Raw genomic sequence first — 72,089 nt, 5'->3', positions numbered from 1 at the left:
ATTATCTTCCTTTTAATTTTAGCTATAGAGATGAAGGCTGCTGTCCATCCATTCACAGACATAGCATCTGGTCCTTGTACAGAAATAGGTTGCTGACCCATGTTGTTATAATGCCTCTAACTCAAGCTTTGCCTAAGGCCTCTGAAAGTATAGATTCACCTCTGACAATAATAATAATAATAATAATAATATAGTTACATAATCTTTTTAGTTTTGTACGGGGATGGAGCAACTCAGAAACCTCTCAACACTAGAGACTTGGGGTGGGGAGGAATGTCCCCTGCCTCCATCTCCAGCCCTCCTCTGTAAGCCAATAGTAATAAAATACTCTTTAGCTAGAACTGCATCAACCAAATGAAATATACATTATTTTAAAACCAATTCTTTTTTAAGGTTATTGTTAGGTATGATTCATATTAAATATATGTATTTCTATTTTTTTTACTTTTTATGTTAGCTTGCACGAGGAAGAGAGATTACAGCTTCTATCTTCAGAGACTACCGCCGATGCTCTGCCTACAAAAGTTCCACCTAAGGAGGCATCACAAAGCACAAGCTGGGTGAAAGATAAAACAGCTGTGATACAACACATGTTTGAGGGAAAGCTAAAAACGAAAATCTTCTGCCAAACATGTCAATTTATTTCCCTGAAGACAGAAGCTTTTACAGACCTTTCACTGGGATTTCCAACATCATCCAGTGAAACTGGCAATAAAGAACACCAGGAAAAGCTTTCAGTCAACGACATGTTCAGCCATTTTCTAGCACCAGAAATTCTTGATGGAGACAACTGCTATCAGTGTGGAAACTGTGCTTCCCTCCAGAAAGCAGAGAAGACCGTGCAAATTACGGAGGAGCCAGAATACCTCATTCTAAACTTGCTGAGGTTTTCCTATGATCCAGAGCACCACGTGAAGCGCAAAATATTAAATCCAGTGTCTATTCCACCAGTACTGAAGTTGCCCGTGGAAAGATTTACCTCTCTGGACACTGATATTTCTGGTGCTGGTGAGAATAAAGGTAATGAGCTGACATCAGTTGCAATAGACGATCGGCGCTGTACCCAACGACGAGTGCCTTATGTTTTAAATTCTGTTGTGGTGCATTCAGGAGCAACATCTGAAAGCGGCCATTACTATTGCTACGCCAGGGACATCAGTTTAAGGTCTGTAAAGCCTGTGAAGAGTTCCTCCAAATCTTCCCCAGCCACCTCTGTGTCTAGAAGTGAATCCTCGTGTAATCCCAAAGAATGGCTTCGCTTAAATGACACCAGCGTTACCTTAACATCCCAACGCTATGTATTAAACACCAGTCTGCGGTCTCCAGAGGACTCTGCATATATATTAATTCATAAAAAGTAGAGCTGTGGGAAACAGAAGCAATCGAAACGTGTGAAGTCAGGATAAACTGGAATTTTTCACTCCAAAAGCTGTCATCATTAAAAATAACAAACATTATACAAAAATGTTAAATAAAGCATAACATTTATTTGTAACAATCCTGAGTAGTAATTTGTCTATAATAATAGAAATATTGACTGATGTATTTTCCTGTTTTTTTTTAACCTAGAAAAACATGATAAAACAGACATTTAAATGTGGAAAAAATATATTGTTTCTGTTTTTCATTAAGTGTAAAAAAAAGAGGTATATGCCATAAAATATTCCTAAACTTGGGTTAAAATGGTAGTGTTCAGCCTTAGTGATTCTCTAGCTGCCATTAGCCTGTAACAGTCTTAGGGAGACTCCCAGGGTGTGAACACACTGTAACAGTGTCTGCTTGCATACCCCAATTGTGATTGGTGCTGGGGTTTGCCAGCAGTCTAGCAGTGATCACAGACTATGATTCACAGTGTAATCGACATGCTAGTGTTTCATTATGCTGAAAACAGGCAGTAGATAGCAGACAGAGACCACTCTATAATTTTTTTTTTTTTAACTAGGAAACCCATCAGCTGTTAACAGTACTGATATTAGCAGAGAATTTTCTCTGGATTAGGGTAGGTTTAGTGTTTAGTCTATTTTAGAGTTAGCAATGGTGTAGGTTTAAGGTTAGGGTAGGTATATGCAGGGTTTGATTTGGGATACAAAGTGGCCCTGGAAAAAAATGCATGCCGTCCTCATAAGTCATTGTGCCATGTAGTGTGTGTGTGTGTGTGTGTGAAAGAGAGGTGTGTGTGTGTGTATATTATTTGTATGTTTCTTTTTCTAATTTAAAATATTGGTCCTTTTAGGGTAAAAATTAAATTAAAGGTAAGCATACTCACATGCAGACCCAGACAATCTCACTGACAAGCACAGAACCTCATTGATACACATAAGTTCACTGACATAAAAACACAAGCTCACTGACACACAGAGACAAGCTTACTGGTACACACACACTAACTTTGTACAAACAAACTCTGGCACACACAATGTTACTACAGTCACACTGACTTGTATATACACGCAAACGCTTAATACAGACAAACTTATTGGTATACAAACAAAGCTTACTACAGAAAAGCTTACTGTCCAACACACACATGCTCACTACAGACAAGCTCACTGACACACACATGACCAGTACATACAAGGTCACTGACACACACATGACCACTACATACAACCTCCCTGGCACACACATGCTCACTACAGTAAAGCTCAATGCCACACATACATGCTCACTACAGAAAAGCTCACTGACACACACAGATGCTTAATACAGACAAGCTCACTGGCACACACACACAGATGGTTACTACAGACAAGCTCACTGACACACACACATATGCTTACTACAGACAAGCTCACTGACACACACAAGCTCACTTACAGATCAGCTCACTGACACACACAAGCTCACTTACAGATAAGCTTGCTGACAGACACACATGCTCCCTACAGAAAAGCTCATTGACAGACAAATGCTCACTATAGACAAGCTCACTGACACACAAGTTCACTACAAACAAGCTCACTGACACACACATGCTCACTACAGAGAAGTTCACTGACACACACAAACTATGTACAGACAAGCTCATTGACAGACACATACAAGCTCACCATAGAAAAGCTTACAGACACACATGATCACTACAAACATGCTCACTGACACACACACAAGCTCCCTACAGACAAGTTCACTGACAAACACACAAACAAGCTTCCTACAGACAAGCTCACTGTAGCACACATGCTCACAAAGTCAAGCTCACTGACACATGCATGTTCACTGACACACACATACAGGCTCACTCACTAACAGGCACATACACACAGAATATCACTGTCATGGGCTAAAGCCTACCTGGCACCAGTGTTAATTTTGTCGAGTAACAATTTTAGTCGACTAAACTTTGTGAAATTTAGTCGAATAAAACTAGACTAAAACTATTCAGATGACTAAAATATGTCTAAAACTAAAATGGCTTTTTAGTCAAAAGACTATGATGAAAACTAAATTGAAATTTGCCACTAAAATTATCACTGCTTAAAACTGAAGGCTGTGGGACCACTGGGAGGGGAAGTTGCCATTTTCTTGGCTCTTCCTGCTGACAAGGTCAGCAGCTTGAGTGTAGGGGCGGGGCTTGCATGTGGGAGGCAGGGCTTGAGTGCAGGGTGGAGCATTAGAGGCACCTAATTGCTGGGAATTGTGAAGTTAGACTCACAGTGCTCCCTGTGGCCTCCAGCAGCCTAAATGTGGCCGCACCTCCCCCACCACCTCCCTCCTTAATTCCTGTCACAGTCCAAGGGGAAAATAATTTAAATTGCATTAGCCTAATGTTTAGGCCTGTCTGTTGGCCAGTCCGGCCCTGCGTAAATGTGTTAGGGTAAGCATAGGATTAGGAGTAGGGTTGGTATAGATTTGGGGGGAGAGAGGGGCAGCAGGGCCGCCATCAGGGGGTGACAACCATGACGGTTGTCATGGGCCCCATGTGTAGTGGCGGAACTGCCGCCAGTACGTTTGATCCGGGGCCCACACGCTGATGGAGCCTATCATGTGGGCCAAGCATTTAGGGCCACCAAATGGGCCCTAGCTCTTCAGGGGCCCGGTCAGTGCTGCGGCCGTAAAATAGCACGACTGGACCCCTTCCAAAGAAAAACAAGTTACCTGCGCTCTCTCCTTTATCCCTATGTATACATAATACATTGGAGGTAACTAAAAGACCTCCATTTGTTTTAAAAATACATAGGGATAAAGGAGAGAGCGCAGGTAACTTGTTTTTCTTTGGTTTTTACTATATATTGGGGCTGATGTGTACTGTAGTCATTGCAGCCGCCCAGTAGTGATGGGAGTGAGCGCAGGCCTTGTTACAATGCAGCCGCCCATCCCATGTGTTCCCTATTAAGGGTTAATAATGTATAGGGGTGTATATAAAAAATACCCCTTTCTGTCTCATTCGAGATTTTTGCCAGAGGCTCAAGGAAGCAAGATGAATGGTTAGAGTTGGGACCAGGGCCGGCGCCACCTGTAAGGCGACCTAGGGCGCAACTTACCAGGGGGCGCCGGATCCCTGTCCCCGCTGCGCCTCCTCATGCTGCGCCGCCTGAGCGCTTTAGCAAGCCCCAGGCGGCGCAGCACTGCTGCATGGAGGGCGGCCGGGTTTATGACCGGCAGGAGGGAAGCGCAGAGCGCTCCCTCCTGCCGGTCTCTCCATGTAGCGTGGCCGGGCGGCGCGGAACGCGGGACAGGAACCTTTGTTTCCTGTACCCGGCCGCCGGCGGAATGACAGGAAGTGCTCACTCAGTGAGCATTTCCTGTCATTCCACCGGCGGCCGGGTACAGGAAACAAAGGTTCCTGTCCCGCGTTCCGCGCCGCCCGGCCACGCTACATGGGCAGGAGGGGAGGGTAAGGACCACTAAGGGGGGGGGGGGGGGGGTTTAAGGACCACTAAGGGAGGGGGGGGTTTAAGGACCACTAAGGGGGGGAGGGGGGTTTAAGGACCACTAAGGGAGAGGGGGGGGGTATAAGGACCACTAAGGGAGAGGGGGGGGGGGTATAAGGACCACTAAGGGAGAGGGGTGGGGGTATAAGGACCACTAAGGGAGAGGGGGGTATAAGGACCACTATGGGAGGGAGGGGGGGTAAGGACCACTATGGGAGGTTGAGGGGGATAAGGACCACTATGGGAGGGGGGGTATAAGGACCACTATGGGAGGGGGGTATAAGGACCACTATGGGAGGGGGGGTATAAGGACCACTATGGGAGGGGGGGTATAAGGACCACTATGGGAGGGGGGGTATAAGGACCACTATGGGAGGGATGGGGGGGTATAAGGACCACTATGGGAGGGATGGGGGGGTATAAGGACCACTATGGGAGGGATGGGGGGGTATAAGGACCACTATGGGAGGGATGGGGGGGTATAAGGACCACTATGGGAGGGATGGGGGGGTATAAGGACCACTATGGGAGGGATGGGGGGGTATAAGGACCACTATGGGAGGGATGGGGGGGTATAAGGACCACTATGGGAGGGATGGGGGGGTATAAGGACCACTATGGGAGGGATGGGGGGGTATAAGGACCACTATGGGAGGGATGGGGGGGTATAAGGACCACTATGGGAGGGATGGGGGGGTATAAGGACCACTATGGGAGGGATGGGGGGGTATAAGGACCACTATGGGAGGGATGGGGGGGTATAAGGACCACTATGGGAGGGATGGGGGGGTATAAGGACCACTATGGGAGGGATGGGGGGGTATAAGGACCACTATGGGAGGGATGGGGGGGTATAAGGATCACTAGGGGAGGGATGGGGGGGTATAAGGATCACTAGGGGAGGGATGGGGGGGTATAAGGATCACTAGGGGAGGGATGGGGGGGTATAAGGATCACTAGGGGAGGGATGGGGGGGTATAAGGACCACTAGGGGAGGGATGGGGGGGTATAAGGACCACTAGGGGAGGGATGGGGGGGTATAAGGACCACTAGGGGAGGGATGGGGGGGTATAAGGACCACTAGGGGAGGGATGGGGGGTATAAGGACCACTAGGGGAGGGATGGGGGGGTATAAGGACCACTAGGGGAGGGATGGGGGGGTATAAGGACCACTAGGGGAGGGATGGGGGGGTATAAGGACCACTAGGGGAGGGATGGGGGGGGTATAAGGACCACTAGGGGAGGGATGGGGGGGTATAAGGACCACTAGGGGAGGGATGGGGGGGTATAAGGACCACTAGGGGAGGGATGGGGGGGGTATAAGGACCACTAGGGGAGGGATGGGGGGGTATAAGGACCACTAGGGGAGGGATGGGGGGGGTATAAGGACCACTAGGGGAGGGATGGGGGGGGTATAAGGACCACTAGGGGAGGGATGGGGGGGGTATAAGGACCACTAGGGGAGGGATGGGGGGGGTATAAGGACCACTAGGGGAGGAATGGGGGGGGGTATAAGGACCACTAGGGGAGGAATGGGGGGGGGTATAAGGACCACTAGGGGAGGAATGGGGGGGGGTATAAGGACCACTAGGGGAGGGATGGGGGGGTATAAGGACCACTAGGGGAGGGATGGGGGGGGGTATAAGGACCACTAGGGGAGGGATGGGGGGGGTATAAGGACCACTAGGGGAGGGATGGGGGGGTATAAGGACCACTAGGGGAGGGATGGGGGGGGTATAAGGACCACTAGGGGAGGGATGGGGGGGGTATAAGGACCACTAGGGGAGGGATGGGGGGGGTATAAGGACCACTAGGGGAGGGATGGGGGGGGTATAAGGACCACTAGGGGAGGGATGGGGGGGTATAAGGACCACTAGGGGAGGGATGGGGGGGTATAAGGACCACTAGGGGAGGGATGGGGGGGGTATAAGGACCACTAGGGGAGGGATGGGGGGGGTATAAGGACCACTAGGGGAGGGATGGGGGGGGTATAAGGAGCACTATGGGAGGGGGGGATAAGGAGCACTATGGGAGGGGGGGATAAGGAGCACTATGGGAGGGGGGGATAAGGAGCACTATGGGAGGGGGGATAAGGAGCACTATGGGAGGGAGGGGGGGGGATAAGGACCACTATGGGAGGGAGGGGGGATAAGGACCACTATGGGAGGTTGGGGGGGATAAGGACCACTAGGGGAGGGGGGGATAAGGACCACTATGGGAGGGAGGGGGGGATAAGGACCACTATGGGAGGTTGGGGGGATAAGGACCACTAGGGGAGGGGGGGGATAAGGACCACTAGGGGAGGGGGGGGATAAGGACCACTAGGGGAGGGGGGGATAAGGACCACTAGGGGAGGGGGGATAAGGACCACTAGGGGAGGGGGGATAAGGACCACTAGGGGAGGGGGATAAGGACCACTAGGGGAGGGAGGGAGGGGGGATAAGGACCACTATGGGAGGTTGGGGGGGATAAGGACCACTAGGGGAGGAGGGATAAGGACCACTAGGGGAGGGGGGATAAGGACCACTAAGGGGGGGAAGGACCACCAAAGGGGGGTAAGGAAGGAGGACTACTAAGGAGAGGGGAGGAGGGTGATTACCACTAAGGGGGTGGGGGGAGTAGGGGAAGGTCTACTAAGGGGTTTGGGAGAGGGAGGACCACTAAGGGGTTTGGGAGAGAAAGATACTGCGCACTGAGCATCATATGATATATTAAAAGATACTGCACACAGAGCATCATATGATATATTAAAATATACTGCACACAGAGCATCATATGATATATTAAAATATACTGCACACAGAGCATCATATGATATATTAAAAGATACTGCACACAGAGCATCATATGATATACTAAAAGATACTGCACACAGAGCATCATATGATATATTAAAAGATACTGCACACAGAGCATCATATGATATATTAAAAGATACTGCGCACTGAGCATCATATGATAAATTAAAAGATACTGCACACAGAGCATCATATGATATATTAAAATATACTGCACACAGAGCATCATATGATATATTAAAAGATACTGCGCACAGAGCAGCATATGATATATTAAAAGATACTGCACACAGAGCATCATATGATATATTAAAATATACTGCACACAGAGCAGCATATGATATATTAAAAGATACTGCACACAGAGCAGCATATGATATATTAAAAGATACTGCACACAGAGCATCATATGATATATTAAAATATACTGCACACAGAGCATCATATGATATATTACAAGATACTGCACACAGAGCATTATATAATATATTAAAAGGTACTACACACAGAACATCATATACTATATTAAAACATACTGCACACAGAGCATCATTTGATATATTAAAAGACACTGCACACAGAGCATCATATAATATATTAAAATATACTGCTCACAGTATATTTGGTATAAATAGGTATGTGCATGGGCAACAAATTTGGTTCAGTTCGGCACTTCCGAAATTTGGGACTTCAGCAATTCGGGACTTTGGTAATTCGTCACTTCGTCTCTTTGATTCGGTTCGGCACTTCAGCAATTCGGGACCTCTGCAATTCCTTAACCCTACCCCTAACCCTACCTCTACTCCTTACCCTAACCCTTAATCCTAACTGTGGTGAAACCAACCTCGCCACTGTCCACTGGAGAAGCCTGGTTGCCCGCCTCCTACCTGCTGACTATGGCCCTTGGTAAACTTGTACTTTTGGAATGCAATAGTTGGGCATGTTGTATTGTATTATGCTGCTACTGGCCCTTTAAGAACCATCTGGGGGCATACTGTGGAGTTACTGGGTGGCCCCCATTTCGTGTATCAGAGGCACATGGTGAGAACAATGGATGAAGCACATGGTGAGAACAATGGATGGCGGCCATTTTAACTCACATACACTGTTGTGCCTTTTCTACATGGTGCCATCTCGCCGGTATTTGGTGCACAAAGACATCATGCAGTAGTTTTAAACTATACAACAGGGGACACATTATACAGTAATTATTTTTATATAATCTGTATATGTTCTGTGGAATCTGCATTAAACTGTATCTTCCAAACTACTGAACGGATCTGGGTGAATTTTGGATATGTGGTTCAGCCAGATCCCCCGGTTCTGAGGATATACTTTATTGCATGTTTTGGGGTCCCTGTGATGTGTTTTATAAAACTGTATTCCTCTGCCTGTGATAATGAGATTACCCATTGTGTTCAGTAATCATATCACAGGCAGAGGGGAGGATTTTGTGTGGGAGTGTCTGTGTGTATTGTACGGATTGATTGGTTGTTTTGTAAAACCCTGTGGGCTGTACTCTGTACTCTGTTTGTGGTTTGGGAATAAAAGAGACTGTATGTGCCAGTACAGTTAGATTCTGCTTGACCCTCAAAACGAAGTGTCGTCTCGTTATTGGGGGAATTGGATTGTATGCTGACTGCCAGGAGTGTAAACCTTTTGTATGTTTTTTCCTGTTCGGCTGTTTCCAGGTTCGTGTAGTTTGCAGTTCGGGAGATTGGTGCTTACAGTAGCTGCCTGTGTATCTGGAAAGGGGGATATCGCCTAAACTGTTTTTTATCCTCTTGTGGGCGAAACGGTCCGTTACACAAACCCTACCTCTAACCCTAACCACCACAACCACTTACACATCTAGGATTAGGGTTAGGGGTAGGGTTAGGTGTATGGTTAGATTCCTGTCATCATTCACGTAATTTTACCTCCCTCTCTTGTTTTGCCACTTTTCAGAAATCCGAAGCACTTTGGCAATTTGGTACTTAGGCAATTCGGTTCGGTTTGCACTTCCAGAATTTGGCACTTTGGTAATTTGGTAATTCGGCAATTGGGCGGTTCGGTTCGGCACTTCGGACATTTGGAAGCATCCGAATGTCCAAATTGCCAAAATTCGTCCGAATTTACATTTGGAATGAAACTAATTGCACATGTCTAATATTAAAAGATACTGCACACAGATATATTAAAAGATACTGCACAGAGAGCATTATATGATATGTTAAAAGTTCATATTATGCAACTAATAATACTGTGTTTTCCAGAGAATCTCACTGAACACGTCTATCCCCCCCAAAAAAATATCAATCACAATTTTAGCCACAATCACGAGAAAAATAATCCTACATAAGTGGATTTCAGTGCAATTTCCAGCGATCACTTTTGTTTTTCCCCCCACAGCGCTTTATTAGGATTATTCTGACAGATTATTTGTACACATTTAACCCCTTAAAGACCAAGGCTTTTTTGAGATGCAATAAAAAAAATTGAGTATGGATCCAAGGAATCCATGTATAAAGTGGAATTGAGGCAAAAATGTGGTTCTTTATTGAGCTGATTTGCATATGCCTACCCAGAATCCCTTGCAGTAGTGAGAGCACTGTTAAAGTGAGATTTCTGTGGGAAAAGCAAGTCTTATGGCTTGACTGGTGTGTGTATTTGTGTTTAGCAATGTATTAACTACATATATATATATATATATATATATATATATATATATATATATATATAATGTATTCACACAACAGAGGCCATGATGGAGAGCCCTATGTGTCAACCCTGGATTATACATATGAATCCTCTATCTTGTGCATCTGTAACAGATTAATGGAGGATCTTACCTTTTTCTACCCACAACCTCCCCCCCCATACATATTTTTTTTCTCTCTATAATTATAATAAAAATAAATATATATATATATATTTATATAAAACTTTAGACCGTACGGGATTAATACTAATTGCACAAAGCCTAAACTAGTTATACACCGTTTGCAACCAGTATATTGTATTTATACACCAGTGGAAATGTTAAACTCTGGAAAAGATCAATTTAATAAACACTTCTCATAATGTGGTATATTATTATTATTATTATTATTGTTATTATTACTTCTGCTGTCCTCAGACATTACATTTAACACGTAAAAAAACCACATGTAAGGTAACATAGAAAATTATATTAGATTAAAATTTTTAAATGACAACCATAAAATTATCCTAAAGCTCTATTTATAAAAGTGAACTGGAGAGGAGAATATCTTGTGATTGGAAGATGTGGGGATTACAGAAGATTTCTGATGATTTACGCATGCTAAAACTCTAAATTCAGGCAGTCTCCCTGGACTGGGAGGAACGCTGATCGCCGCTGGGGGAATGACGGCGATCAGGTAAGTACTACCAGACCATTATGACGGTACAGGACCGTCATCGGTCCTCAATGGGATGTTTCCGATGACGGTCCTGAACAGTCATCGGTCGTCAAGGGGTTTATTTTATAGAATTGTGCCCATATGGTACAACCATAATAAATGCAGATTTTTATTTCCAATTAAAGAGACAGAGTTTGTCAGATTTGTATCCCCCCTCCCCTTTTCCTTTCCCTCTGCCCCTTGTATCTTAGTGATTATACTCATGTCTTTGCCACTTGCCTTTAATTTTAATTTTTTCTTCGTTGTGACAACTCTTCATACCAGGGCGCCTCCATTTTGTTCTCTTCTGTCCATTAAGCGTGCCGTTTGCCCCATAGACATATAATACATAGTGTTTGTGACCAAGTGGCTACTAAAAAAGACTGGACATACTCCCTTTGCAATACCTTGGGTTGTCTACTTTTGCAAATGGTATGCCATCATGGGGGTAATTCTTATTCCTGGGCTACCATATGGTCTCAAAGGCAACGTTACCAATCTGGCGAATTTCAGTGTGAAAAAACTGAAATATGTAACGCTATATTTGACCCTGTAATTTCCCAAAACACCATAAAACCTGTACATAGGGGGTACTGTTTTGCACATGAGACATCGCTGAATACAAATATGTGTATGTTACTGCAGTAAAAGAAAACAGTATTTTGACATTCATAGTTAAAATGTCACGTAGAACTAAAAAAAATGTTAAATTCTTATTTTCTCCCATTTTTTTCATATTAAATTATGTTCCATACCTAAATATTTGATGTGAAACTAAAGCCCTGTTGCCCCTGAATAAAATTATATACAATAAGTGTGGGTGCATTTAATATGAAAGAGGTGAATTACGGTTGGACAGACATATAGCGCAAATGCCAGGTTTGTTTACGTTTTGTTTTGATCACAACTTGTACGTTTGGCTGCGGTCTTAAGGGGTTAATGGAAGTGAATTAGGGATAACAACACACAAAAAGGACTTGGGAATTGTTATAGAAAACAAACTATGCAACAGTATGCAATGTCAATCAGCAGTGGCCAAGGCCAGCAAGGTATTGTCAGGCATGAAAAATTGCATTCATTCTCGGGACGAGAATATCATTTTGCCCCTTTATAAATCACTGGTAAGACCACATATTGAATATGCTGTGCAATTTTGGGCACCTGTTCTAAAGAAGGATATTATGGCACTAGAAAAAGTGCAGAGACAGGCTACAAAATTAAAAAAAAGGAATGGAACATATCAGCTATGAAGAAAGGTTAACGAATGTAAACCTATTTAGTTTAGAAAAACGTCGCCTGAGAGGGGATATGATAACATTATACAAATATATTCGGGGCCAATACAAACCATTGTGTGGAAATCTATTCACAACCGGACTTTACATAGGACACGAGGTCATGCGTTTAGACTGGAAGAAAGAACATTTCGTCTAAGGCAAAGGAAAGGTTTTTTTACTGTAAGAACAATAAGGATGTGTAATTCTCTGCCTGAAGAAGTGGTTTTATCAGAGTCCATACAGATGTCCAAACAACTACTAGATGCATACATGCAAAAACAGAATATTCAAGGATATAATCTTTCAATGTAGGGTAATAACTGATTGATCCAAGGATAAATCTGACTGCCATTCTGGGGTCAAGAAGGAATTTTTTTCCTAACTTGTTGCAAAATTGTGCTTCAAACTGGGTTTTTTGCCTTCTTTTGGATCAACAGCAAAAAACAAATGTGAGGAAGGCTGAACTTGATGGACGCAAGTCTCTTTTCAGCTATGTAACTATGTAACTATGTAACCCATAATACGGAAGGAAGAAAAGACACAGAGATTAGAAAGTCCCCTAAACTGAACAAAAAAAAGCATTCTGTAACCACCTCTAATAGATTTGAAATATTAGATCAGACTAAAGAGAATGTAGAACATCAAGAAGAAATTGATTTTTTAGGACCACACCACATATATAAAGACCATTCTTATATAAACAAGAAAATTACACATTAAAAAGATTCTACCGAGGGGAACAAGAGGGGGAAGAAGAGTTCAGGGGAAGAAAACTAACAAAGTGGTAGACCGGGTAGGCTTTTTCAATCTTTCAAACTGTCTTAACAACTGACCAAATTAAAGCACTAAATAAAGGTTTGAAATATGCACCCTCAATAAAACCAACCCCTTCTGAAACTTCTTAGATATGCATAAATTTATAAGAAATTTACAAGAAACCTTTCATTAAAACGTTTTTTCTTGACTAACCCTATAATAGGCCAAAATAAAACAATAGATACTAGTTTTACCCATACTAACTTAAAAAATAAGTCCAACTTTTATCCTACCAATCAAATCAGGGCCTCTATGAACGCTTTTAACCTTGGAGTCATCAGTGAGTTTGAAAAAATACCATAAAAAATGCCAAGTAGATTACATAATCTAACAATGCAAGGGAGAAGAGCATTGAAAGAATTGTATGATAATAAAATATATAATAATAATAAAGCCAGCTGACAAGGGAGGGGGAATTGTAATATTGAATTTAACTCATTATGAAGAGGAGTGCAATAGAATATTACAGGATAAAGCAACGTATAAAGGTTTAAGGAAGGATCCAACAGTAGAAACCAAACAGTGGTTACATAGTTTACTTGATAAAGACCAACTTTTAGGTATTTTAAAAAAAAAAAATACGATTACGTATCTATAACCGATCCTATAAGATTCGTGTTTGACTTTCTCCCAAAAATTTATAAAAGTCTAACTCAACCCCCAGGCAGACCCATCATTTTGGGTATTGACTCCTTGACAGCCAATCTATCACAGTATATAAATGTTAATTTACAGCCTTATGTTAAAATGTTGGACTCCTATTTAAAAAAACAGCACCGAACTTTTAAAATTAATAGAAGGGAAAATATGGTACAAAAACTTATAGTCAGTCACATGCGACGTGACATCACTATACACTGTTATTAAACATGAATTGGTCCTAAATGAAATTATATATACCCTCTATAACCAAAGGGAGATGAATAAGGAACAAATAGAGTTTTTGATAGAATGCATCAATTTTATTCTGTGCAATATTTTTTTCTGGCACAATAAGGACATTTTTTTTTTTTTCTACAAATTACAGGTACAGCAATGGGGACCAGATTTGCCCCCGATTTATGCCAATATTTTTATGTCCTTCTGGGAACAACTTTACATCTGAGAAGGACATCCCTTGGTGGCGAATCTGGTCATATACAAACGGTACATTGATGACTGCTTTTTTATCTGGGATGGAGAGGAATGTCAATAACTCCAATTTTAAAATCATATTGACCATAATGATTTTAATTTATCTTTTATGTATAAGTATAGCCTTCAAAACATAGATTTTTTTTAGATTTAGCCTGGCCCATTTCCCATTCCATCTTTACTGCAAGCCTCCACAATTGAACGCTACAGCTTTAAGGTACAAATTGAAATTCAGAAGATGCTCCACTGGATTTCATTCACCTTTGCCACTAGATTACTTACTTATAATAATGTTTTCATTGTTATCTATAGTGTACTACTGTAGTATCCTGTACTTGCAGCTACATATTTTAATTAATAATCTGGCTGTTAGGATTTGATTGGCAAAATTCTAAATTGTAAATCAGAACTGTTTTTGTCCCCTCTTACTATTCCCCCCTCCCCCCTTTCTTGCCACTTTGCCACTCCTAGCTGTAAATACCTTGATATAACTGTTTATCTCTGCTCCCTCCCTAGGCCCATTTCTCATTACATATTTACTGCAAGCCTCTACAATTCTACTTGACTCAACTCAACCACCCGCCCACCCAGGTTTCCCCTAAATTTATAGCATGCTCCTCCAGCTGTTTAAAATATTCTCTCATTTACCTCTTCATTCCCTCTATACTCTACCAATAGCTGCAACTCTCTGTTTACTTATTAAGCCATCACTTCCAAATTTCCCCTGCTACCTCTTGTCTCAAATGCCCACAGTAAGACTGTAAGCTCATGGGCTATCTAGCTAATCACTTTGTATAAAAGAGCTTAAATGGATAGATCTCAGCTAACGGGCAGGGCCCTCTCTACCTTTTGTATTTGTCTGTGTATATTGTATGTTCTCTACTAATTGTACAGCACTGCGGAATCTGTTGGCGCTTTATAAATACCAGTGATAATAATAATAATAATTTCACAATGATGATGTCACGACTGCTAGTGTGGCCCAACACGCAGAAACTATGTAGACATATACATATAAAAAGAAAGGAAATAAAAGGACAGAGCGTAAACTGGACCTTAGAATGGCCGGACTAATACGCTAGAGATAGAGAATGGTCAAAGGGAAAGTCGAGGTCAAGAAAGCCAGAAATACTCAAATACCGTTTAAACAAGCCAAAGTCAGGGGAACCAGAAATTGGAATAACCAGGGAAGAGCCAAGATCAGAATACCAGGAAATCAGAATCTCAAGGATAAACGCACTCTCAGGAACCAGGAACAGGAAATCACGACATGGCAAGGAACTGGAGTGAATTAGGGATTTAAATATCCCTCTCTGGGCTCTGATTGGTCATAGGGTGAGGGTGACCTCTGACCCCAGAACGTGCACGCGCACGTCCTTATATATTTGTGGGGGCCGAGCTTGTGATGTGCGCAATCACGTGGTCAGCGCCATCTTTGATTTGGGCGTTCTGCCTAGAAGACGCGGAGGAGCGGTTCCCGGCTCGCCGACGAGCAGGTAACCTCGCTATATTGGCGAGGTCGTGCCGGTCTGGCACAGCTGCGCCATGCGGCGGGCCGGGAGCCGCAACAGATGTTCTTCAATTCAAAACCTTTTCTAAAACGGTGGATGTTAACAGCTTTATTTTAAACTCCAGCTGCCACCATCCACCCTGGCTCAACAATGTCCCCATTGGACAGTTCCAAAGAATAAAGAAAAACTGTACAGATGGGGAGGTATGTCACGAACAGATAGAATGAAAATAGAATACAGTTTGAAGAGAAAAACTATGATAAAGCACTATTAAAACAATCAATACAGAAAGTTAACAATATAGATAGGACTAAAATTATTTTTCCAGAACATCAAAAAACACAAAAAGAGGAAACTTTTAATTGCCCCTTGATATTTAACTAAAGTGCTCAATCACTTTTTTTTTTTTTTTAAACTATCCATAAAAATTGCCACTTACTGTTACAAAACCCTGTTTTAGGCCAACTTCTACCCTCCAAACCCATGATTATTTTACGGGGGCACCTACAATTAAATAGAAATTGGTCAATAGTTTTAAGCCCCCTGACCCAGAACAACATTTTTTAAATAACCAATAGAGTTTTTACAAATGTGGACACCATTCGGAAAGACTACAAGTTTTTATTCATTTAGGACTAAAAAGAATACACAATTGAAGACTGAATCATGTCACTCAAAACAAGTAATGTATTTGCTAAATTGTGGATGCGGTCTTTAATATGTGGGACAAACCAGAAGACATTTGAAAATAAGACTTAGAAAACATGCCTATAATATTAAAAGAGGATTTTTAAATCACACCCTATCTAAACACTTTTTAGAATGCCATGATAGTAATCCTAACACCTTAAAGTATTGTGGAGCGAACGGAGATGGACGCTTAAAATTTCTCTCCTGCATCACCTCGTGTTAAACTACGGTGGATCCCTCTCAACCACTTAAAAATGGGCAAGAATCACGGCGCAACAAGCTCCCACAGAGTTGCAGATACGGAGAAGGAGTCTCTCACCCCCTCACTGCGCCAGTACCTCAACACAACGTCAGACCTGGCCTCCCAGCTCCCATCAGATGAGGCCTCCGACAGCACTGGGGACCAGCTCCGATCGGCACACAGCCAGACAGGAGACATCCTGATTCGGCATGAGGACATCCTATGAGGTATGGCACTCCATGTGGCCGATTTAGATAATAGGGGGAGGCGAAATAATTTAAGGCTCAAAGGCCTCTCTGAACTGGAAACTGATCCATCACACCTCCAGACCATCCTGAAGGAGATCTTTAATGGCCTGCTGGGCAGGGAACCCACCTCCCCTCTCCATCTTGTGAGAGCCCACCGCGCTTTACGCCCGAGGGGATCCCTAGAGGCACCACCCAGGGACGTCATATGCTGCCTGGAGGTATTTGCTGAAAAGGAGGCTATCCTCAGGGCAGCGAGGGAGCTGGAAGCTCTGCATTACATGCACCACATGCTCCAGTTGTACCCTGATCTCTCCGCAGCTACTTTGCAATACAGGAGGTTGCTGACACCCCTGACCCGGGCACTGCAGGCGGCAAGGTACCGGTGGCTTTTCCCATCCAGCCTATCGGTAACTACACCAAAGGGACCTGTAGTGGTGCGCACCCACGCGGACGTCATGCACTTGGGGACCCTTATTTCCATCGCCCCGCTGAACATGAGGTGGCCAGACCCCTCTGATTTCTACCTGCCTGACACGTTGGGACCGCCTGCATTGCCCCAGAGGGATCGACGGCCGCATCAGGCAACCACCCGTGCCGCAGAAGTCCCTTCATAATGAGGACTCTAATTATACATTCCTGCCCGCACAGAGCTCACCACCCTGGACCTGCTACTGATGACTCACCGGCCTGACTGCCCTCATGTACTGCGATGACGATCTGGAGGACGGTTGGTGACCTATACCTGTGAACAGTACGACATCCCCTCCCCCCCTTCCTTCTCCCTCCCTTCTTCTACCCCCCTCTCCCCTCTGCCCCATCTCCCCCTCCTTCTCCCCTCTTCTTCCCCGCCCTCCCCCACCACCCCATCTCCCCCTCCCCCTCCTAATTCTCCCCCCCTCCCTCTCGCCCTCTCTCCCCTTCCCCCCACTCTCCCCTTCCCCCACTCCCCGCTCCCTCTCCCCTCTCCCCCCTCCCCCCTCCCTCTCCCCTTTCTTCCCACTCTCCCCTTCCCCCCACTCCCCCCTCCTCCTCCTTCTTCACCCTCCCTCCTCAACATTACAAAAACACACAAGACAACAAATTCATAAACCTCCACGCATAGAGAAAACAAACGAACCTCAAGGTCGCTTGATATTATCTGTTAATATGGTTAGAAGTTGTACGATTTTGGACCTGCGTGTCTCTTCTTTTCTGATTTGTTGCCAGACCTGCATGTCTACATCGTTAACATTTTGAGTTAAGTAATTTACGGCATGGGACTCGTACGAGACCTATGAGTCTCAACCTTTTGCTACAATGTTTGCTTTTACACTAAACCAATAAATATATATTTAAAAAAAAAAAGAGTAAGATACCACAAACAATAACAGGGAAACAACAGGTATAAAGCACTCAATGTCAATTTCTTCATTGAATTTATTGTGAAATGCAACCCCTTCCTATTCTTCATTTTGTATCCCATAACAAATGTTGCTAAACCTGAAAAATAAAGAGTTTACAGAAAAAAAAGTATTGTGGAATACAATTAATTCAATTACCCTGGAGAGGGGGCGACTTAACGAAAATTTTGACTAAACAAGAGACTTTCTGGATTTTTAACCTTAAAACTCTAGTCCCGTTTGGCCTAAACACAGAATTAGAATTAAGTAACATTTGATGAGTCATTTTAGGTCAGTTATACTTAGATTATTGTTAAGACAGTTCCTTTTTTAAATAACAAATCAATATGTTTTGATATATATTTTATATATACATCATATATATATTTTTTTCTCTATCGTTTTTTATAGTTTTAGTTGAGACTTTTTAGTTCCCAACCTACAAAATCTACCTCCTTATGCACTGATCCAAATAGGAGACTTATATGTGTTATAAATGATTCCATAAAATCAATCATGTAGGAACGGAGCTTAACCACAGACCGAGCAAGTCGCACACTCGATGGGCTCCGGGCCTAAAGCTGAAAAACGAGCAGATTTTGAGGGTAACCCGAGGCAAAAACCCAGCCCAAGCACCCACCGTACACCATGGGCTGCAACGCCAAGAAACAAAAACCGGATACACCTCGCACAAGCATGCATATAGGGGATCTCCTCCGGCTGGCGCAAGAAGCATGTGGGCCCAAAATGGCCGACAACCTAACAGACTGCACTGATTCCTCAGAAGATATAGATTACAGCGGAGCCACAGGAGGGATGCTACCACCACACAAGCAGACCCTGCACCTAAGCAAGAGCGAACCAGTGACAGCGTCGCTCCTCAAGGAGATGCTGGGTGGCCTGCAGCAGGTCTTACAGGCAGACACAGAGCAACTACGCAAAGACCTCTCAGGCCTCATGAGCCACCTAGGGGAAACGGAGAAGGCCGTCACCCTTCACACAAGTGCCTGTCAGGACTTATCTTTCCGATCAGCTCCGTTCTGACACTTCCTGGTGTGCGGAGCAGTCCCCGCCCCCTTCTCTGACGTGGCTCTCTCAAGCCTTATAGAGAAACCGCGCCAGTTTCAAAATGGCTTAGTGATTTGAGTTAGGTTACTTCCGCATTCATATTGCCGGCTAAGCTACTCTTCATTAACACTTGTGTACCAACCTCTTGGACTGTTTAAACGGATTCCCTGCCTTCTCCTCTCCTTTGATCTCGGACTGAATATTGGACTTTCCTGCTCTCTCCAACCCCGAAGACCTGGACTGAAAGAAGTTTATCCTCTATCTTGGCTCAACCTAAACTACCTTTGGAAGATTACTCCAATCAAACTCTAAGTATACTATTAGTAATTCTCCGGGAATTGCTTTGCTAATGAACTTTAACCTGATTACTAATACACTCCTACTAAAACTCTGTTACCAATAGCTCTGCTACAGTTGCTAGTGTTTTTTGCTTTTCACTAATCACCTGCAATATCCACGAATCCTTAAAGCTACAGTAACTGTCCTTTATAGTAGTATTTCTTTCCTATCTTCAAACACACTCTGTTAAAATAAAAAGGAACTTTCAAATCTGCAGTTGTGTTCCACATCAATTCTACTTGTAGCATAACAGTGCCATTTCAGAACTCCAGAACGAAATAGCCACTTTAAAGACTCATCAAGCAACGACAGAACAAAGTTTTGCCGCACTTGAGGACTCGAAACGACGTCATAATATTAAAGTAAGAGGGGTACCCGAGGAAACCCCAGCAGCGCAGCTCCCACATTACATCAGGATACTAATGGGCACCCTCCTGACTCCAAAACAGGCAGAAGGGTAATTCCAGACAGGATATTCAGAATACCGAAACCCAGAAGAGCCCCTCACATGGCCCAGCGAGACACAATTGTAAAATTCTGCAACTGGGCGGACAAACAAGCCATACTCACAGCCCTCAAAGGGAAGGTGCCTTATACATTCGAGAATGCATCCCCCTCATTTTATGCAGACGTTATCGGCGACACCCTACAGTTGAGGAGACAAATAAGGCCAGTAACTGACCTCTTATGACACCACAACCTGCAGTACAGGTTGAGAACCCCAAGATCGCTGCAAGTCCTTCAGGGAGAAGAAACAAACAACGTGACTGATCTCCAGGAAGCAAACACCCTCCTAAGCCAACCCCTCGCCCCAACCGGACACCAGCGGAGCAGGCCCAGCGACCCACCCATGGAACCTGGCAACGAGCAAAACATTTGTACCAAGGAAAAGCACGGCGGAAGCATATGCAGCAATCACAACCCCGCCTCGCAGACCGCCTGGTCCCCCTGCCCCCTGCCGCCCCCCCCTCCACATAGCACTAACGGGTGCTTGTCACCCTTTTTCAATAAACTCCAAACCGGTCCCACCCTCTTTTCCTTTTTCCTCTTTCTATCCTTTTCTCTCTTTCGTTTTTTTCTTTTTCTTTGTTTTCTAGTCCAGTCCAGGAGAAGGAACTGGTCGACGTTGTTAGATGTCTGACGCAGAAAGAAGCTGGTGAACAATATAGGGGGTATCTGCTGGTGCTTCTGAATAACAACGGATACTCCACCCTTATGGTATGGGATGCTCTATGGTTCTGTGAAGTTATCACTGCATACCTAAACGCATGTCTGATAATCTGACAATGTCAATCTTATTGTCAAAAAACCCTTGACGACTGGCCAAATGGTACCTACTTGTGTAGAATGAGTATTGTTCAAAGGCATTATACTTTCTCCTTTTTCTAATGTGTTCTACTATATTGCACTATTTCTGACTTTTGCACAAGTCATGCATCTACTGTTATGTTTGCTGATTCTGTCAAGATGAAAAAATAAAGAATTAAAAAAAAAAATGGTTTTGGAAAAAAACCAAAATGATCAATGCTATAATTCCGCTCAGCACTAGAAAGTTTCTAGGAAAAAGAAATACAACAGGGGTGCAGGGGGGTCTCAAAGGAAGTTATCTGGGGCAGAACTATCCTAACTTCAACCTCAAATACAGCCATTTCCAAGATCCTTCTAGCGCAGAAGAAGTCCAGTTGATGGTGTCTCTTATTCAGATGCGTGATAGGAGATAAGATGGAGGTGAACCCTTTACTGTACCGTTAGTAATAGTTAGAAAACCTAATAACAAATTTAAAAAGCAACTTAATAAATAAACGCCAGTATCCACTGGTGAATAATTTCTCAAGTTTAGATAATGAGACCGGATATGTATACCATAACCACTGTGTCACTGCAGAAATAACCGCCACCTACGGTTGAAGAGTATGAATATAGAATATCTATTGAAAATCAATAGAAGTTTGCAGGACTCTGTGGAAATGGTTGCAATATAATTACCATAGAAAAATAACCAAATGGTATAACAAAATGTATCAGCTGTTTGTATCTATTCTTCCCATATGAGGGCAAGAAGGATGAAAAAAATCAGCTGAAAATAAATAATCTAGTAAAGGTTCCACAATATATGTTGACCAGTACACTTGAGGATGAATAAATTAGGGAAAAATTGCATGTAATCCCACTGTAGTAGAAAACGAATTTCGTCAATTATACTGTGCAGCCGACAGATTGGTTAAAATATACACGGTTTTATTTAACAACACTTAACTGTCAAAGACTCACACATAAAATATAAAAGACATTAAAAGTTCATGGGAGTTCCCAGATATGGAGAGCAACTGCTGTCTGGTTAAAGTTACGAGTGTCCAAAGAGATGTAAAAAATCTTTTCTCACCGGCCGGATGAAGTCAGATGTGGACCTCCTCGTGTTTATGGACAAACTTGCTGGCAGCCGCGTGCGTTCCACTGCGGCTCCGGTTTGCGTTCCAGCTTGCTCCCCTGGGACTCAGAGTAGAATGCCGCCTTACGCGTTTCGTGATCCAGAGATCACTTCATCAGAGGATGGCATTCTCGGTTCTCTCAACTGTTAAGTACATTCTGGTCTAATTGTTTCATTGAAACAGTAACTCTTTCTTTGCTGGAGCACATTCCATTTTGGTATCGAATTAGTACTACATAAATCCTTTAACATTCTTTATACAATTATCATAGTAGCATTAACTCTTTCTCTGCTGGAGCCTGTTTCATTTAAAATCAAATTTCTACTACATTAATCCTTTTATATTCGTTATAAAATCCATACATTTAAATAATTTTCATTATCAATAAAATGAATTAAATCACTTTGTATATTCAATGAGACAGGTATCAATCAGCCCATAATTACTTGAAAAAAACGACAAAAATTTAGTTCATTAAATGTTAGCATTACTTGAGCATATCCTATCATAAGTTAAAAATAATAATGCTTGGAAGATTATGTATTGAACAGCAGTTTATCTCTCTGAGTGAGAAGTAGTAAAGTACAAGAAATACAAATAAGAGATAATTGAAATAAAAATGAATTGGAATCTGGAAAAAATAAATAAAAATAAAAATAAAAATAAAGATAAAGATAATAAAAATAAAAATAAAGATACAAAATAAAATAAAAATAAAATAAAATAAAAGTAAAAATAAAAATAAAAATAAAAATAAAATAAAGATAAAAATAAAAATAAAAATAAAAATAAAAATAAAAATAAAAAATGAATGAATGAAAAATGAAAATAAAAAATGGAAATGAGAATGAAAATAAAAGTGAAAATAAAATAAAAATAAAAATAAAAATAAAAATAAAGATAAAGATAAAAATGAAAATAAAAATAAAAATAAAAATAAAATAAAAATAAATATAAATAAAAATAAAAATAAAAATAAAATAAAAAACAAATAAATATAAAAATGGACTACATTGAAAGATTCTTAGAATGTAATATACTGGAAAATGTAATCTAAAAATTATTAACTCGTTAAAATTGAATAAAAATAGGGATACTTTTGACATAATAGCTAGTTCTCCTTTCGATGGTTTTCTGAAAAACATAAAAATTTCTCGTTATTGAGCCATCCTATCATAAAGGGATATAATGATACTAAAAGGTATACATATTCATATAAAAAGTGGTAAAACATATTACAAAAATGCATTCAATTCAAAATCAATATTGAGTCCTAATGGTTCCAGACTATTAAGTTTAAAAATCCATTTAGCCTCAGCTCTATCCAGGGCTTTCTCTGGATCTCCTCCTCTCCAATGTACGTTGACTTTCTCAATAGCTAAAAATTTGAGACCTTCTGGATTATTTGAATGGAAATTGGAGAAATGTCTTGAAAGGTTATGGGTGCTTAATCCTTTCTTAATATTCCTTATATGTTCACCCAACCTTGTTTTAAATTTTCTTTTGGTCCGTCCCACATAGTGTCTTCCACAGGGGCATATCAGGAGATAGATCACACCACTCGTATTACAACTCAGGGTTGTTCTGATTTTAAAATCCTCATCTTGTTTCATGTTTTGAAATAATTTAGTTGTTGTTGCCTGAGTCGGGTTATTCTTGCAACCCAAACATTTGCCACATTTGTGGAAACCCACGTTATCTAAATTTCCATTCTTTTGTTTTATGTCCTTAAGTGTCGGGGCTAACATATTTTTAAGATTGGGTGCACGTGAGTAAATGACTCTAGGTTTTACATCTAAAGTGGTGCCTAATACACTGTCCCCCTTCAGAACTTTCCAGTGTTTGTTCAAAATGTTCTTTATTGTTCCTGCTTGGTTACTAAATTGTGTTATGAAAGCTGGGGTTTCACTGTCGATTCTCCGTGGTTCTTGCCTAGTTTCTAAGGTTGCTTGTCTCGGCAATTCCAGGGCTTTCTCCATAGCACTAGTTAATCTTCTTTCATCATATCCTTTGTTCCGGAATTGTGTTTTCATCTTTTCCATTTGGATTTTACAAACATCCAATTCTGTACAGTTGCGTCTAATACGCCTAAACTGTCCATAAGGTATATTGTCAAGCCATGTCCTTTTGTGGTGGCTGTTCGAGGGAATAAAGCTATTGCAATCAACGGGTTTGCTGAAGGTTTTGGTACAAAGCATCTCTTCTTTAACATATATCTCCAGATCCAGGAATTCAACTGAGGTTTTAGAGTGATTAAAAGAAAACTTCAAATTATAAGGGTTAAAATTTAAATACTCCTTAAAATCTTCCAATGACGAGAGGCTTCCTTCCCAGATGAATATGCAGTCATCAATATAGCGTCGCCATAGGACCAGGCTTGCGCCGAATGGGGAATTATTCCAAATGAACTCCTCTTCCCATTTTCCCATAAAGAGATTAGCATAGCTCGGCGCAAACCTGGTTCCCATGGCAGTGCCCTCTATCTGTAGGAAAAACTTTTGTTGTGCCCAAAATGAGTTGTGACTAAGGATAAAAGCAATAGATTGGACAAGAAAGCTAATCTGATCGTTTTGTAGTTCTGAGTACTTGGCAAAAGAATGTTGGATGGCCTCACACCCTTGAAGATGTTGAATCACTGTATATAAGGACGTCACATCTGCAGTGACTAGGATGTATTCCTTTTTCCATTTTATAGTTGACAGCGTATTGATTACTTGTGTTGTATCTCTCAAGTATGACTGTAACTGGATCACCATAGGTTGGAGAAATTGATCTACATATTGGGACAGGTTTGATGTGAGTGAGTTTATTCCTGAGATAATAGGTCTCCCAGGGGGTTTGTCGAGGGTTTTGTGGATCTTTGGCAGATGGTAAAAAATTGCCGTTCTTGGATATTTGCAGTATATAAAATCATATTCTCTTTTGCTCAGAATGCCTCTGTCTCTCCCTTCATCTATTAATTCAAGGAATTCTCTCATGAATTGTTTCTCAGGATTTTCTGTCAGAGGTAGATAAGTCTCCTGATCATCTAATAGCCTTGCAGTTTCTGCCTCGTAGTCTGTAATATTCATAATTACCACTCCGCCTCCCTTATCTGCAGATCTGAGGATTATCTCGGGATTCTCCATTAGTGATTTTAACACTTGTCTTTCTTTCCGAGTCAAATTATCTTTGTCTTTCTTATTCATAGTTAGATTCCTCAAATCTTTTTCGACCAATCTTTCAAATACCTTGATATTATCACTCTTCACATGTTGTGGGTAAAATATCGATTGGGGATGGAGGTTTGTATGAATATACTCTTCCTGTTCATTTGTTTTGGTATATTTATTCTCCAAAAAAATTTTTTTCACTGTTAATTTTCTGATGAATTTGTGGAGATCAATGAAGGTGTTGAACTGTGAACTCTTAACATTGGGGGCAAACTTAAGACCCTTCTTTAGTAGAGTCATTTCTTCATTACTCAAATTATAATTTGATAGGTTGAAAACGCTTGTGGTTTCATCTTCAGCTTCTGCATTTACTAATTCTGGTTCAGTTCTTCTTCGTCTTCTTCTCTTCTTATTCTTTTCCTTTGTACCGGTGATCTTGGTAGATCCCTCCTTTCTCTCCAAGTCTTTTTCAGTGCTGTTCTTGTTTCTTCTCGTCTCTCTAAAAAATCTCCTAAAAAATCCCTGTTTGGTGGTAAGTTGGTAGGTGGTTCCACATGTTGTTTTGCTTTAGGAGATTTAAAGTGAATTTCTCTTTTTTCTCCTTTATCTTTCTCCAGCTTTCTCTCACCATGCGGAATTCTCATTTCACGTCTCTCATTATATGTATTTCTATTCCAAGACCGAGTTGTCTCTTTTCTTGGGGAATGTGGCTGATTTCGGTAATGATACTGATTTCGATAGTGATGTGATCTTTCTTCGTCTTTCCTAGGATACTCTGTTCTTTCTTTTCTCACTGTTCTTCCTTGATTCCATCCTGAGTTGGGTTCTTCATATCTTTGATATTTTGTTTGTGTAGGATTTCTTTTCACTTGTTTCCTCCAATTTCTCTGTATTCCTTTATCATAATCTTCTTTATCCCTCATGATTTTTTTCTTTTTACCGTCTCTTATTCTGTTATCCAAATCCTTTACTCTTCTTTCAATCTTATCCAAGAGTTCTGCATACTGGCCATCTTGTGTTTCTGGGGATATTTCTTTTTTAATTTGTTCAATTTGGACCTCTAATTGTTCTAGTTCCTTCTTTTTTTCATTAATTAGAAAGATAATGAGCAATAGGGACCCCTTATCTAACAATTGGTCCCATTTTTTAATTATATTTTCATCTTTGTTTTTGTAAGCCAGGGGTTTTTGCAGCCTCAGCCCTCTTGGGACTAAATTATTGGATACATAGAACTCAAAGCTGGTAATGTCCCACCAGATCTGTGTTTCTTTTTCTAATAGCTCTCCTAATTGGAAGATTTTTGATCTGGTGCAGACTGGTTGTGGTATAGGGGTGTCGTTAATCTCACTCCTAATTATATTGGCTTCATTAGACATCATTTGCTGGAAGGCATTTCTCCTTTTTTCTCTAATGAAGTCCAAATTTCTGTTCATAGCCATATCTTATCTCAAAATGGGTGGAAAAAGTAGCAAATTTAAAAAGCAACTTAATAAATAAACGCCAGTATCCACTGGTGAATAATTTCTCAAGTTTAGATAATGAGACCGGATATGTATACCATAACCACTGTGTCACTGCAGAAATAACCGCCACCTACGGTTGAAGAGTATGAATATAGAATATCTATTGAAAATCAATAGAAGTTTGCAGGACTCTGTGGAAATGGTTGCAATATAATTGCCATAGAAAAATAACCAAATGGTATAACAAAATGTATCAGCTGTTTGTATCTATTCTTCCCATATGAGGGCAAGAAGGATGAAAAAAATCAGCTGAAAATAAATAATCTAGTAAAGGTTCCACAATATATGTTGACCAGTACACTTGAGGATGAATAAATTAGGGAAAAATTGCATGTAATCCCACTGTAGTAGAAAACGAATTTCGTCAATTATACTGTGCAGCCGACAGATTGGTTAAAATATACACGGTTTTATTTAACAACACTTAACTGTCAAAGACTCACACATAAAATATAAAAGACATTAAAAGTTCATGGGAGTTCCCAGATATGGAGAGCAACTGCTGTCTGGTTAAAGTTACGAGTGTCCAAAGAGATGTAAAAAATCTTTTCTCACCGGCCGGATGAAGTCAGATGTGGACCTCCTCGTGTTTATGGACAAACTTGCTGGCAGCCGCGTGCGTTCCACTGCGGCTCCGGTTTGCGTTCCAGCTTGCTCCCCTGGGACTCAGAGTAGAATGCCGCCTTACGCGTTTCGTGATCCAGAGATCACTTCATCAGAGGATGGCATTCTCGGTTCTCTCAACTGTTAAGTACATTCTGGTCTAATTGTTTCATTGAAACAGTAACTCTTTCTTTGCTGGAGCACATTCCATTTTGGTATCGAATTAGTACTACATAAATCCTTTAACATTCTTTATACAATTATCATAGTAGCATTAACTCTTTCTCTGCTGGAGCCTGTTTCATTTAAAATCAAATTTCTACTACATTAATCCTTTTATATTCGTTATAAAATCCATACATTTAAATAATTTTCATTATCAATAAAATGAATTAAATCACTTTGTATATTCAATGAGACAGGTATCAATCAGCCCATAATTACTTGAAAAAAACGACAAAAATTTAGTTCATTAAATGTTAGCATTACTTGAGCATATCCTATCATAAGTTAAAAATAATAATGCTTGGAAGATTATGTATTGAACAGCAGTTTATCTCTCTGAGTGAGAAGTAGTAAAGTACAAGAAATACAAATAAGAGATAATTGAAATAAAAATGAATTGGAATCTGGAAAAAATAAATAAAAATAAAAATAAAAATAAAGATAAAGATAATAAAAATAAAAATAAAGATACAAAATAAAATAAAAATAAAATAAAATAAAAGTAAAAATACCAGCTTTGAGTTCTATGTATCCAATAATTTAGTCCCAAGAGGGCTGAGGCTGCAAAAACCCCTGGCTTACAAAAACAAAGATGAAAATATAATTAAAAAATGGGACCAATTGTTAGATAAGGGGTCCCTATTGCTCATTATCTTTCTAATTAATGAAAAAAAGAAGGAACTAGAACAATTAGAGGTCCAAATTGAACAAATTAAAAAAGAAATATCCCCAGAAACACAAGATGGCCAGTATGCAGAACTCTTGGATAAGATTGAAAGAAGAGTAAAGGATTTGGATAACAGAATAAGAGACGGTAAAAAGAAAAAAATCATGAGGGATAAAGAAGATTATGATAAAGGAATACAGAGAAATTGGAGGAAACAAGTGAAAAGAAATCCTACACAAACAAAATATCAAAGATATGAAGAACCCAACTCAGGATGGAATCAAGGAAGAACAGTGAGAAAAGAAAGAACAGAGTATCCTAGGAAAGACGAAGAAAGATCACATCACTATCGAAATCAGTATCATTACCGAAATCAGCCACATTCCCCAAGAAAAGAGACAACTCGGTCTTGGAATAGAAATACATATAATGAGAGACGTGAAATGAGAATTCCGCATGGTGAGAGAAAGCTGGAGAAAGATAAAGGAGAAAAAAGAGAAATTCACTTTAAATCTCCTAAAGCAAAACAACATGTGGAACCACCTACCAACTTACCACCAAACAGGGATTTTTTAGGAGATTTTTTAGAGAGACGAGAAGAAACAAGAACAGCACTGAAAAAGACTTGGAGAGAAAGGAGGGATCTACCAAGATCACCGGTACAAAGGAAAAGAATAAGAAGAGAAGAAGACGAAGAAGAACTGAACCAGAATTAGTAAATGCAGAAGCTGAAGATGAAACCACAAGCGTTTTCAACCTATCAAATTATAATTTGAGTAATGAAGAAATGACTCTACTAAAGAAGGGTCTTAAGTTTGCCCCCAATGTTAAGAGTTCACAGTTCAACACCTTCATTGATCTCCACAAATTCATCAGAAAATTAACAGTGAAAAAAAATTTTTTGGAGAATAAATATACCAAAACAAATGAACAGGAAGAGTATATTCATACAAACCTCCATCCCCAATCGATATTTTACCCACAACATGTGAAGAGTGATAATATCAAGGTATTTGAAAGATTGGTCGAAAAAGATTTGAGGAATCTAACTATGAATAAGAAAGACAAAGATAATTTGACTCGGAAAGAAAGACAAGTGTTAAAATCACTAATGGAGAATCCCGAGATAATCCTCAGATCTGCAGATAAGGGAGGCGGAGTGGTAATTATGAATATTACAGACTACGAGGCAGAAACTGCAAGGCTATTAGATGATCAGGAGACTTATCTACCTCTGACAGAAAATCCTGAGAAACAATTCATGAGAGAATTCCTTGAATTAATAGATGAAGGGAGAGACAGAGGCATTCTGAGCAAAAGAGAATATGATTTTATATACTGCAAATATCCAAGAACGGCAATTTTTTACCATCTGCCAAAGATCCACAAAACCCTCGACAAACCCCCTGGGAGACCTATTATCTCAGGAATAAACTCACTCACATCAAACCTGTCCCAATATGTAGATCAATTTCTCCAACCTATGGTGATCCAGTTACAGTCATACTTGAGAGATACAACACAAGTAATCAATACGCTGTCAACTATAAAATGGAAAAAGGAATACATCCTAGTCACTGCAGATGTGACGTCCTTATATACAGTGATTCAACATCTTCAAGGGTGTGAGGCCATCCAACATTCTTTTGCCAAGTACTCAGAACTACAAAACGATCAGATTAGCTTTCTTGTCCAATCTATTGCTTTTATCCTTAGTCACAACTCATTTTGGGCACAACAAAAGTTTTTCCTACAGATAGAGGGCACTGCCATGGGAACCAGGTTTGCGCCGAGCTATGCTAATCTCTTTATGGGAAAATGGGAAGAGGAGTTCATTTGGAATAATTCCCCATTCGGCGCAAGCCTGGTCCTATGGCGACGCTATATTGATGACTGCATATTCATCTGGGAAGGAAGCCTCTCGTCATTGGAAGATTTTAAGGAGTATTTAAATTTTAACCCTTATAATTTGAAGTTTTCTTTTAATCACTCTAAAACCTCAGTTGAATTCCTGGATCTGGAGATATATGTTAAAGAAGAGATGCTTTGTACCAAAACCTTCAGCAAACCCGTTGATTGCAATAGCTTTATTCCCTCGAACAGCCACCACAAAAGGACATGGCTTGACAATATACCTTATGGACAGTTTAGGCGTATTAGACGCAACTGTACAGAATTGGATGTTTGTAAAATCCAAATGGAAAAGATGAAAACACAATTCCGGAACAAAGGATATGATGAAAGAAGATTAACTAGTGCTATGGAGAAAGCCCTGGAATTGCCGAGACAAGCAACCTTAGAAACTAGGCAAGAACCACGGAGAATCGACAGTGAAACCCCAGCTTTCATAACACAATTTAGTAACCAAGCAGGAACAATAAAGAACATTTTGAACAAACACTGGAAAGTTCTGAAGGGGGACAGTGTATTAGGCACCACTTTAGATGTAAAACCTAGAGTCATTTACTCACGTGCACCCAATCTTAAAAATATGTTAGCCCCGACACTTAAGGACATAAAACAAAAGAATGGAAATTTAGATAACGTGGGTTTCCACAAATGTGGCAAATGTTTGGGTTGCAAGAATAACCCGACTCAGGCAACAACAACTAAATTATTTCAAAACATGAAACAAGATGAGGATTTTAAAATCAGAACAACCCTGAGTTGTAATACGAGTGGTGTGATCTATCTCCTGATATGCCCCTGTGGAAGACACTATGTGGGACGGACCAAAAGAAAATTTAAAACAAGGTTGGGTGAACATATAAGGAATATTAAGAAAGGATTAAGCACCCATAACCTTTCAAGACATTTCTCCAATTTCCATTCAAATAATCCAGAAGGTCTCAAATTTTTAGCTATTGAGAAAGTCAACGTACATTGGAGAGGAGGAGATCCAGAGAAAGCCCTGGATAGAGCTGAGGCTAAATGGATTTTTAAACTTAATAGTCTGGAACCATTAGGACTCAATATTGATTTTGAATTGAATGCATTTTTGTAATATGTTTTACCACTTTTTATATGAATATGTATACCTTTTAGTATCATTATATCCCTTTATGATAGGATGGCTCAATAACGAGAAATTTTTATGTTTTTCAGAAAACCATCGAAAGGAGAACTAGCTATTATGTCAAAAGTATCCCTATTTTTATTCAATTTTAACGAGTTAATAATTTTTAGATTACATTTTCCAGTATATTACATTCTAAGAATCTTTCAATGTAGTCCATTTTTATATTTATTTGTTTTTTATTTTATTTTTATTTTTTTTTTATTTATATTTATTTTTATTTTATTTTTATTTTTATTTTCATTTTTATCTTTATCTTTATCTTTATTTTTATTTTTATTTTTATTTTTATTTTTACTTTTATTTTATTTTATTTTTATTTTATTTTGTATCTTTATTTTTATTTTTATTATCTTTATCTTTATTTTTATTTTTATTTTTATTTATTTTTTCCAGATTCCAATTCATTTTTATTTCAATTATCTCTTATTTGTATTTCTTGTACTTTACTACTTCTCACTCAGAGAGATAAACTGCTGTTCAATACATAATCTTCCAAGCATTATTATTTTTAACTTATGATAGGATATGCTCAAGTAATGCTAACATTTAATGAACTAAATTTTTGTCGTTTTTTTCAAGTAATTATGGGCTGATTGATACCTGTCTCATTGAATATACAAAGTGATTTAATTCATTTTATTGATAATGAAAATTATTTAAATGTATGGATTTTATAACGAATATAAAAGGATTAATGTAGTAGAAATTTGATTTTAAATGAAACAGGCTCCAGCAGAGAAAGAGTTAATGCTACTATGATAATTGTATAAAGAATGTTAAAGGATTTATGTAGTACTAATTCGATACCAAAATGGAATGTGCTCCAGCAAAGAAAGAGTTACTGTTTCAATGAAACAATTAGACCAGAATGTACTTAACAGTTGAGAGAACCGAGAATGCCATCCTCTGATGAAGTGATCTCTGGATCACGAAACGCGTAAGGCGGCATTCTACTCTGAGTCCCAGGGGAGCAAGCTGGAACGCAAACCGGAGCCGCAGTGGAACGCACGCGGCTGCCAGCAAGTTTGTCCATAAACACGAGGAGGTCCACATCTGACTTCATCCGGCCGGTGAGAAAAGATTTTTTACATCTCTTTGGACACTCGTAACTTTAACCAGACAGCAGTTGCTCTCCATATCTGGGAACTCCCATGAACTTTTAATGTCTTTTATATTTTATGTGTGAGTCTTTGACAGTTAAGTGTTGTTAAATAAAACCGTGTATATTTTAACCAATCTGTCGGCTGCACAGTATAATTGACGAAATTCGTTTTCTACTACAGTGGGATTACATGCAATTTTTCCCTAATTTATTCATCCTCAAGTGTACTGGTCAACATATATTGTGGAACCTTTACTAGATTATTTATTTTCAGCTGATTTTTTTCATCCTTCTTGCCCTCATATGGGAAGAATAGATACAAACAGCTGATACATTTTGTTATACCATTTGGTTATTTTTCTATGGTAATTATATTGCAACCATTTCCACAGAGTCCTGCAAACTTCTATTGATTTTCAATAGATATTCTATATTCATAGAAAACCTAATAAACCTTTGAATAGCTTTTCAGGGTTCATGTGAAATCCAAATATACCCTAGGAAGGATATTTGGTCTCTTTCAAATATACACTTCTCAATCATTGCAATACAAACATTATTCTAACAAACTGGTGAGAACTTGACACACTTGCTAATAATAGAAACTAGACTAGATCTGTGGAGTGACTGAGACTATCATCTAAGTATATAATCACACAAGAAATCTCTAAGGTACTCATTAATACATTCTTGGAAAATAGCCAGAGTATTAAAAAAATAAAAGGCATCACAGTATATTGATAATGGCCAATGAATGTTATAGGCTGTTTTCTAATAATTTACTTCCTTTTTCAGATACCTTAATTCTGTCATATAGCTTGTTAATAAGAGAAACTGTATATGCGCTTTTGATGGTACTTATGATAACATTTCTGTAATCAATAGAGGGACAAAATTCCCCCAGCAGGAGAAGAGCATTTGCAAATAAAACCCTTGCTCAAAGCCTCAGAAACATAGTACTCCATAGCCTTTTTGTCAATAGGTGATAATGGTTCTACTTCTGGGAGGACTATTGCCTGGCAAGAGATATATTGTGCAAACATACCAGCAGAGAGGGGGTAACATCTACACTTCTTTCTTATTGAATATCATAGCTGGATCAGAAAAATCAGAGGAATCGAGTAATTAGTTTTCAAATGAGCAGAAAAATGACTCTGACTAAGGCAAGACAGGAGTAGTGAAAATGAGGATTCCAAGAAGCGACTTCACTCTCCTCCCATTTAATAATATTATTGTATTCAAAATGTAGGACACCCACAAAATTTGGATAGGATAGTATCTGATAAACCTTGTATGAAAGTGGCTACTAGCGCAATGTTGCTGAAGTCTATCTAAGCAGCGTACATTCAGAACTCCAAGTATACTCCCCTGATGGCCTAGATCCCTGCTTCTGTATGTAGTAACAGTGTCTGATGAGCCTAGTCTATCCTGTGGCCATGTTCCCAACTACTGACTTTTACCTGCAGGATCCAGAGTGGTACATTTATAATGTCAGAGACCTAAAGGGGATCCTCAGCAAGATATCGGCCAGCAACCTACCAAAGGCAAAGTAGGATAGATAGATAGATGTATTACTGGACCTTAGAGTGGCCAGGCTTAACACTTAGATGGAAATAGGAGGTATCAGATAAAAAAATAAAAATAAACTAGAAGTAATAATATTCTATACAAGATAAACTTAAGGTCCAAAAAATTAGGTCATGAAAACCAGAAATCAGGAATAAATTGAGCCAGGTCACATTCAAAACTAGAAAAACCCCACAAGGAATAAACAATCTTAAGGGCACGAAAGAGCACTGGTCCTAAGAAGACAGGGGTTTAGAATGGACTATTCACTTGCACATGCGTAGTGAGTTGAGAGAGACGTCAAGTCAAAGAGCTCAAAAATACATAAGTAGTCGCTAATATAGCGACTACGAGATGACTATGATACTGCATATGGCAAAATGTATGTTGTAGCATGAAAGTTGGTACGAACACGTGGAATGAAAATAAATAGTGTATCAGAGAGCTCCACAGGGAAAAAAAACATCATAATAAGCAATTGCAAAGTTTTAAATTAGATCAAATATGATATCACAGCCTTTATTTAATTACATAGGCCTTGTGTTACTTACTTTAACCCATACAACCGAAATGATAGAGAATATAATATTTTACAGTTCTCAATATCTCAGCGAATATTGTTCACATAAACTGTGTAATTAGAAAAACATATCTCAGCATTTAGGGATCTTAGGGAAAGTTAAAAGCACCATAACCACTATAGAGTACTATAATGGTAATGTGACCAGTAGTGGATATACCCAGACCTACAGATTTGCAGCATTTTCCTAAAAACCCTGTGTTCAACCCAACACAATACGTGGGAGCCCTTTACCTTCAGCCCAAAAGGCCAAATGCTAATCCAGTTTGAAATCTAATAATGTTAAATAGTGTATCATGGTCTCTGTGTCCCATTAATTATAGTTGTCTCACAAAGCGGATGCTCGGGTGATGGATTGAAAAGGTGAAGAGCTGATACAGTAAATGTGATAGTATTTGTATGGTGACCAAGGCACCCAGAGGGATATTTACAAAAGTTTAAATAGTTAAAAATACAATATGTACTGACAGATCAAACCGCGAGCCCAACTGTGGCAGCTCCCACGGACACCTCAAATCCCGACTCAGCAATCCCGTTCATACAGAGAGCTGGAGAGTTACGTGACACAACTACCTGATCCACTAGGAGCGGGCACACACCATGAACTGTCACGCAAACGGCCCATTGCGGACGGACACCTGCTCTGATCTGTTAAAATGTGTTTAGTAAGTTTCTTTATTTTCTCCTTTGCTATGTATATAAGTTGACTTACGACCACAGACCTCACTGGCGACTGATTTGAATCTTAGAGAGGGGCCCAGGCAGTATCCAAAAAGCAGCTGACTGACCTCCCCTTTCACCCCCCCCCCCACGCTAACCCCCATCACTCTGCCCCGTTACTCTCTAATCCACCCACACTCCTATCTTGACTCGACAGATACCTCATATATGCCCAACACCTCACCAAACTGACCCCCAGATACCGGGGCAATCAGTCTGGCGTTGACATCATAGATATGCAGCACCCGCTTAGCCCCACATGGAAAGTATCCAGCATATCCCAAATTTAGAAACTAGGGAACCTGAGAACCGACCCCATGGACCCCAACTCCCATTGACTCCTCAGGTGACCCCACTTGGTGTTTACATGTAAAAAAACATGTGTTTTGTTCTCACCACCTGAATGCTAACTCCATATATGCCACTGACATATTATGGTGTGCCTTATAACATATTTGTTGCAAAGCACTGCAAAAATAAAGAATTTAAAAAAAAATACAATATGAATTCTAGTTCAAAATATTTTTTAAACCAAAATAGATGAATTGGAAAAATGTCAGCTATGTTTCCAGTTTGCCTTTTTTAAATACATTTTTTAAATATTTATTGGGCACTTTTTTATTTTTCAAAATCACTAATAATTGTAAACATAAAAAAAAAATAAAAAAAAATATTACAAGGGTGCTCAGCTACTGTGATGTCATGACCAACTGGTGACATTGTAATTTTCTAATGATGTCACAATGTCACAAACAACTCATAACTAATGGTTCAGTGTGGTCTCCTTTACTAGTGAACTGGATGAGTTTCAGTACACAGCGCTACAATTGTCCTTATTGCTATATAATTCATTTTATTGAAAAGCACAATGGATTTTAAAGAACTACACTCACTACTATACTGTGATGATGATGGGGTTCCCTACACCCATAGATTGTGGGAAATGTTTTTAATGTGCAGAGCACAGAAAGAGACAAATTTACCATTGGAAATGTGCCATAAATGTGTCCAAACAAAAACAATTATAATGATGGACCAGGCAACGGAATATGATATCAAGGAACCAAAAATTGAGACCCTAAACTCATGGACGCAAACAGAAGCCAAAAGGTCTAAAAACCGGATCAAATCATGGCTGTGTAAAATTAAGCAAAAATTGGTTAAACTAGGAAAGCGTTCAGAAAGGGAAGAGAGCCCAGTACAACAAGACGGCTCCTGCTGTTTCTGTTTCCTTCGGTGTTTCAAGAAACTTAGCTTGAAAAAGATTTTAAGACGCAAAAAAACTCACAACAGCAGCTCCAACCAAGAGATCTCTGCCGTCTTTAATAATAACAGCGGCAAAGAGACTGAAGAAAGTGCATGCAAGGAAACTGTCAGCGAGGTAAGAAGGCTTCAACATCAATTTCAATTAGATACTCAACCGAAACATATCTGTCATTAAATGGCTACGGTCTAATGGTCTTATACATTTAAACTTTTGAAAAATAGGAAAACTCAATTCAATATAAAGTCATGAAATACTGAAATTAATATAAAAAATCAAACTGAATTTAGAATAACATTCATATATAACATTCAAAAAAAGAAATTACAGCAGGGCAAACATACAGGGGTATAATTTGTTTTAATCAGTACAGAGTTCTACATAGTATGTTTTTAAAATGTAGATAAATGCCTACGTACAGTATTTAAACGTTCAAGTGACTGGAGTTGGAGTGTCCCTTTCAGTACAATTAATAAATAAAGTATCTGAGTCTAGTTGTCCTTCTGCATTAATTGCTCTAAAGGGGACACTTCGGTCCCTTAAACCCCTTCAGCTTGCTTAAAGGGACACTGTAGGTACTATAACCACTCCATCTCATTGAAATGGTTAGAATGCGTGGAGTCCCCTGGCACCGTCCCTCCATTTAGTGATAAACCATTTTTAGCAGTTTAACACTGAAGGTGTTTCTAAACCAGTCTGTGTTAATAAAATACATTATTCTTATTCTAACTTACGTTTTAGTTGCATACATTTTTTTTTCAATTTGAATTTTATTGAAATATTTTTTCATTAATCATCTTTGTCATAGTATCAGTAAGGTAATTAAACATTTTGTCATGCAATACCACGTTTGACACTGTATGTTGTATAGGTTTAACATAGGAACATTTGGGAATAAAATAGCTTAGAGCATAGTATGTAATAGTGGACTTTGGGTCACATGGCCGGAGTTCACATAGGTGCCAGGAGGGCGGTGGTCGAAGGGTCACAGTCTCTTGTGGGTTGACGGTCTGGTTGCTAATCTACTGATATTTTTTGCGGTCCATCCCTTGTCAGAACGTAAGTGCTCTTCTGGACTCTCTTGTGCGTTCGGCTGTAACTCCATGGGTTCTATTGCTTCCTTGTGCTTAGCCAGCAGCCCGAGGGATTGGAGACGTGCTTGTGGGTCATCAGTGGAGGAGGGTGAGGGTGTCCTTCCCCCGGGGTACCCCCAAGGAGCCCCCTGTGTCCCAGCGATATTTGATAGCATTGTCTCGGAGTCGCTTGGCTACCTGCGCCAGTTTTTTCTTTTCCACAAGGACTTGGAAGGGTAGGTCGCTGTAGATCTCAACTGAGTGCCCCTCAAACCGCACTGTGCCCATCTCTCTGGAGCGTTTCATGATCACGCTGCGGGTTTGTATGTCGCTGATCACTGCGATGACATCCCTAGGTGCTGTTTCTGGGGCTGTCGCTGATTTCCATATTCGGAAAGTTACTTTTATGTGGGGGATTACTGGGTTGTCTGTAATGCCCATGGAGGCTATCAGCCCCCTCACAGTTGGGAGTAGGGCCTCGTCTCCTACATCCTCCGGCACACCTCTAAGACGGATGTTTCGCCGGCGGTGTCTGGATTCCAAGCTGAGCACCGTTTTCTGCAGCATGTGGACCTGAGTAGTGAGTCCTTCCAGCTGGCTTTTGGTATGGCTGTGTTGTAGGTCTCGGGAAACCTCCCTCTCCTCCACCTCCTGTACCCTCCTGTGGATTTTGCCAATTTCGGCCGGGGTCTGCTATATGTCAGCCTGCCAGATCCGCTGCATGGACGCAAGGAGTCATTTTATATCTCCTTTTGTGGAGGGAGAAGAGTCATCCCCGGAGTCTGAGGCTGACGCGGCTCCGCCCGGGTCTAGCGAGGCAGGGGATCCCCTCTCTGCCTCTGAGTTGTCTGAGATCTCTGGGCTGTATCGAGGCGCGGGCACCATCTTAGGCTGCGGCGGCGGTGCGGGCCTCTCAAAGGATAGCCTGATATCAGGCTGCCTAGGTGTCTCCGGTTTCTGGATGTTCTTATTTTTTCTTCCCATGGCTTTCTCTGCATGGGGGTTCGTGAGTAGCTGTCTTTAAGTTTATTTTTTCGGCACTTTCTTGCCTATTATGGTGAGGCCCTTGTGGAGCTCCCTTGATATGCGTCCTGTAGGTTTCTTGGTCGGCCACGCCCCCTAGTTGCATACATTTTAATTGGTAGGTTCAAGTAAAATTTCTCTGAACAGCCCCGCCTTGGCCACACCCCTAAGTTTTCTTCTAGGTCCAATTGAATTGTTGAGAAGTATGCATCACAGAGCCCAAAAATATATTCCAGAACAAGCGCTCTAAATCCAAAAATAGGTTAACCACACGGTGCAGAAATAGACAAACAGGGGAAATCTGGCTTCTGATTTCAGATTTATTTCCACAGCGTATTTGTATTAGCTCTCTGGACTCCAAGTATTTCTTAAGTATGCATTACACACTTTCTTCTAGCTATACCGATACACACCTAAATGGGCTCTATGATAGGCTAAAAGCAGTCAGCTGACACTCCTAGCCAACCACAGCCACACACTGATGCTCAGGTTAACGTTTCCTCATTAGTTTGAGCAGCAGAGATGGGATGAGAAGTATCTGATTGGATACAAGTCATCAGTAAAGACGCATTGTGGAATATTATTATTATTATGGATATTTTCAGAATGCTACCGTAGTCTGCAGAGCTGAACAGTTGGATCAAATCGGGAAGGTAGACCTAAATGAGGTAAAAAAGAATTCATATAAAGTGAGAGTAATAGCAATTTCAAAGCAAAATAGGGGTAATCTATAGGGGTATCAGTAATATAAGCTATTTTTCAATAGAATAATTATTTTAAAGGGACACTTAAGTCACCAAAACAATTGTATCTTAATAAATTGCTTTTTGTGTACAGATCATGCTCCTGCACTCTCACTGCTCAATTATCTGCCATTTAGGAGTTAAATCACTTTGTTTTTACAGCCCTAGTTACACCTCCCTGCATGTGACTTACACTGCCTTTCTAAACACTTCCTGTAAAGAGTCATCTAATGTTTACACTTCCTTTATTGCAAATTCTATTTAAAGTTAGAATGTATTATCTCCTGCTATGTTAATAGCTTGCTAGACTCTACAGGAGCCTCCCATATGTAATTAAAGTTCAATTTGTTGTGCAGGAGATACAAACTTTTACATTTAGTAACATCTGGTTGAAAATTAAACATTTTTATTTTTCAAGGGGAGATGTGGCAAAGGCTGCATAAACAGAAACAAAAGTGATTCAACTGCTAAATGGCAGATAATTGAGTATTGACACTGCATGAGAATGATCTATACTACTTAATTTAAGCTAAAGTTGTTTTGGTGACTATAGTGTCCATTTAACAATGCCGATTATGCATGTATTCATATATTAGGATCTTTGACACGGTTTGCATTGAGCAGTGTATGCGTAGCCAAATCTTTCATGCAAAAATAATGATTGTAAATGGTAGTTATTGCCTAAAAATACATACAAAAGTAACTGACCATTATTGTTATGAATATTTTCAGAATGCTTCCATAGACACCAGCACTGATCAGTTGGATCAAAACGAGAAGGTAGACTTAAACGAGGTAATAAATAATTCACATACAGTGAGTGTAATAGAAATTTAAATGTAAAATAGGGGAGTGCAGTAATCTAAATTAATTTTAAGTAAAATAATTACTTTAACAATGTATACCATGCATGTATTCATATATTAGGATCTATGACAAGGTTAGCATTGAGCAGTGTATACATAGCCAAATCTTTAATGCAAAAACAATGATTATAAATGGTAGTTATTGCCTAAAAAAAACATACAAAATTAACTGACCTATTGTTATTAATATTTTCAGAATGCTACCATAGACACCAGCACTGATCAGTTGGATCAAAACGAGAAGGTAGACTTAAACGAGGTAATAAATAATTCATATACCGTGAGTGTAATAGAAATTTAAATGTAAAATAGGGGAGTGCAGTAATCTAAATGAATTTTAAGTAAAATAATTACTTTAACAATGCATACCATGCATGTATTCATATATTAGGATCTATGACAAGGTTAGCATTGAGCAGTGTATACATAGCCAAATCTTTAATGCAAAAACAATGATTATAAATGGTAGGTATTGCCTAAAAAAAACATACAAAAGTAACTGACCATTATTGTTATTAATATTTTCAGAATGCTGCCATAGACACCTGGGCTGAACAGTTGGATGAAATTGGGAAGGTAGACTTAAATGAGGTAATAAATAATTCATATAAAGTAAGTATAATAGCAATTTCAATGCGAAACAGAGGAGAGCAGTAATCTAAGCTATTTTTCAAAAGATTACTTATTTTAAAGGGACACTACAGTAATAAAAACAAATGTATATTAAGAAAGTGCTTTTAGTGTTTAGATCATGCCCCTGGGTCTCACTGCTCAATTCTCTGCCACTTAGGAGTTAAATGACTTTGTTTATGCAGCTCTAATCACACCTCCCTGCATATGACTTACATTACCTTCCTAAACACTTCCTGTAAAGAGTCATCTAATGTTTACACTTCCTTTATTGCAAATTCTGCTTAGAATTTCTCATCTCCTGCTCTGTTAATAACTTGCTAGACTCCGCAGGAGCCTCCCATATGAATTAAAGATCAATTTACAGAGCAGGAGATTAAAACTTTTAACGTTAGTAACATCTGGTTGAAAATGAAACAACTGTTTTCATGCAAGCTGGGTGAGTCACAGTCAGGCAGGTGTGGCTAGGGCTGCATAAATAGAAACAAAAGTGATTTAACTGCTAAATGGCAGATAATTGAATATTGAGACTGCAGGATCATGATGTATACACCAAAACTGCTTCCTTTAAGCTTATGTTGCTTTGGTGACTATAGTGTTCCTTTCACAATGCAGATTATGCATGTATCCAAATATTTGGATCCTTGACAAGGTTTGCATTGAGCAGTGTATATGTAGCCAAATCTTTAATGCAAAATGAATGACTGTAAACGGTAGTTATTGCCTAAAAAAACCCATACAAAAGTAACTGACCATTATTGCTATGAATATTTTCAGAATGCTACCATAGAGGTCACTACTCCATATTAATTCTCCTTGACCTCTCTGCTGCCTTTGACACAGTTGATCATTCTCTCCTCCTTCAAACTCTTCAATCACTCGGTCTCTGTGACTCTGTCCTCTCTTGGTTTTCCTCCTATCTCTCCCAACGCTCATTTAGTGTCTCCTTTTCCAAGGATACCTCCTCCCCTCGCCCTGTCTCGGTTGGAGTTCCCCAAGGCTCTGTCCTTGGTCCCCTTCTATTTTCTCTTTATACTGCCTCTCTTGGAAAACTTATTGCCTCTTTTGGATTCAACTACCACCTGTACGCTGATGACACTCAGATATACCTCTCCTCACCGGACCTCTCCCCGGCCGTCCTGCAACGTGTCACTGCTTGCCTCTCTTCCATCTCTGACTGGATGTCGTCACGCTTTCTCAAACTTAACCTCTCTAAAACTGAACTCCTTGTCTTTCCTCCTCCTAATACTGATCCTCCTCTCTCACTCTCCCTTCAAGTCAGTGATATCCACATAAGTCCATCCCTACAAGCGCGCTGTCTCGGCGTCATACTTGACTCAGGTCTCACCTATGAGTCTCACATCCAGTTTGTTGCCAAGTCCTGTAGGTTCCAACTCAAAAACATAGCCCGCATCCGCCCCTTTCTTACGCAAGATGCTACCAAGGAGCTTGTCCATGCTCTAGTAATTTCCCGCATGGATTACTGTAACCCTCTCCAGATTGGTCTCCCCAAAAGCCGTACTGCCCCGCTACAGTCTGTAATGAATGCTGCAGCTAGACTGATTTTCCTATCCAGTCGGTCCTCTCACACCTCGCCCCTCTGCCAGTCCTTACATTGGCTCCCTGTATCCTATAGGAGTCAATTCAAAGTGCTAACCCATACATTTAAAGCACTGAACAATTCCAGCCCCTCTTATATCTCTTCACTGATCCAGAGGTATGCCCCTCCTCGGACCCTCCGCTCTGCCCGCGACCACCTCCTGACCGCTGCTCGCACCCGTACGGCCAACTCACGCTTGCAGGACTTCTCACGGGCGGCTCCTCTCCTATGGAATAACTTGCCTACTGCCATCAGACTCTCCCCTAGTCTTCAATCATTTAAGAAGGGCCTTAAATCCTATCTCTTCAGGAAAGCGTATGGCCTCCCAGAGTAATCTCTCCCTTACATACCTGTCCCTATGGGATAGTGCTTTGCTCTCTCCTCCAGCTCTGCTTCACTCCTACTTGATATTTCCTATCCTAATGTTTCTAATACCCCACCTCCTATAGACTGTAAGCTCATTTGAGCAGGGTCCTCTTCAACCTATTATTCCTGTAAGTTTTCTTGTAATTGTCTTATTTATTGTTACATCCCCCCTCTCAAAATATTGTAAAGCGCTACGGAATCTGTTGGCGCTATATAAATGGCAATAATAATAATAATAGACACCAGCGCTGATCAGTTGGATCAAAATGAGATGGTAGACTTAAACGAGGTAATAAATAATTCACATACAGGGAGTGTAAAATAGGGGAGTGCAGTATTCTAAATTAGTTTTAAGTAAAATTACTTTAACAATGCAGACCATGCATGTATTCATATATTAGGATCTATGCCAAGGTTAGCATTGAGCAGTGTATATGTAGCCAAATCTTTAATGCAAAAACAATGATTATAAATGGTAGTTATTGCCTAAAAAAAAACATACAAAAGTAACTGACCATTATTGTTATTAATATTTTCAGAACGCTACCATAGACACCTGCGCTGAACAGTTGGATGAAATTGGGAAGGTAGACTTAAATAAGGTAATAAATAATTAATATAAAGTAAGTATAATAGCAATTTCAATGCGAAATAGAGGAGAGGAGTAATCTAAGCTATTTTTCAATAGAATACTTATTTTAAAGTAGCTCTACTGTAATAAATACAAATGTATCTTAAGAAAGTGCTTTTAGTGTTTAGATCATGCCGCTGGGTCTCACTGCTCAATTCTCTGACATTTAGGAGTTAAATCACTTTGTTTATGCAGTTCTAGTCACAACTCCCTGCATGTGACTTACATTACCTTCCTAAACACTTCCTGTAAAGAGTCATCTAATGTTTACACTTCCTTTATTACAAATTCTGCTTAGACTTTCTCATCTTCTCCTCTGTTAATAACTTGCTGGACTCTGCAGGAGCCCCCCATATGAATTAAATATCAATTCACAGAGCAGGAGATAAAAACTTTTAAAATGAGTAACATCTGGTTGAAAATGAAACAATTGTTTTCATGCAGGCTGGGTGAATCACAGTCAAGGCGAGGTGTGGCTAAGGCTGCATAAACAGAAACAAAAGAAATTTAGCTGCTAAATGGAAGATAATTGAATATTGAGACTGCAGGATCATGATTTATACACCAAAACTGCTTCATTTACGCTTATGTTGCTTTGGTGACTATAGTGTTCCTTTCACAATGCAGATTGTGCATGTATTCATGTATTAGGATCACTGACAAGGTTAACATTGAGACATACATAGCCACATCTTTCATGCAAAATAATGACTGTAAACGGTAGTTATTGCCTAAAAATACAAAAGTAACTTATCATTATTGTTATATTTTCAGAATGCTACCATAGACTCCAGCGCTGAACAGTCAGATCAAAATGAGAAGGTAGACTTAAATGAGGTAATACATTATTTACATCAAGTGAGTGTAATAGCAATTTTAGTGCAAGGTAGTGGAGTGCAGTAATCTAAAATATTTTTCAGTAAAATAATTCCTTTAACATTGCAGACTATGTGTGTATCCATATATTTGGATCCTTGACAATGTTTGCATTGAGCAGTGTATATGTAGCCAAATGTTTCATGCAAAAACAATGACTGTAAACTGTAGTTATTGCCTAAAAACACTCAAAAGTAACTGACCATTATTGTTATGAATATTTTCAGAATGCTACCATAGATTCCAACACTGATCAGTTGGATCAAATCGTGAAGACAGACTTAAACGAGGTAATAAATAATTCATATAAAGTGAATGTAACAGCAATTTCAATGCAAAATTGGGGAGAGTAGTAATCTAAACTATTTTTCAATAGAATAATTATTATAAAGGGACACTATGGTCACCAAAACAATTGTATCTCAAAAAAGTGCTTTTGATGGACAGATCATGCCCCTGCAGTCTCACTTCACTTTGTTTATGCAAGCCTAGTCACACCTCCCTACTTGTGACTTACACAGCCTTCCTAAACCTTACTGTAAAGAATCATCTAATGTTTACACTTCCTTTAGTGCAAATTCTGTTTAACCCCTTAAGGACCGAGGACGGTTCAGGACCGTCATCGGCATTTTTGCCTTGCCGACCGCTGACGGTCCTGAACCGTCCTAACGGTCCAATGTACTTACCCGATCGCCGTCGTTCCCCCGGCGGCGATCGGCGTTGGTCCTGGTGTGGGGAGACTGCCTGCAGCCCAGACAGTCTCCCCATGGCGGATTAGGACCCCTGTGGCCATGTGATCGCCCAACAGGGCGACCACATGGTCACAATAGGTGTCCATGTGTCTGCCTGCAGGGGGACTGTCTGTGCTGACAGGCAATCTCCCTGCATATGTAAAATCCTAAAAAAAATTTAAGTTAAAGTTAATAAATAAAAATAATAATTATATATGTGTATATATATATGATATGTAGACGTATATTATATATATATAATATACGTCTATATATCATATATATAATGTCATACTAAGTGTATTTTTATATTAATATGTACATATATTAATATAAAAATACACTTATAATTAAATTACACACGTGTATATATAAAATATATATAATAACTATATATATTATATATATATATTATTATAAAATACAAATAATAAGTAATTTAAATTAAATAAAAAAAATGTAAAAATAATAATAAAAATTACAAAATAATTATTTTTCTATATGAAATTTTATTCTAACTGTATTTTGATATTAATATATATATATATTTATATCAAAATACACGTGGAATGAAATTGTATATATATCTATGTATATATAAATAAATAAAAAGAATACGAAATATACATATGTCCATATCCAAAATTACATAAATAATTATATAAATATACACGTAGACTTCAAATATAAAATAAAATATATATTTAAATTCTACATGTGTATTTATGTAATATTTGTACATAATTAAGTAATTTTATTGATTGCAATTTAAGAGACCTGCCTGCCAACCCAGGTCGAAAGTCCAGAGAATTTAATTTGTTAGCACTGTATTTTACCCTGTAACGTTCTACGACACCCTAAAACCTGTACATGGGGGGTACTGTTTTACTCGGGAGACTTCGCTGAACACAAATATTAGTGATTCAAAACAGTAAATCATATCACAGCGATGATATTGTCAGTGAAAGTGACTTTTTTTAATTTTTCACACACAAACAGCACTTTTACTGATGATATAATTATTTGTGTTCAGCAAAGTCTCCTGAGTATAACAGTACCCCCATGTACAGGTTTTATAGCATTTTTGAAAGTTACAGGGTCAAATATATGGGTCAAATATTTTTACATTGAAAATGGCCAGGTTGGTTACGTTGCCTTTGAGAGCTTATGGTAGCCGAGGAATGAGAATTACCCCCATGATGGCATACCATTTGCAAAAGAAGATAACCCAATGTATTCAATTTAGTTTTTTACTTTTTTCACACACAAACAAATATGAACGCTAACTTTGGCCAGTGTTTGCGACTAAGTGGCAACTAAAAAAGTCTGGACATACCCCATATTGAATACCTTGGGTTGTCTACTTTAACAAAAATATGTACATGTGGGGTGGTATTCAGAGATTTATGACAGATAATAGTGTTACAATGTCACTATTGATACATTTTAAAAATGTATGTTTTGAAACCGCAATATCCTACTTGTACTTATAGCCCTATAACATGCAAAAAAATAGCAAAAAGCATGTAAACACTGGGTATTTTTAAGCTCAGGACAACATTTTGAATCTATTTAGCAGTTTTTTTCATTCGCTTTTGTAGATGAGTAAAAGATTTTTCACATAAAAGTCAAAAAACATGTATTTTTTTCAATTTTTCATCATATTTTTTCATTATTTTTTTTTAATTAAATTACATGAGATTATATAAATAATGGTATGTAAAGAAAGCCCCCTTTGTCCTGAAAAAAACAATATATAATTTGTATGGGAACAGTAAATGAGAGAGCGGAAAACTACAGCTAAACACAAACACCACAAAAGTGTCAAAAAGATGCCTGTTCGCAAATGTACAACATCGCAAAAACAGTCCGGTCCTTAAGAGGTTAAATTTAGAACTTATTAACTCCTGCTATGTTAATAACGTGGTAGACTCATATGAATGAAAGTTCAATTTATAGAGCAGGAGATAAAAACTTTGAAAGTTTGTAACTTCTGGTTCAAAATGAAACAATTATTTTCATGCAAGCTGTGTCAGTCACAGTCAAAGGAGGTGTGGCTAGGGCTGTATAAACAAAAACAAAAATGATTTAACTGCAAAATGGCAGAGAATTGAGTATTGAGAGTGCAGGAGCATGATCTATACACCAAAACTGCTTAATTTAAGCTAAAGTTGTTTTGGTGACTATACTGTTCATTTAACAATGCAGATTATGGGTGTATTCATATATTAGGATCCTTGACCAGCTTAGCCTTGAACAGTGTATATGTAGCCAAATCTTTCATGCAGAAATAATGACTGTAAAAGGTAGTTATTGCCTACAAATGCATACAAAAATAACTGATCGTTATTGTTATATTTTCAGATTGCTTCCATAGACACCATCACAGAAAAGTCAGTTCAAATCGAGGAGATAGACTTAAACCAGGTAATCTAGAATTCATATAAAGTGAGTGTTATAGCAATTTCAGTGCGAAATAGGGGAGAGCAGTAATTTAAATTATTTTCCAATAGAATAATTAATTTAACAATGTTGATTAAGCATTAATTCATATATTTGGATCTTTCACAAGGTTTGCATTGAGCAGTGTATATGCAGCCAAATATTTCAGGCTAAAATAATGACTGTAAACTGTTGGTTTAGCTTAAAAATATATGGAAAGGTAACTAAAAATTATTTATTATGAATATTTTCAGAATGCCTCCATAGTCACCAGCGCTGAACACTTGCATCAAAACGAGGAGAGAGACTTAAACAAGGTAATGAAGAATTCATAGAATTTTTAAGTTCCCTAAGGAATTTCAACATACATCAGATTTCAGACACAACAGCGATTGTCATTTGGGGGGTAGTGATAAGAGGCATTTTGGGGCCCAATACATATCAATGTTACAAATCACATCACAAAAACTGAATTAATACATAAGGAAAATACAGACATTTATATAAGACTGTAAGCTCGTTTGAGCAAGGTCCTCATCTACCTATTTACCTGTATCATTTTGTAATTGTCTAATTTATTGTAAAATCCCCCCCCCCCTTTCATTATATTTTAAAGTGCTGCTGAATAAGTTGGCGCTATGTAAATGCCAATAATAGCCTGTTGTCATCATAAAGGAACCGCTAGACAACAAAATGTCCCAAGATAAACGGATTGACTTTTCAATGCCCAATCCTTAGGAATGTTAGGCCGATGATTCCAGGCAACGCAGTATGTAAAGCAGAGTATGAGTTAATAGGTACCTTATTCAGGTATAACATGATGCATGCAATTACCAAGTATGACATTTCGTGTACTGTTCAACGTCCGCAGAGTATATTGGAAAATGTATTTTGTTCCTGTTGTCCCACTGATTGCAGTGTAAACACCCTCTTCTTTGCTGTACCCAACTAACTACCTTTGACTCAATAAAAATTGTCAAATTGAAAATAAATACCAATAGTAATAATAATAATAATAATATGACTATGTTTTAAGATTCTTTTCTTCTTCTTTAGGAGTTACCAAAGCAGTCTGTTGAGGAGATAAAACCTGAAAATATCCAAAGCTCCCCCCAGACAGCTTCATCCAGTGCTTTGGTTTCTCACGTCCCCGTACGGTCAGGGAAATCAATAACCAGAACTGGCCTAAAAAACCTGGGAAACACGTGTTATATGAACAGCGTTTTACAATCGTTGTTCATGGCGACAGAGTAAGTTCTCCTTTCGAGTTTATATGTTTATGTGAGAATCCGACTAATCTGTGAAAAATAAATACGTGGCTGAACATTGGCCATACATTGCAATATATCTCACCATACTTCAATCCATCGATAAAATGGCTGCAGACTGCACTCAGTGAGCAGTTACTGACAGAACCTCACTTAGACTGCTATAATATTTTACACACACCAAGCAGTATGATGTCTCATTAGATGCAATGTATCCAGCACTATGACACTGAGGGACATTTTGTACATTTGGCAGATCGTGTTTCCTGTGCTCGGCTGTGTATGAAAACCTACAGGCTACCTACTTTACTAATTAAAGGAGTTTATCCAACAGGAGCACACTGGCATTTGTGTGGGGGTTAACCCCTTAAGGACTGAGCCAAATGTACATGTTGTTATCAAAACAAAACGTAAACAAAAACTTGAATTTGCGCTATATGTCTGTTCAGGCGTAATTCGCCTCTTTCATATTATTTGCGCCCACACATATTATGCATCATTTTATTCAGGGGAAACAGGGCTTTCATTTAACATTAAATATTTAGGTATTAAACATAACTTAATATGAATAATATATAAAAAAAATGTGAAAAAATAAGAATTAAAACATTTTTTTTTGTTCTACGTGACATTTTAACTGTGAGTGTCATAAGACTGTTTGCTTTTACTGCAATAATATACACATATTTGTATTCAGCGATGTCTCATGTGTAAAACAGTACCCCCCTATGTACAGGTTTTATGGTGTTTTTGGAAGTTACAGGGTCAAACATAACATGTTATTTTTTTCAGTTTTTGCATATTGAAATTCGCCAGATTGGTTACGTTGCCTTTGAGACCGTATGGTAGCCCAGGAATAAGTCTTTTCTAGTGGCTACTAGAAAAGACTGAACCTACCCCATTTGCAATACTTTGGGTTGTCTACTTTTGCAAATGGCATGCCATCATGGGGGTAATTTTCATTCCTGGGCTACCGCATGGTCTCAAAGGCAACATAACCAACCTGGTGAATTTCAATGTGAAAAAACTGAAGCGCAAGCCTTATATTTGACTCTGTAACGTTTGAAAACACCATAAAACCTGTACATGAGGGGCACTGTTATACTCGGGAGACTTCGCTGAACACAAATATTAGTGTTTCAAAACAGTAAAACGTATCACAACAATTATATCATCCATGTAAGTGCCATTTGTGTGTGCAAAAAATTCCAAAATGTCACTTTCACTGACAATATTGTCGTCGTAATACATTTTACTGTTTTGAAATACTAATATTTGTTTTCAGCGAAGTCTTCCGAGTAAACTGTACCCCGCATGTACAGGTTTTATGGTGTCTTAGAAAGTTACAAGGTTAAATATAGTGCTAGCAAATTAAATTCCCTGGAATTTTGGCCTGGGTTGTCAGGCAGGTCCCGCAAATTGTAATTAATAAAATTACCTAATTATGTAAAATTATTACATAAATATATACATAGAATTATTATATATATGTATGTATATAGTTTTTTAAAATATTTTTTATTTATATAGAGGTATATATATATATATATAGTGATATATACGTATATACTTATGTATATAGATATATAAATTATTTCGTTCTACATGTATTTTGATATCAATATATATATATTAATTTTAAAATACATTTAGAATGAATTTACACATGTATTTTATATATATATATATATATATATATATATATATATATTTATATATATATATATATATATAAATATATACAGGGAGTGCAGAATTATTAGGCAAGTTGTATTTTTGAGGATTAATTTTATTATTGAACAACAACCATGTTCTCAATGAACCCAAAAAACTCATTAATATCAAAGCTGAATATTTTTGGAAGTAGTTTTTAGTTTGTTTTTAGTTTTAGCTATTTTAGGGGGATATCTGTGTGTGCAGGTGACTATTTCTGTGCATAATTATTAGGCAACTTAACAAAAAACAAATATATACCCATTTCAATTATTTATTTTTTACCAGTGAAACCAATATAACATCTCAACATTCACAAATATACATTTCTGACATTCAAAAACAAAACAAAAACAAATCAGTGACCAATATAGCCACATTTCTTTGCAAGACACTCAAAAGCCTGCCATCCATGGATTCTGTCAGTGTTTTGATCTGTTCACCATCAACATTGCGTGCAGAAGCAACCACAGCCTCCCAGACACTGTTCAGAGAGGTGTACTGTTTTCCCTCCTTGTAAATCTCACATTTGATGATGGACCACAGGTTCTCAATGGGGTTCAGATCAGGTGAACAAGGAGGCCATGTCATTAGATTTTCTTCTTTTATACCCTTTCTTGCCAGCCACGCTGTGGAGTACTTGGACGCGTGTGATGGAGCATTGTCCTGCATGAAAATCATGTTTTTCTTGAAGGATGCAGACTTCTTCCTGTACCACTGCTTGAAGAAGGTGTCTTCCAGAAACTGGCAGTAGGACTGGGAGTTGAGCTTGACTCCATCCTCAACCCGAAAAGGCCCCACAAGCTCATCTTTGATGATACCAGCCCAAACCAGTACTCCACCTCCACCTTGCTGGCGTCTGAGTCGGACTGGAGCTCTCTGCACTTTACCAATCCAGCCACGGGCCCATCCATCTGGCCCATCAAGACTCACTCTCATTTCATCAGTCCATAAAACCTTAGAAAAATCAGTCTTGAGATATTTCTTGGCCCAGTCTTGACGTTTCAGCTTGTGTGTCTTGTTCAGTGGTGGTCGTCTTTCAGCCTTTCTTACCTTGGCCATGTCTCTGAGTATTGCACACCTTGTGCTTTTGGGCACTCCAGTGATGTTGCAGCTCTGAAATATGGCCAAACTGGTGGCAAGTGGCATCTTGGCAGCTGCACGCTTGACTTTTCTCAGTTCATGGGCAGTTATTTTGCGCCTTGGTTTTTCCACACGCTTCTTGCGACCCTGTTGACTATTTTGAATGAAACGCTTGATTGTTCGATGATCACGCTTCAGAAGCTTTGCAATTTTAAGAGTGCTGCATCCCTCTGCAAGATATCTCACTATTTTTGACTTTTCTGAACCTGTCAAGTCCTTCTTTTGACCCATTTTGCCAAAAGAAAGGAAGTTGCCTAATAATTATGCACACCTGATATAGGGTGTTGATGTCATTAGACCACACCCCTTCTCATTACAGAGATGCACATCACCTAATATGCTTAATTGGTAGTAGGCTTTCGAGCCTATACAGCTTGGAGTAAGACAACATGCATAAAGAGGATGATGTGGTCAAAATACTCATTTGCCTAATAATTCTGCACTCCCTGTATATATAATGAAAATTATACATATATTTAATCAATATCATTGTACGTGTATTTTGATATTAATATATATTTATAATTATAGAAAAACAGAGAATGACCGCACTCAGGGACTTGTAAATATCACTAAAACTTAACTTTTAATGTTCAAAATAAATCAAATTAAAAAAACATCCTGATGAAAGCCCAAACATGGGGCTGAAACGTTGATTTGATTTATTTTTATAGTGATATTTACAAGTCCCTGAGTGCGGTCATTCTTTGTTTTTCTATGCTATTTGCCTGACCAGCACCGGGCACATTATTTACCTGTTCCAGGAGTGCAAGCAATTTAGCATTTTTTGTATTTATAATTATATATATATATTAATATTAAAATACACTTAGACTATGTATGCATATGTGTATATATATACTTAGATCATATATATAATAAATATATGATCTAAGTATATATATTTTATTTTAAACTGTTATTAACTTTATTTTTTTACATTTTACAGACAGCAGGGGGAGTACCTGTCATTACAGGTACTCCCCCTGCTGGCATTGACATGGACGGCTATGCCATCCATGTGATTGTGAGGTCCTCGCAAGGACCTTGCGATCACATGGCCCAGGTGGGTCGAAGAGGACGGTAAGAGGACGCTCCCATGTAAGTCCCCATACCGCAATCGCCTGTGTGGGATCGCCGGCAACCGGGTAAGTACAAAGGACGGCTTGGACGTTCTATGCCGCCCTCTGACGTTTAGAGACAGTTCCCTAAGGACAGCATAGAACACCCACCGTTCTTAAGGGGTTAATATAACACTCAAACTGTTTCTGTCTTCTTCTAGTAAAACATTTTAATGCAAGTCCTTTGTTTTATCGGTTATCATTTAGTACAGGGCTGCGCAACAGGTAGATCCCCAGATGTAGTAGGACTACAACTCCCATGATGCTTTTTCATTCTGTATAGTTCCACAACATCTGGGGATCTACCTGTTGGGCAGCCCTGATTTAGTGCAAAGTCTATAATGCGTGATCTGATTTTCAGCTTTAGGAGCCGCGTGTTATCCCTCAATTTGAAAGGCTGCAATTCACTGATGCAGAAATTGCAAAAACTTTTCAACATCTTGGCTTATTCTAAGGTATGCTTTTGTTAACTGAAAAACAATGGGGGCACATGGCACATGGCACATGGCACATAAAATAACTATCTGCCCAGGAAAACAACAGAACACATAATGAAACATTCCACAAAATAATGTAGAATACAGTAATTAATATGCACAATCCCTGTTATATAGCAAACAATATGAAATACATATTACTATTACAAAAGCTGAGATTTATCAAGATGCCATGTTCTGGAACGTTCTAAAAAAAGAAGCAGTCACCATGGTCAATAGTGGAATCAGTAGGCACATTGGTGATTGATTAACTTTTACAGTTTTGCACATTTCACATCACAGCATTAGGATAAATCTCCTCCACTGAGTCAATAGAGTCCCAAACACATGGAACAAAATCCAGTTTCTTCTTAACATGTGAATATCTCCATCAATTCCCCCTGTTAAAGTAACATTTGGATCTTCCCTTATTTCTAACCAGCGAGAAGCATATACTCCATTGAAATTTTTCAATGCGTCTCGTCCACCGTGGTTCAGTTCTTTCTCCCAGGAAGATAGTTCTGAATATCTTCGATTCCTTTTAAACAGGTAATTAAACAATTCTTATATCCTGATTATTTACTTAGTACTAAATGTATAAGGTTATACTGTAACGTTAAACATGGTATTACTTTATAAAAGGCAAAGTGTCTCTAGAGTAACAAACCTGCTAGTGTTCCCTGCCCACCTTAGAGGATAAAGTTGGGCAGGGATGAGAGGAGGTTACACAAGGCACAAAGCCCTTAAAAGGGCAGTCTAACTGTTTGTCTCTTCAAAGCAGACCATGGAGGGAGGAGGTTTATTAAAAGCAAGGGAGAAATAAGTCCCTAAATGTCTAATCGTGGGCTCAATTTCAGGATTGGCAAAAGTTTGTATTGCAGTCCATTAGCTCGGGTATATTATTAAATTTTAACTTACACGTGAAGAACAGAGAGCTGGCTACATTTGGCCTGTAAAGTAACTACAAACAACAAGTCCAACTTGAGGTCAAATCAGTAGATTATCCCTCAACATTCCACTTCCTTTATTAATATTTAATGATTTATACTAACACTGCAATAATTGGACTACAATCATTGATGGCTCTATAATTAGGAGAGGTATGTAACCTCCTAAGGTGAGTCGGAGGGGGAGTCTCTAGAAAGCTTGCAAGTTGCCCCTCGGGCAGGTGCAGACACATTGCTTAGTGGATCAGATAGTTTATGTAAGTTACCACAGCAGTGCTCTGATTTATTATAGAGCGACGGACAGATTGAGTTGCAGACCTGATATTGGACCCATCAGAGGTCAACTTTCCCGCTCCCTGGCCCAAAATAAGCAAGAGGGAGGGAAGAATAAACGTTAAAGATTTATTTAAGATCCCATATATCACACACTGAAGCCCCTCTCTCCCAAAATACTGTTTAAAGTCTCCCTAGGTACATCCCATATTTGCCCCATACACACTACAGCCACTATTTACCCCCTTCCCATACAGGGCAATTCCAAATAAGCATACCAAATTAGGGAGCAATCTACTATTATCTACTACTATTATCTTCAATTTATTTTAGCTATAGAGATAAAAGCAACCTCCCATCCATTTGTAGACATGGCATCTAGACCTCATACAGAAATAGGTTGCTGACTCATGTTGTAAGGCCTCTAATTCCAACTTTGTGAAAGGCCTCTGAAAGCCTAGAGTCGCCTCTGACTACAATAATAATAAAAGAACAAAGTAACGTAATTTACACAGTATTGTGCTATGAGGGAGCAGCTCAGAAACCTCTCTACACTAGAGGCCTGGTGGGGGCAAATGCCCTCTGCTACACTTGCCATCCCTCCTCCGCAAGCTAAATGTAATAAAATACCCTCTGGCTGGAAATGCATCAACCAAATTAAATATACATTATTTTAAGAAATGTGTTCTTTATGCCTATTGCTTGGTATGATTCATATTTAATAAATGTATTCTTTTACTTTTTATGTTAGCTTGCATGAGGAAGAGAGAATACAGTTTTTGTCTTCAGAGACTGCCGCCAATGCTCTGGTTACAGAAGTTGCTCCTCAACAGTCTTCACAAAGCACAAGCTGGGGGAAAGATGAAAAAACTATAATACAACACATGTTTGAGGGAAAGCTGCAAACTAATATCTGCTGCCAAACATGTAAAAACATTTCCCAGAAGACGGAGGCTTTTACAGACCTTTCACTGGGATTCCCACCATCATTAATTAATACTGGCAAAAAAGAACACCAGAAAACATTTTCTGTCAACGACATGTTCAGCCATTTCCTCGCACCAGAAATTCTCGATGGAGACAACTGCTATCAGTGTGGAAACTGTGCTTCCCTCCAGAAAGCAGAGAAGACCGTGCAAATTATGGAGGAGCCAGAATACCTCATTCTAAACCTACTGAGGTTTTCTTATGATCCAGAGCACCAGGTGAAGCGGAAGATATTCAATCCAGTATCTATTCCACAAATACTGAGGCTGCCCGTGGAAAGATCTACCTCTCTGGACACTGATCTTTCTGGTGCTGGTGAAAATAAAGCTAATGAGCAGGCATCAGTTGGCATAGAAGATCGGCGCTCTACCCAACGACGAGTGCCTTATGCTTTAAATTCTGTCGTGGTGCATTCGGGAGCAACTCCTGAAAGTGGCCATTATTACTGCTATGCAAGGGACATCAGTTTAAGGTCTGTAAAACCTGTGAAGAGCTCCTCCAACATTTCCTTAGTTCAGGCAGCTGGAGGAGAAATGCCCACCTCTGGTAGTGAGTCCTCACAGAATCCCAAACAATGGCTTTTCTTAAATGACAGCAGGGTTACCTTTACATCTCAGCGCCATGTGTTAAATACCAGCCTGCGGTCTACAGAAGACTCTGTATATATATTATTTTATAAAAAGCTGAGCTGAGGGAAATAAAAGCCATTGAGCAAGGTTAAACAAGTGGAGTCTGGTTAAACTGGAATTTTCCAGATGAAACAGAGTTTAGGGATGTTATCATCAGAAATAAACATTATTTGAAGATGCTTAAGCCGAGCGGAGGAACTAGGGATATGTTTTTTTGGGGGTTTTTTTTAACCTCTCCTCTACCCTTGTCCCCATTTTACTTAACAAAATAACAGTATCACATACTGAAAAGAAATGTCAACAGGAGACAAATTAGATCTCCATTCTAGCTCCACTAAGAACCAAGGTGTTGCAATCAGGTACCTTATCATTACAACTGATGTGGTTGTTGTTGGATAAGTTGTTGGATAAGTTAAAACACAATACCATGAGATTTTGTATAATGTATCTCAGTTATAGATCAGAATGTCACAATACAACATTGAAGACTATTTGATGGTGTTTACGTGCCACATGTTGTGGATCAAATGACAAAACGGGAAAAATGTAGTTATACACATAATAAAAATAAAGTTTGTAAGAGGAGAGAGAAGAAAAAGGAAAAATGGGAAGGGAGTAATACGAATAGGAGATTAGTTCTCACACGTGGCATGGGCACCACTCAGTTTGACTAGATTAGGTCTACTCCACATGTTATCTGCCCCTACATCATGAGATATTCAATTAAATGCATACATAGTTTTGTTTATTTCACCTAAGATCTCTATGTATGATAGGTAGCTCAAAATATCTGTAACTACTCTGAGAGCACTTGCATTGGATTGTGTGTTGTAGACACTGATTTGTCTCTTATTATATAATTATTTTCAATTTATATTGTTGTCTTACTAGCTTGTGCTTCAATAAAAAAATGCGATTGTCAAAAAAATAAATATTGTCTGGTGTATTTTCCTATTTTGTGCATAGAAAAAAAAAAGAGATAAAAAACAGACATTTAAAGTTTTTCAATCTTCATAACCAGGATAGCCTGTTGTAGTAGTAATGAAGACCGGAGTACACTGGCCCTAATCCCTATTAATGGAGCAAACTGCTTTGCAATGGTTTACTCTCTTCCCTGGATCCCTGGGACCTGTGTTGTATGACAAAGTCCTCCCATGCATTTAAATCTAAAAGATCTGCTAATTAATCAGCCAATTAAGAGGTGGGGGCTGACCTGTGCTATAGCCCCCAGAAATGTTGTGTGTATATGTGTAAAAGTGTATACATGTGTAACTGTGAGTATCTGTAAGCATGTGTAAATGTTTCTGTATATAGTGATGTCGCAAACGGGCGAACTGCCATATACTTCAATGGGCAGGCAAATTTTAAAACCCACAGGGACTCTTTCTGGCCACAATAGTGATGGAAAAGTTGTTTCAAGGGGACTAACACCTGGACTGTGGCATGCCGAAGGGGGATCCATGGCAAAACTCCCATGGAAAATTACACAGTTGATGCAGAGTCTGGTTTTAATCCATAAAGGGCATAAATCACCTAACTTTCCTAAATCACAATGGATATGGATTGACACCTGACATATGACATATTGACACCTTGACATATGGATTGACACCTGTCCTCAGAGACCCTGATACACACTGACATAGAGCAGAATAGGGACTGTTCCCCCTACATAGGGTCACTTGGCAGATATGGATTGACACCTGTCCTCAGGTACCCTGATACACACTGACACAGAGCAGAATAGGGAATATTCACTAAATGCCAAACATTGTTATACAGGGGAATATTCAGTAAATAAGGATAAGGGGGGGAGGACCTACTGTCCTCCCCCCCCCCCCCGGCCCCCACCCCTGCGCAGTGGTTGGAGGCCATAAATCACAATGGGGGGGGACCTACTGTCCTCCCGCCCGCCCCCACCCGTGAGCGGTGGGTGGGGGCCATAAAAATAATGAGGGGGGGACCTACTGTATGATGTTGAATCGATCAGGTAGTGTAAGGGTTACGCCCGCTTCACAGTTTCAGACCAAACTCCCCGTTTAACGCACCGCAAACAACCGCAAACAGTCCATTTGCACAACCGCAAACTCCCCATTTGCACAAGGTTGGATACCAAGCTAGCCTTGTCCTCACTGATGTCATTGAAGGTCTCTTCCTCCACCCACCCACGTACAAAACCAAGGGTCCCCGGAAGGTGACAACAAGCCACCTGGGACGCCTGCTGTGTTTGGTCTTCCACCTCCTCAAAGCCACCTTCCTCCTCTGACTCCTCTTCTTCAGACTCCTCTCTCTGCGTTGCCTCTCTCTGCGTTATTATAAGGTGTGTCAAGTAGTACTATTCTTATCAGTTTAATCCCTGTTACGAGTAGAGGACTATTTCCTTGTTTCGCCAAACCCCTTCAAAGATGGAAAAAGCGGTATGAGTGGAAGAAACGAGGAAATGTGGTCAGGTGGTAGTGCCAGCCCCTCCGAGGGCTTGTACCCAGGCATGCTAATAAACTAAAAAAAGAAAAAATCTCCCAAGAAGGAGATCTAAAACTGGCATAGGAAAAGGTTAGACAACTATAATAAAGTGATACCTACAAATCCTAGTGAGCATAGGTGTATTATAGAGGGAGAAAGGGAAAGCAGAGTAATGCTTCCCAATACCGTGGTTAGTACCCTTTGTTAAAGTAAATTGAGTAATGGACAAAAGTCTTTATTGTATCATTTATAAATAACAAAGGGATACTATACTCATTCCTCTATAGTAGCTAATTGTGTAATAAGGGTAATACTATTACCTATTATATAATATTGCCAGGGGCAAGGAAATTTCATCTAAATAGATGTATAGGCAGAGAGTATGGAGACCGGAGTGATGCTGTCATAAAAAGTGTCAATAAGGTGATATAAAGTTAAATGTATCACAGACACACAGCCACCCTTTCTCTTAGCTAGTTTCCAGAAATGCTGGATAGGTAGAAGGGCTATAAAGACTCAGAGAGGTCTAAGAAGAATCCTCTAAACTAGCCTTCAAGGGTGTTCTAAGCTAAAGCTCAATCTAAACGTTTAGAAGACTGCCTGATTTACCATCACAGATGCTGGCTAGGAATAACACTGTGCAAGACAAAGAGTAGGTCTAAGTGCCCATAGTGCAGTAAAGTGTCCCTAGTGAAGTGAAAAAGAGAATAACGAGCTGGCGCCCAAGAGAATAACGAGCTGGCGCCCTATCAGGGGACGTGTATATGGCATCGATTTTAGGAACCGGGAGATGGAGAAAGATGCTTGCTCGGTCCTCCTACTTCAAATTTGGGGCACTGCGCGTGCAAGCTAATGTGCCACCAGATAGGAGTGGTGTGTTAAGTAGTACTATTCCTATCAGTTTAATCCCTGTTATGTGCCATTTTTTTTGGTTTGGTTTTTGAAGCCACAGTGCAGTACCAGAGGCCCGACAATTTAGGCATGTACACATGCCTGAAAAATTAGGTATTGTTGTAGCCGCTGCTGTAGCAGCGGCCAGAAAAATTGATGTTTGTTTCCCAGGCAGAAAGTGCCCTAAAACATTGCGGCTTGAACCCTAGTTGGTGGCAGATAAGTCACGCAAGTCAACCGGCATTCAGAGCTAAAATACAACAGCGTGTGGACCATTTTTAGCCCAAGGCAGCTCATCTCATCAGGCCTTTTTTAGTCGAATGTATCGCCCACTGTCAGTCCCTTTGGGATCCATCCCTCATTCGTCTTAATAAAGGTGAGGTAATCTAGACTTTTTTGACCTAGGCGACTTCTCTTCTCAGTGACAATACCTCCTGCTGCACTGAAGGTCCTTTCTGACAGGACACTTGTTGCGGGGCAGGCCAGAAGTTCTATCGCAAATTGGGATAGCTCAGGCCACAGGTCAAGCCTGCACACCCAGTAGTAAAGGGGTTCATCGCTCCTCAGAGTGTCGATATCTGCAGTTAAGGCAAGGTAGTCTGTTACCTGTCGGTCGAGTCGTTCTCTGAGGGTGGATCCCGAAGGGCTGTGGCGATGCGTAGGACTTAAAAAGCTCCGCATGTCCTCCATCAACAACACGTCTGTAAAGCGTCCTGTCCTTGCCGGCGTGGTCGTGGGAGGAGGAGGATTACTTTCACCTCTTCCCCTGTTAGATTCCCGTTGTGCTGTGACATCACCCTTATACGCTGTGTAAAGCATACTTTTTAATTTATTTGCAAATGCTGCATCCTTTCCGACTTGTTGTAACATTTTAGCCACTTTCTGCTTATACCGGGGGTCTAGTAGCGTGGACACCCAGTACAGGTCATTCTCCTTCAGCCTTTTTATACGAGGGTCCCTCAACAGGCACGACAGCATGAAAGACCCCATTTGAACAAGGTTGGATGCCGAGGTACTCATTTCCCGTTCCTCCTCCTCAGTGATGTCAATGAAGGTATGTTCTTCCCCCCAGCCACGTACAACACCACGGGTACCAGATAGGTGACAACGAGCACCCTGGGATGCCTGTTGTGGTTGGTCTTCCTCCTCCTCCTCAAAGCCACATTCCTCCTCTGACTCCTCTTCCTCACAATCCTCTTCCAGCGTTGCCGCAGGTCCATAAGGCTGTTTCTGGTGGTGATGGTGACCACAACTCTTCCTCTTCCTCTTCACGCTCATCTACGGCCTGATCCAGCACTCTTCGCAGGGCACGCTCCAGGAAGAAAACAAATGGTATGATGTCGCTGATGGTGCCTTCGGTGCGACTGACTAGGTTTTTCACCTCCTCAAAAGGACGCATGAGCCTACAGGCATTGCGCATGAGCGTCCAGTAACGTGGCAAAAAAATTCCCAGCTCCCCAGAGGCTGTCCTAGCACCCCGGTCATACAAATATTCATTAACGTCTTTTTCTTGTTGGAGCAGACGGTCGAACATTAGGAGTGTTGAATTACAACGTGTTGGGCTGTCGCAAATCAAGTGCGTCACTGGCATGTTGTTTCGCCGCTGGATATCTGCAAAGTGCGCCATGGCCGTGTAGGAACGCCTGAAATGGCCACACACCTTCCTGGCCTGCTTCAGGACGTCCTGTAAGCCTGTGTACTTATGCAAAAAGCGTTGTACGATCGGATTACACACATGTGCCATGCACGGCACATGTGTCAACTTGCCCAACTTCAATGCCGCCAACAAATTTGTTCCGTTGTCACAAACCACTTTGCCGATCTCCAGTTGCTGCGGAGTCAGCCACTTTTCCACCTGTGCGTTCAGGATGGACAGGAGTGCTTGTCCGGTGTGACTCTCTGCTTTCAAGCAAGTCAAACCCAAGACGGCGTGACACTGCCGTATCCTGGATGTGGAATAGTACCTGGGGAGCTGGGGGGGTGCTGTTGATGTGGAGCAAGACGCAGCAGCAGAAGAGGACTCAGCTGAGGAGGTTATGGAAGAGGATGGAGTAGGAGGAGTAGAGGAGGTGGCAGCAGGCCTGCCTGCAAGTCATGGCGGTGTCACCAACTCCTCTGCAGAGCCACGCATTCCATGCTTGGCAGCCGTCAGCAGGTTTACCCAATGCACAGTGTAGGTGATATACCTGCCCTGACCATGCTTTGCAGACCAGGTATCAGTGGTCAGATGGACCCTTGCCCCAACACTGTGTGCCAGACATGCCATTACTTCCTTTTGCACAATCGAGTACAGGTTGGGGATTGCCTTTTGTGCAAAGAAATTTCGTCCGGGTACCTTCCACTGCGGTGTCCCAATAGCTACAAATTTTTTGAACACCTCAGACTCCACCAGCTTGTATGGTAAAAGCTGGCGGGCTAATAGTTCAGACAAGCCAGCTGTCAGACGCCGGGCAAGGGGGTGACTTTCTGACATTGGCTTCTTACACTCAAACATGTCCTTGACAGACACCGGACTGTGGGCAGATAAGCGGGAACTGCTCAAGGCGAGAGACGGAGTGGCGGATGGTTGAGAGGGGGCAAGGAGGACAGCAGTGGTTGATGTGGCTGAAGATGCTGGACCAGGAACAGGATGGCGGTTTTGAGTTTGTGTGCTGCTTGTACTCATGTGTGGATCCCATAGGCGTTTGTGATGTGCGATCATGTGCCTACACAAAGCAGTTGTACCTAGGTGGGTGTTGGACTTCCCACGACTCAGTTTCTTTTGGCACAGGTTGCAAATGGCATCGCTGTTGTCAGAGGCAGACACACAACAAAAAATTCCACACTGCTGAGCTCTGCAATGACGGCATTCTGGTGGTGGACACAGCATGCGTTGATTGGCGTGCTGTCGGGCTAACCCCGGGTGCCGATGCATGCTGTCTGACTGTGCCACTAGCTCCTTGCGAGGACCTCCCCCTGCTTCCAACTCGTCTCCTCCTCCTCTCTGTCCCCCCATCTGAACTTTCGCCCTGTTCTTCTTCTTGCCGAGCAGGCACCCATGTGACATCCATGGACGCATCGTCATCATCAACCGCTTCACTTGTATCTGACAACTTAGCAAAGGAAGCAGCAGTGGGTACAACATCATCATCATCACACCGTACGTCCATGTGTGTAATGCTGCCTGACTGAGACATATCCCTGTTATCTACATCCTCTGGCAATAATGGTTGCGCATCACTCATTTCTTCAAACGGATGTGTTAATAACTCCTCTGACAGATAAAGTGAAGCGGCTGTGGTGCTAGTGTTGGTGGTGGCGGCAGGCGGGTGAGTAGTATCTTGAGAGGTGCCCAAAGCTAAGCTGGAGGAGGATGGTGCGTCAAGGTTCCGAGCGGAAGCTGTAGAAGATTGGGTGTCCTGTGTTAGCCAGTCAACTATGTCCTCAGAACTTTTCAAGTTCTGGGTACGTGGCCTCTGAAAACTGGGCATTATTCTAGGGGAAAAGGGAATCACAGCACCACGACCACGATGGCCCCTGCGGGGTGGCCTGCCTCTGCCTGTCATTTTTTGGGGGATTAGTGGTACTATGCGTGCAAGCTACTGTGAGACCAGATATGAGTGGCACTGTGCAGTGGCAGAGGTTGGCAGAGTACACGCTGTAGGCCTGACACACACTTATGAAGGACACTGACTGCTATTCAATCTATAACAGTGTAAAAAGTTTTTGGGTTTTTAAATGCAATCTATTGCGACACCAGATAAGAGTGGCACTGTGCACTGGCAGAGGTTGGCAGAGTACACGCTGTAGGCCTGACACACACGTATGAAGGACACTGACTGCTATTATATTACAGTCAAAAACTTTTTTTGTTTTTAAATGCATGCTATTGGGACACCAGATAAGAGTGGCAATGTGCACTAGCAGAGGTTTGCAGAGTAGACGCTGTAGGCCTGACACACCCGCTTGAAGACAACTAACTGCTATTCAATCTATAACAGGGAAAAAAGTTTTTGGGTTTTTAAATGCACGCTATTGTGACACCAGATATGAGTGGCACTGTGCACTGGCAGAGGTTGGCAGAGTACACGCTGTAGGCCTGACACCCGCTTGCAGACAACTAACTGCTATTCAATCTATAACAGTGAAAAAAGTTTTTGGGTTTTTAAATGCATTATATTGCGACACCAGATAAGAGTGGCACTGTGCACTGGCAGAGGTTGGCAGAGTACACGCTGTAGGCCTGACACACACTTATGAAGGACACTGACTGCTATTCAATCTATAACAGTGTAAAAAGTTTTTGGGTTTTTAAATGCAATCTATTGCGACACCAGATAAGAGTGGCACTGTGCACTGGCAGAGGTTGGCAGGGTACACGCTGTAGGCCTGACACACACTTATGAAGGACACTGACTGCTATTCAATCTATAACAGTGTAAAAAGTTTTTGGGTTTTTAAATGCAATCTATTGCGACACCAGATAAGAGTGGCACTGTGCACTGGCAGAGGTTGGCAGGGTACACGCTGTAGGCCTGACACACACTTATGAAGGACACTGACTGCTATTCAATCTATAACAGTGTAAAAAGTTTTTGGGTTTTTAAATGCAATCTATTGCGACACCAGATAAGAGTGGCACTGTGCACTGGCAGAGGTTGGCAGAGTACACGCTGTAGGACTGACACACACGTATGAAGGACACTGACTGCTATTATATTACAGTCAAAAACTTTTTTTTGTTTTTAAATGCAAGCTATTGTGACACCAGATATGAGTGGCACTGTGCACTGGCAGAGGTTGGCAGAGTACACGCTGTAGGCCTGACACACAGATGCTTGCAGACAACTAACTGCTATTCAATCTATTACAGTGAAAAAAAATGTTTTGTTTTTAAATGCAAGCTATTGTGACACCAGATATGAGTGGTGGCACTGGGCAAGTGGGCACAGTATCCACTGTGAGCCTGAAACAGAAGCTGGCAGGCAGGCAACTGCAATTAGATTACACAGGAAAAAAAAGCAGACTGATGTTCTAGCTCTAAAAAGGGCGTTTTGGGGTGCTGTATTTACAGCAGAGATCAGATGAGACCTTCAGGACTGTAGTGGACACTGAATACACTAGCCTAAATATCAATTTCCCTATCAAATCAGCAGTAGCTACACTTTCCCTCCTCTTACTAAGAATGCAGCTTCAGAATGAATCTAAAATGGATGCTGTACAGGAGGTGGGAGGGTGTGGAAGGGAGGGTCTGCTGCTGATTGGCTGGAATGTGTCTGCTGGCTGTGAGGCACAGGGTCAAAGTTTACTCAATGATGACGAATAGGGGTGGATCGAACTGCGCATATGGTCGCCCGCCGTGGCAAGCGTGAACACGCTATGTTCGCCAGGAACTATTAGCCAGAGAACCGTTCGGTACATCACTATCTGTATATCTGTGAGTGTGTATATGTGTATACGTGTAATAGCGTGCGTATATGCATAGCAGTGTGTCTATATATGTAATTGTGTGTATTTGTGAGTGTGTGATTGTGCATACAGTGCTCTCCGCTAATATTGGCACCCTTGGTAAATATGAGCAAAGTGTAAAATTGTCTATAATGTTTAACCTTTTGTTCAAAAAATACACACAGATTCTCTGCTGTTATAGATATTAAACAATTGGAAACACAACACAGGTTTATAAAATATATTTGTTAAATATGTGTGTGGCACAATTTGTAGCACTTCAATGAGAAAAATATATGATAAAAATATTCCCATTGATACTTTACATTTCTAGTACACCTGGGTGTCTAGAAACGGAGATTGTTCTACACAGGGATATACACCCTGTTCCAAATTATTATGCAAATTCTATTTAAATGTCACAAAGATTAAATATTTTGTTTTTCAGTTTAACTCATGGATGGCATTGTGTCTCAGGGCTCTTTTGATCACTGAAAAAAATCTCGAACACCTCTGATAATTAGATTGCCAGGTGAGCCCAATTTAAGGAAAAACTACTAAAGGAGGTTGTTCCACATTATTAAGCAGAGCACCATTTTCATGCAATATGGGGAAGAAAAAGGATCTCTCTGCGACCGAAAAGAGTGAAATAGTTCAATGCCTTGGACGAGGTATGAAAACATTTGATATTTCACGAAAACTTAAGCGTGATCATCACACTATTAAGAGATTTGTGGCTAATTCAGAGCACAGACGGGTTCGTGCAGATAAAGGCACATTGAGGAAGATTTCTGCCAGATCCATGCATCGGATCAAGAGAGCAGCTGCTAAAATACCATTACATAGCAACAAACAGATATTTAAAGCTGCTGGTGCCTCTGGAGTCCCACAGACATCAAGGTGTAGAGGCCTCAAGAGTCTTGCAACTGTGCATAAAACTTCTATTCGGCCACCACTAACCAATGCTCACAAGCAGAAACGGCTGCATTCGGCAGAAAAATACATGAACACTAATTTTCAAACAGTCCTGTTCACTGATGAGTGCCGTGCAACCCTGGATGGCCCAGATCGATGGAGTAGTGGATGGTTGGTGGACGGCCACCCTGTTCCAACAAGGCTGCGACGTCAGTAAGGCGGTGGTGGAGTCATGTTTTGGGCCGGAATCATGGGAAGAGAGCTGGTCGGCCCCTTTAGGGTCCCCGAAGGTGTAAAGATGACCTCTGCAAAGTATGTGGAGGTTCTGACTGACCACTTTCTTCCCTGGTACAGAAGGAAGAACTATGCTTTCCGTAATAAAATCATCTTCATGCATGACAATGCACCATCTCATGCTGCAAAGAATACCTCTGCATCAATGGCTGCTATGTGGATAAAAGGAGAGAAAGTCATGGTGTGGCCTCCATCCTCCCCTGACCTCAATCCTATTGAGAACTGTAACAGAACCTTACCTTTGCCTGGGAACATTTATTGCTAAACCAGCCCTTCAACCACTAACCAGGTACATGCACATTAACAGAGACTATAACCACAATGGAATGTGCTTACGTGGTTCATGTGGATTACTTTTAACACAGTTCGGGACATTTAACCACTTTCATCTATTTTATGCAATCCGTACAGTAGAGATTCAGCATGTATAAGAATGAACACAAACTACCGAACACCGGACCACCCTGCTATTCACTTATGTAGTATTTTACCTCCCAGGTCGGCACTTACCGCTGAGACCTCCATAACACCGTAAATTTGTGCTGGAACTACCGACCGTGCTGCCGTTCGGTAGATAGACTATACCACATACAGGGATTTTAGCGACCATCAGAAAACTCACTGATGGCAGGATTTTCGTGCCTTTTCACCACACGAACGAGGACCGTCCGCAAGGCCAAAACTTATGGAACTATTTTCGGCTAGTGTGCCTGTGCGGTCGGTCAAAACTTTCATGTCCCATAACTCCCGAACCCCTTAACCGAATGGGATGATTTTTAAGTATGTTGTTCCCCCAGATTGGGGCTATCTGGGGATACTGGATTTATGAATGTACCCCAAGTATTTGGGGTACATCCAAAACTCGGGTAAAATGTGTGTGTGATAATTATGTTAACTGTTTATCTGAGGGGAGGATATGTGTGGGATGTAACATGTTTGTAATTAGTTACTGTCCTAATTATGTAGGTGTCTCCCTTTCATGTTCAGAATTGCATAAAAGGAGAATCCCTTTCATTAAAATTTAGTTCTTCTTGACCCTTCAAAACGTAGCCTCGTCTCGTTCTTGGAAGGGGATTTTACTTTTTAACAGCTGAACCTGACTCTCCTCTTGGATCTTGTGGATGGAAATAACCAACTTCATTACTATACAGCAACTTGCTGGGAAAAAGGACGTCTCCAACGGCTGATACCCTCTCACTACCTGGGTAGCCGTTACAAGAACCTTTGGAGCATCCTCAAGCAAAAGATCTATGAGGGTGGGAGGCAGTTTACATCCGAACAGCAGCTCTGGGAGGTTATTCTGACTTGCAAACAAATTCAAGCATAAACTGTCCCAAAACTCACAAGTTCAAGGGATGCCAGACTTGTGAGGCTGCTATCAAATAAGGGGTCCTGTGTTAAAATGTAACGTGACCTGTTAAAATGTTTAAAAAGTTAAAATGTTGTTATAAGTTTGATTGAAATAGCTTTTGATTTCAGTAAATATGCTGCAAACACAACAAATGACAATTTTCAGTTCTTTACAACCTATAAAGTGTTTTGAAACTTACTGTGCGTAATAATTTGAAACAGTGCATTGTAAGTTTTTTATGTTTAAAACAAATACTGTTATCATTAGGAGGTTTGTTCAATAAAATTTGAATTGTACTCTTAATAGTTGATAACATGAGAAGTATGCTGACTTCTTTACATAAATGATTTAGGTAAATGAGAAAAATATAATTTGCATCATAATTTGGAACAGGGTGTACATTCTCACTGACATGCACACATACATTCTCACTGACAAACACACATATACTCTTTGACAGACACACAAACACATAAAAATTCCCTAACAGACACACATACAATTTTTTTTTGTTTTAAATTTTACTCCACCCAGCCCCCCTATCTTTGGGAGTGCTGGCATGGGGTCTCTTAGTCAAATTGGTCCAGTGGGGCTGCTGGGATGAATGTGCGGTCCCTGGGGTCCAGTGGGGGTGCTGGGCAGGTGGCGTGCGGGCGGCAAAAGGAGCAGTGATCTCCCTGCTCAGATCCCTCATGCGCCTCTTAGTGATGCTGGCGCCGGAGTGACATCAGATTCCGGCTCCAGCATCATTGCTGTGCGCGCGAGGGAGCTGAGCAGGGAGATCACTGCCCACTGTTCCCTCGCCGCCTGCGGCCATTTTAGTTATAAACATTTTGGAGGAGCTGTGATGTTTGGAAGTTTGGTAACAATATTCACATGGTTGAATTGAATTGGTAGGTTGGAGCCCGTAGGCGGTTTTCAACCTGGGTGTGTAGGGGTATCTCGGTATACCCCTACAATGTTAAATCACTTGGAGTATGATGCCTGTTGTGGCTGTTTCTTGTGTTATGTTATTCATATCTGGTTATATGGATTATTGTTAGCTTATGTTATGGGTCATTGTCAGTGGCTATAGTACTGTTAAAAGTTGGGGTGAATTATGTCTCTATGTTAAAATTGTGTATGTTTGGCAATGACCCATTTTGTTATTTATATATTTAATTATATATATATATATATTTTTTTTTTTTTTTTATTTATTAAAGCCGTGATATTTTATCCACTTTAAATTTGGTGTCTGTGTCTTTTTGGGGGGTTTAATGGCATATGCAAAAAGGACTATGCGCATGTCAAGAGAATTTAATTTACAATCCTTATATGTAACACCATAAAACCATAAAATATGTGGCCATTGGAGTAACTAAATGACCTCCATTTGTCTATAAATATATAGGGATTAAGGAGAGAGTGCAGGTAACTTGTTTTTATTTGTTTTTTACCATATATTGGGGCCGATGTGTACTGTAGTCATTGCTGCCGCCCAGTAGTGATGGGAGTGAGCGCAGGACTTATCTTTCTGCAAATGCAAAAAGGACGGCTATGCGCATGTCAAGAGAATTTAATTTTATGTCAAGACATGGAGGCTCATATTGCTTAACCCAGTGGTGTATCCTGGTTTTGTGCTGCCCTAGGCAGTCATATTCCGGCTCCGCCTCCCAGCCTCACTCTGCGGCTGGCGAGGGAGCTGAGCAGACAGCTCAGGGGAAGTGCTCCCTCGCCGGCCGGCCGCCCGCCCACCAAGCAGTGCCGCCCGATCGCCCAGCAGCCCGCCGGCATGTCTGTTAGCCGCAAGGCTAACAAGACATTTGCCTTGGGCATTTGGGGGCGGCTTTTTTTGCCGCCCCCTGGAAAATGCCGCCCAAGGCAAATGCCTTGTTTGCCTCGCAGCTAATACGCCCCTGGCTTAACCCTTTCTTTACTGTCCACCAATAGCAGCAACGTATATTAACAGTAAGAAAAAACAGTAACCATAGAGATAGGACACTCCCATATCAAGTCCCAGTATAATAGGCAGCACCTCCTCCTCCAATTCCTCTTTCTTTGCTGCTACCAGACAGATAAGTACCTCACTAATTACTTTTCTCTGCTGACATTTTGTACCATTCACTGGTTAATGTATGATTGTATTTTGTATTTATTTGACCTTCTGTTGTATACCTTGTTGAGCCCAGGGTCCCAGACCTTCCCTGTCCGGCTTTATCCTGCTCTACCTTCTCTGATTCCCTTGGTATTGCTCTAAACTTTCCCTCCATTACTCTGCCGGTCTGCCTGTCTTCTCTCCTATTGCTGCATTTGAATTTTTCATGTGAACGCTGCATGCACCTGCTTGATGTGAACCGGTCTGCCTGCCTATTCTCCTATTGCTGCATTCGAATGTTTCATTCGAATGCTGGATTCACCTGTTCTATGTGTTCCCCTGTGACTCTATATGCATTCGCCTTTTTCTGGCGAACGTTCAGCTCTTTCACCCTTTTCTCTTGGTATTCCGCCGCGAATCTCGCGAGATTGCCGGCGGCCATTTTCTATCAGTCACTTTGGCGCTCTTTTTCCCTCCGTTCTCCTTATCTGCCGGTCTGGACCCTGGTGAGCTCCCTCCTTTTTCCTCTGTTTACACTGCCTAGCCTGGGGTGATTAACTCCTGCTAGTTGCATCCTCCACATCTTTAGCAGCTCTATTTACTATTCAACTACTCAGTATATATTTTGGTTGCCTCCCTATATATTATACTGCATATTATACTGCATATTCTCTGCATATAGATATATATATATTTTATTTGGACCTGACCTTAGCCTCATTTAATATTATTATGCCTAAACCTAAGGGGCCTGTCTCCCCTCTTTCCCCTGAGGATAGGGATATACCCCAAGCGCTGGCTGACCCTATCTCTGCCAGCTCTGGCCCCCCTTCTTCTGCGGGCGACCCTATGTCGGTGCCGGATGATGCCCAGGCCTTAGCACTGCAACGTTCAGTTACAGACGCCATTATGGCCGCCATGGGCTCAATGTCCGCAACCCTGTCTCAGACTATTTCTCAGGCTTTATTGGCACAACCTGTACCCGCAGAAGCATCTGCCATACCTACACGCTTAGCGCATTCCTCTGTAAACCGCCCAGGGGGCGACTCTAGAAAGGCTAAGGCCAAATCTAAACACCTGATCCCTCCCGCCTCCAGAACCACCAAGACTGGTGTGAAAATAGCCACCCAAGATAGCGTGCCTGTGTCACGCAAAAGAGCCTTTCCGCGCCAGGCAGAACGGGCGCGGCACTGGAAATGTGCCAGAGCACTTACAGAGAGCGACTCCGGCTCAGAAATCGGGTCTTGTGAGGAGGCTATTGATGAGTCCGGGGATGGCTCTAAGAACGAGTCGGACGGGCAGGACACTGACCCATTTGCCCCTACCCTACCAGGATTGGTAATTAGTGACTCTCGCAGTGACTCTCCCGCTACCGCGGGTTCGACTCTCATGGACCCGGCTGGAGAACCTATGTTTGACCCGAATGCTCTCCATCACCCGAGGTCGGCAGAATGGCTCCCAGCCGACCATGTAGCAAAATATCTTGAGAACTGGGTTAGGCGCCCTCTTAGCAAGTCGGCGCGCAACAAGCTCAGGGCAGAATGCCCTAGACCCCTTATCCCTAATAAAGTCTGCGAGACACCTATTGTAGACCCTAAAATGACGCAGTTTGTTGCAAAGATGGGTTGGAATCCCCGTAAGGGTCTGGAATCTGCATTAAAGTCATGCCAGGACAAACACCTGGACATTTTTGGTCCCTTAGCAAAATTATTTGACCTGGCCGAGATGGCGAGAACTGAGAATAGACAGGTTGACCCGGAAGAACTCCGTGGTTGGGTGCAGAGGGCAATCTGCATAGCCGGTAGTGTGAACACTTCCCTGTCTATAGAACGGCGTAAAGCCATCCTCTTTAAAATCGAGCCCAAACTGGCCAACCTCGCCCTCACTGAGGCGGGCAAAGACGCTCAGGGCCAGCTGTTCGGAGACTCCTTTATCAAGGATCTGGGGCGCTTTGTAGGTGCTTTCACAGCCTTAGACAATGCCCAGTCCTCCATGAGGAGAGTGTTTCAGGGACGGGTCTCTTCCAGGGCCGGAAGATTCAGGACCCGTCTGTCCGGCCGATCTAATTTTAACTCCCGAGGATCGGGACGAGGCTCTTATAACAAGAGGCCACCTTATCAGGACACAAGACACCAGTCTCCCTTCTTCCCATCTCGTGGAAGACCATGGCGCTCCAGAAGCTTCAGAGGGAACCCCGGTTCCAGACGCCCTTACGGTAAGACCACACCTAATTCATGCTTTTTCCAATATCTGTGTAGGGGGCAGACTCCGTCATTTTTTACATGCCTGGTTAGAGATCACCTCAGATGCCTGGGTTGTAAACACGGTAAAGGGGTTCCACATAGAATTAGTAGACTCCCCGGGTCGCATTCCTCCCCCTCACCCTATGGTAATGTGAAAGGCAATAGACAATAGACAAGGCCTTAATAGACAAGGAACTATTGTCA

General features: G+C 40.7%; 1 protein-coding gene and 1 pseudogene across 1 annotated transcript; both read left to right on the top strand.

Moving 5' to 3' along the window:
• Nucleotides 1-1,361, top strand: part of LOC134600751 (ubiquitin carboxyl-terminal hydrolase 38-like) — an 11,477-nt pseudogene extending 10,116 nt beyond the window's left edge.
• A 35,091-nt stretch (nucleotides 1,362-36,452) lies between these two features.
• Nucleotides 36,453-56,287, top strand: LOC134601606 (ubiquitin carboxyl-terminal hydrolase 38-like). The gene is made up of 13 exons (XM_063446126.1): nucleotides 36,453-36,803; nucleotides 40,258-40,320; nucleotides 40,588-40,650; nucleotides 40,920-40,982; nucleotides 43,527-43,589; nucleotides 44,393-44,455; nucleotides 44,722-44,784; nucleotides 47,590-47,652; nucleotides 47,922-47,984; nucleotides 48,724-48,917; nucleotides 53,274-53,367; nucleotides 53,831-53,937; nucleotides 55,360-56,287. The coding sequence occupies exons 1-13, from the start codon at nucleotides 36,453-36,455 to the stop codon at nucleotides 56,285-56,287; spliced, it is 2,178 nt and encodes a 725-aa protein (XP_063302196.1).
• Nucleotides 56,288-72,089: the final 15,802 nt, after the last annotated feature.

The sequence above is a fragment of the Pelobates fuscus genome, chromosome 3 (genome assembly GCF_036172605.1).
Source record: "Pelobates fuscus isolate aPelFus1 chromosome 3, aPelFus1.pri, whole genome shotgun sequence".
NCBI classification, from domain to species: Eukaryota; Metazoa; Chordata; class Amphibia; order Anura; family Pelobatidae; genus Pelobates; species Pelobates fuscus.
This window is presented reverse-complemented; position numbering and strand designations above follow the sequence as displayed.

Bases quoted from the DNA above. Each gene is read 5' to 3' on its own strand.
- LOC134601606 (XM_063446126.1), top strand. From the start codon at position 36,453: ATGGACCAGGCAACGGAATATGATATCAAGGAACCAAAAATTGAGACC. The intron at 36,804-40,257 runs GTAAGAAGGCTT...GAATATTTTCAG, and splicing joins GCAAGGAAACTGTCAGCGAG to AATGCTTCCATAGACACCAG. The intron at 40,321-40,587 runs GTAATAAATAAT...TAATATTTTCAG, and splicing joins AGAAGGTAGACTTAAACGAG to AATGCTACCATAGACACCAG.